Here is a 60,948-nt window from a genome sequence, read left to right on the forward strand (position 1 = left end):
CCTGTCCTCCCATCAGCAGCCAGAGCTGACAGCCTCCAACCCTTCAGACACAGACGCCCTTGACCCCATATGCCCTGCAGTCACCCCTCTCCTCTCCCCACCACCCAGCCCCACAAGCTGAGGTGAGGTCCCTCTGGCCCATGGACCAGGCACTGAGGCAGATGGGGGCCTTGCTGGGGTCAGAAAACCACCCCAGCCATGTCCTCTGGCACTTGCTTTGTATCACCAGGTGAAACCTCTCTCGACTCGACAGCCACAGGGGCCCCAGTGGGTCTTTGCAGCCAGCCTGCCCTGCTATGTCCTGCTCGCACACGGCGTGCCGCCTGGACCCCACTCAAACACGTGGCGGGTGCAGGGTCACAGGGCAACCGTCCTGCCAGAGATGAGAACACGGGCCATCTGGTTATAAACAAAGTGTGGCTACGAGAGTCAAGGAAGGAGCTCCCGGGGCAGCTGGCCCCGAGGATGGGGTGGAGGGAGGGGGGACGGGAGCTGCGCGGAGTGAGGCCGGGCGCCGGCCTGACCACACGGTGCCCGAGCCAGAGGCCAAGCTTCTCGGGGCCTGGTTGGGGCATCTGGTCGCGGGCTGGACTCCCGTGTGTTGTGGCCTCGTCTGCTGTCTGGAGAGGCCAGCTGACGGCTCGTGCTTCTCGGCCAGACTCCACTGGCCCGGCCGACCAGCCACTCGAGGCAGGCTCTGGGCTGCCCACGCAGCCACGGGGCCCTGGGAGCCCACCACATCTCTGGGAGACCAGGAGAAGCCGAAATACCGTGCAAGCAAGGATGGCAGGGTTGGGGGGCACAGCACTGTCCACCGAGACCGTGGGTCTTGTCTTCAGAAACAACTGCCCGGGTCCTTGATTTGGTGGGTCTTTAGGAATTCTGTGCACACACCTCAAGTCCTGAATAATGAATCAAACCACCCTGGCGTGATTGATTTTGTAAATGAGCCATTTGCATATTGTGATTAATCATGCTGTCCCTGGGGGCGGGGGCTGGAGGAGCCGTGGGGAATGTCGGGGAATGTCGGCTCTCGTGCCCCCCGCCCGACCCGGGGCTCGGGAAGCAAACGCGAGCCCAGAACAGCAGCGCCTCCCAGGGCAGCTGCTGGACCGAGGCTTCAGAGACGGGGTGGACGAATGCCGAAAGGCAGGGCACGGCGGCCAAGACTTCCAGGAACCAAGGGGCCAGCACTGCCACTCTCTGGGTGTCCCCGCCCTGGGGACAGACGTCCTCAGCCAGGAGCTGAGTCCTCCAAGGCCTCTCTCACAGCCCCAGGCTGGTGCTGGCCTCCAGACTCTCAGCCCAACTACCACCCAGGCCTCTCCTAAGCAGGACGAGGGCCCGGAGATCGAGGTGCCTCACAGTGGCTGGGCCGGACGGCAGCCGTCCTGGCCTGGGGCAGCCGGGAGACCACGTCTACCTTCAACACTGGACAGTTGTCCCTGAGACATGGACCGAGGCCGGACCCTCGGGACAGGAAGGAGCCAGGGCCTGACCTCAAGTGTGGGTGTCTGGGGAAGGGGGCCCATCTCCCCGTCGTGCCAAAGGCAGAGTAACAGTGGAGCATGGCTGCCTGGGAAGAGCCCCCTGCACAGCAGCACAGCCCCGCCCTGCCCCAGTCCTGCTGGCCTGTAGTCCTGGGACATGTCCTCTGGGCGAAACCTGCACCATAGTGTCCCCACTTGAGTGGGAGCAGGGCGGGGCCTATGCCCCCGGGTACATTTCCACAGACACACGGCAGCCGTCCAGGGTGACAGGGGTCCCAGCATCACCACCTGCCCAGGGTCCGTCGGTGCAGACGTGTGGGCAGGAGTCCCGGGGATGGGCTGACGTCTCCGACCAGAGCCCTTCCTGGTGCCGTGGGGGTGGGACAGGTGCCGCAGGAGAAGACGGCAGCGATCCTGGAGCCTGAGAAGCCGCACAGCTAAGACACCCAGATAGACCTATTAGCACATTTTAAACCATTGATCAAAGCAGAACACTGCAAAACACCCTGGGATTCCACCGAGCACGTCATTAATTCGAAGCCTTGCGGCGGAAGTCAGATCGCACCCGAGGAGACTCTAACGGGTGTTGGCCTGGAGACGCCGGGCCCGGCACGAGACTGCAGGGCCTCGAGCCTGACGCCACTTCTCACACCCGAGTGAAGTTCCTGGGAGGCAAAGCCCAGACGCCGCCCTCCCTGCGAGCCCGGAGGCCACCCTGCAGAGGCCGCCGGCTGTCAGGCTTGGCGGTCAGTCTGCAGCCTGCACGGAAGTCCTGAGCTCAGGAGCCGGTGGGGGACGATGGTCTCCTTCACTCCCTCACGCACGTCTTCTGAGTGTCCTGGGTGCAGCAGAGGCCCCCGCCTGCAGGGTCTCCAGTAGCGGGGAATGGAACGGTGGGGCCCGTGCGGCTAAGGGGAGGGGGGCTGTGCCGGACCACGGAGGGGCCTGAGGCCCAGAGCTGCAGGTATTCACGGGAGGCTGAGACGGGACGTTTTTGGGAATGCGGCAGAGTGGGAGAGCGCCCACCGGGGTCTCAGGGAGATAGGACGCAACCCGTCACCCTCTGTCGCTGTGTTCACCCACCGCAGGTCAAGATGACCCGTATTCAGCCATGCCACAGCTTTGGTGACTCTGCCAGCTGCAGGGTGGGGACGTTGTCCAGCAGCGTGGGGGTGTGAGCTAGACAGGGTCACCCTTGATCCCACACAGGAGCTGGACAGGCTCGGAGGTCTCCTCTGCCGGCCACAGGGGGTTCCGTCGACCACCATCCGGGACACAGTTCAATGGACCCCCGCTCCCTGGCCGTCAGGTTGTCTGTCCCTGGGCCCACCCCCAAGGCCAGTGCCAGGGGGTCGCACGGACACGAGAATGACAGGGTAGTCTTGGGCCCGGGGAGAGCCAGCCGTGGCCTGCCCACCCACCTGCCCACGCTGGCTGCCGGGTAGCTCCGTGCCCGGGGACCCGGAAGCTTGTAACGGATGACACTCCTCATCTGTGACTCTCTGGGCCTCTGTAATGAGCAAAAGGTATCTTCTTGCTTTGACACGTTCTCAGATTTACTCAGGAGACGTTTTGGAGCCACAGCATCGCAGAGCCTGGGGGGCCCCGGCCTCACCCTGTCCAGCGCCCGGGGTTAGTTGCCGGGAGGCCTGAGATGGGGCCCTGGCCCAGCCACCCACCCTGGCCGGCTCCTCAGTGCTGAGCTGAGCACCGATCTTGCCATGAGCAACTCATAGGCAGGCCTGTTTCTAGAACTTCTCTCCTTCCCACATGCGTCCTGTGACCTGCAGGCTGAGCCTGCGGCCGGAAAACGCCTGGGCCTGGCTGGCCCAGGCCATCACCCCACTCTTACCGTCTGCCCCCGACTTGTCACACAGGCAGTGACAAGCACGCAACTTTGGGGTCAAATCAGGGGTCAGATGTCCTCTGCCGCCTGCCCATTCAGTGATCCCGTACTGAGTCCGTGAACTTCACTGGGCCATAAAAATTTGGGGAGAAACCCCAGCAACAGCCGTGACGTGGGTGACAGCCAGGCACCGTGGGTGCAGGGAGACCCTGGGGCGGCCCGTCCTGGCCCCGCTGCCACCGACGGCCTTGCCACGTCCTCCTCCTCCTCCTGGTGGCTCCAGGTCAGGTGGCTGTGGCCTCGCCCTCCCAGCAGCCACCAGAGACCCGCCTGCCCACGGAGCAGAAGCCACGCTCACAGCAGCTGGAGCTGACGAGCAGGGCGGCCCACGTTCCGAGTGTCCTGGCCGCTCCTAAGGAGCGCGTTCCTCGCAAAACTCGAGGGAAAGGAAAAGCCCGGGGACAGAGCAGACTGTTGGCCACTCTTACGTGGGAAGTTCGTTTCCCACCACGCGGCGTGTCCGCCCGGCCGTGGCTCTCTGGCGGCTCCACGTCGCCGTGGCTCGCTGGCCGGCACCGCACCGAGCTCGCTCCCCCCCTCCCGCGCCTCGTCTGCCATCCAGCCCGCCGGGGCGGTGACGATCAGGAACCAGATCCAGACGGACGACGCCACCGTCGGAAGCCGCTTTCGCCAGGTGGTTTCGAGGCGGCCTCCACAGAAGTGCTTCCAGGAACCACGGCCCCTTTCACGGGCAAGGATAACGCCAGGTGAGTGCCGTCGACAGCGTGACGTGGGACCCGGGGACTGTGGCTCCCGGGCGCCTCTGGCACGGCATCCTCCCGGCGGGAAGGTGGGTGGGAGTCGAGCCCGGGGGTGGGGGGTAGAGTGCTGGGCTCCCGGGACCCCCACTGCTAACGTGAGCAGCTTTGAAAGAGCCGCGAGGGCTGAAGCGTCCCCGTGCTCGCCGAAGGCCGGAAGGCCGGCATTTCTCAGGGTGACCGGGCAGGAGGGAGAACACACGGCGGGGCCCGTCCCCTCCCCGCGGGGCCCCCCCAGCCGTCCAGGCCGGCTTCCAGGCAGGCTCGCTAATGCCAGAGGGTGCCGGACGCCGCGTCCCCAACTCTCCTCGGTCTGTGCCTTGGGGTGCACCGGGGGACAGCGCCACGATCCCGTGGCCTGGCGCACCCCCGCGGCCCACGGTTAGGCCCTCTGTGCCGGGCGGCCCGGGACCCTGGCAAAGGGCACGCTCCCTCATCTGATTCCCCCTGCACCTTGTACTTCAGCTTGTGTTTGCAGCAACCAACCTCTGCCACGTGCCTCTGCAAACCCTTCCAGAGGCCCTGAGCACGCCCCACAAACTGCTGCACTGCCGTGACCACACAAGACAAGATGCAACCCCTGGGAACGGCAGGCGAGCCTCCCCGCCGGGGTCCTGAGAGTGGCCGAGCCCCCCAGGGCTCATCTCGCTCACCCTCCTAGGGCTTTTCCTCCTCCTAAAGGGGGAAATCCCATGGGATCCAGTAAGATGACCCTGTCTGGCAATGAGCCAGCCTCTGGGCAGCAGGAGGGAGAGCCAGACAGAGGGACCGACCGCGGCCAAGGCCGAGGGAACCCCAAGGGGGTGCGGCCATCTACAAGGTGGGTTTTTGTCGGGGATTTTGCCCCCTGGGACAGCGCCCGGTGCCTGGCCACCGTAGAGGACACAGCCCAGGTGTGGACACTACCAGGCACCCGATGAGGGCACCGGGCATGTGACGTCCCAGGGAGCAGGCCCCGGACCCTGGCCTGGACCAACCTCCAGGGCTGGAGCGTCAGGTGACGGCTCCCCGAGCACCTGTGGGCAGGGCTCTCTGCTGATCATCTGGCTGAGACCAGAGACCAGAAAGAGGCCGCCCTCAGGCCCTGTCCCCAGGTCACAGCCCAGTGGCCGTCCCTGCAGACACCCAGGTCTGACCCTCTGGATTCAGAGCGGGCGCTGGCGCGATGTGCCTCTGAGCAGAAGGAGCGAACTCTGCCCGGGCACTGGTTTTGCTCTGTCCGCTTCTCTGGTTCCTAACCTGTCCCCAAGACAGGTGCTCGCGTCTGCACTTGCCATCTGTGTGTCCTCACAGACTGCGGACACGGCTTCTCAGAGAATGAGGCCATCGCGGGCGCCCAGACAGTGCTTCTCCTGGGGCGGCCCTGTCATCCGAGAGACAGGCAGGTCTGCGGGCAGGTGCGGGGCTCGGTGCCGGCCGGGCTCTGCGACCTGGGGGTGGGGAGGCAGGAGTCCAGAGTCACGTCATTAGGCTAAGACATTAGAGAGAGACGGAGAGGACCCAGGATGGGCTCTTCGTGGCTCGGTGGGCCCAGGCGAGACACAGGCGAGCCAAGGGCACAGGCGGCGAAGCTGGGCCCTCCACACCAGAGAGGCTGCGTGGCTCTGAGCAGGGGCGTGAGGGTCTCGGGGACCCCGCCTCGGGAAGCATCTCAGAACAGCACTGAGCAAAGGGTTCGGGAGGAGGACAAGAGGGACCCCGGTTTCCACGGCGAGCCCCAAGAGGGCTCCTCCTGGGGTCCCACCGCGGCCTTCCGTCCCAGAGCCTCAGGAAGGGGCCCGGGCCGAGCCTGGCCTTTGTGGGAGGTAAGGAGCCTGGGGCACCTCCACAGGCCCGCAGACCAGACGCTGTCCCTCGGGCATGGGCTCCCTGCCGTAGGCTGGTGGCGAGCTCCGACCCGCTCCGGCCCCACTCCGAGTCAGCACAGAGACCAGCCACGCCAAGCCCGGGCTGCCAGACAGGCCAGGACCCTCTCGGAGCGGGCCTGAGCATCACCTAGTTGACCCTGTGATGCACATAGAAGCCGGGGGCTTGAGTTCACAGGCCCTGGAGCCCAAGGTCACAGGGACAGACCGCATAGGAGGGTGGGTCTGTGAACTCGTTGTCCGGGCTGGCGTCTGCACCCAGGGAGAGGGCGCGAGGGCAGCCTACAGGGGTGACAGCAGCAGGTGGGGACGATGGTGGAACATAGATCCCATCAGAGTCACAGACCACTGCTCCCAGAGCGTCCTTGCAAAGGCTTTCGGGGAAGAGAGCTAATTCAGAAGGAATAGAATAGGTGAGACGGACCTTGGTGAAAACCTCGTGCAGAATAATCTCCTTCCTGGTGCCCTCTCCCAGGAGCCCCCGGGGCCCAGGCTGAGGCGGGGGCTCTTCAGGCAGGGGTCCTTGAGGGGCAGCCTCTGTGTGTCCGCCACAGGCTCCGCAGGCAGCTGTTTGGGGGGCAAGCATTTCCCGCTTTCCGATGGCCGTGGCGTCACACACACAGGGAGCCCATCGTGCCCCTCGGTCACCACGGGCTCCCTGTGCCCTATAGGCCTGATGGGTAGCAGCAGAGGTGCAGCAGGGGCGGACAGGAAGCGCAGGGGTGGCCGGGCTCCCCGAGCCGACGAGGAGCCAATCATGAAGGATGGAAGGCAGTGGACACGGAGGAGGACACGAGGGCTGGGGGGCGGGCAGGACAGAGGTGCGGCCTGCCTCCCACAGAAGCAGGGAGCCTGCACGCTGTGCCCGGGGCTGGGGCTGCCCCTTCTCACCTGCAGCATCAGGCAGGGGAGGTGGAAGGTGCGTCCGCTCCAGACGGGGCTCCCTGGGCCCAGCCCACGAGCTGTCCGAGTGCCCAGGGCCGAGATGGACAGGCTCACGGGACGGCTCCCTGCAGTTCCCCATGCCCCTGGCCTCTGCACGGACTGTCTCCGCACAGAAAGTGGGGAGCTGGGGCGCCTGGGTGGAGCAGTTGGTTAAGCGTCCGACTTCAGCCAGGTCACGATCTCGCGGTCCGTGAGTTCGAGCCCCGCGTCAGGCTCTGGGCTGATGGCTCAGAGCCTGGAGCCTGTTTCCGATTCTGTGTCTCCCTCTCTCTCTGCCCCTCCCCTGTTCATGCTCTGTCTCTCTCTGTCCCAAAAATAAATTAAAAAAAAAAAATTAAAAAAAAAAAAAAAAGAAAGTGGGGAGCTAACTGGACATCCAGTCCAGCACAGAAGGGCTGTCACTTTCCCCAGCCCAGGCTCAGGTCGGGGCAGAGGCAGAGTGGCCTCCTTGCCGGACGCTGAGAGAGAGAAGCAGCTGGCCTTGGAGAGTCACCTCCCGTCCCTGCATCGAGTGCAGACGCCTCCTGAGGGGCCAGTGGCTTCTACACGTTGAATATGGTGGCGCTTAAAAAATAATTCTGCTGTTTGAATCTGGGGCCTGAGAAACGCTCAGTCGAAGAGGGAGCCACGGGCTCCAGGCGGGTACCGGAGCCCCGACGACGTCAGCCACTTTGTCTCACCGCCCGCCTCACGCTGCTGGGGTCAGGGACCTGGCTTTCGGCAGAGGTGCCCGTCGGGCCAGCGCTGCCGTGACCGCGCACGGACACCGGAGAGCTGACCCCTCGCTGCCTCAAGGCACCTCCCCACTTTCTCACGAGAGGGTTTCTCTCCCCCGGGAACCCATCTGGAGGGGTGGGCCGGCCCTGACTTGGGGGCATAACGTGCTCACGATGGCGTTCTGTCTCCAGGGCGACCCGAGGCGTGCGGGGGCGCCAGCGCCACCTGTGGAAGCATCCCCGTCCCGGCCTGTCTTGGGGACGCCCTTGAACCGTGAGTGGAATTGTGCGGCTCGTTTCCTGCCTGCAGTGGGAGGCCTCGTGTGGCCCGCCACACCCCTTCTAACTGCCGCGTGGCCCCTGGTGTGAGCGCACCACAGCTGGCCCAGTCCACCCACCCCGTGAACATGAAGGTGCCTCCGATTTCGGTCTGCGAGCGGCAGCGATAGGAACACCCCTGGCCTTCCTTGAAGACGTGCCAGTCACTTCTCCGGTCACTCCCAGGGCTTGCCAATTCCCCTGTGCACAGGTGCACAGAGCCTAGCATCAGCGAGCACGCCAAACATTGTTTCCCACGACCGACGCCACAGCTGCCGGCCCCGCCTCACTCTCCGCCGGCACAGCAGCGACAGCCTGGTGTCCTCAGGGGACAAGAAGGTAACAGGTGAGAGAGCGGAAGGTGCCCAGGAGCATGGATCGCCTCACAGCACGTCTTGTTGAACAGCGCCAGGACGCACGGACGTCTGTCAGGCTGTCCTCAGGAGTGGTCCGCTCCAGGCGGCCTGAGGACGGAGCACGGGGTGGTGGAGGGGTGGCTCACAGCCTGTCCACCCCAGAACGGAGGTGAGGGCCACCGTTCTGGGACCTGAGCACTCAGCGAGCACACACGACCCGGCTGGGGCCAGGCGTCTGTCTCTGGAGTTCAGACAGAGGGGATGCGCCTTGGGCAGCTAGAGTCTGCCAGGTGGGGGCCTGTCTGACCCCCGAGGCCCCACAGGTCGACTGGGGACATTCTGTCCCCCAGGAGGGGCCGGAGGTCACTAGAGATTTCCGTCAGACAAAGCAGCCATGGCTGGTGCTGTCTACCTGAGGCCAGACTCCTCATGAGAAGGTTTGTCACGTGGGCCCCAGAAAGACGGGGTGTGTGAGGGGCGCCGCAGAAAGTGTGTAGAGGGTCCGCTAGCAGACGACATGGGGTGGGGGGCTCAGACTCAGCACTCGCCCTGCCTCTGGCCTATGCCTCTGGCCTGGTGTGTGGCCTTGGGCCTCAGCGTCCCCCTGGGGACAGAGATGTCCAGGCAAGCATTTTCCTGAAGTATCAGGGTTGAGCCGATGTGCAGTCAGTGGGAGATACTAGGAGGTTTAGTGGAAGGAGTTGGCTCATGTGGTGAGGGCTGGCCAACCAGCTGGCCTTGGACAGACAAGTTGGAGGGATGTCTTCTCCCCAGCATGTGTGGGGAGTACTGGGCGGAGCATGGGGGAGGAGGGCCTGGGAGTTGACCAGGGCAGAAAGTGGGTCCGAACCCCCGGGTGTGGGAGAGCCGGGCTCAGGGTCTCTCTGGAGGTGAGTGATCTGACCCCAGACCCGGCCAGGTTGCCTTGTGTTGGGACCCCATCTTCTGTTCAACGGAAGGAGACCCCAGGACGCCAGGTGGTGGTCCCCTGACGCCCACCCCAGGCCAAGGGTGGCAGTTTTCAGGGTCCCCTGGGGACAGCCTGAGGGAATTTTGTCCCGCATTGCCTGAAGGCATCTTCCAAGCACTAACTCCCACAGAGCTCCCACAGGGCCCTCCTACCCCCACCCTGGGAAATGCAGGTGGCCTCAGGCAGAGGGACACTCTCTGGGGCCTGGAACCACCCTGGACCCCACTGTCCTGACTGTGGCGATCTCCTGGCACTCTGGGCCACTAGACAGGCAGCACCCAGCAAGGTCCGACCATCAGAAAAGCCTCCTCTTGGCCTGTGGGAGCCAAATTCCAGCCCCGCCCCCCATGAGCCCTGTTCCCATGGCCCCAGCCCCATATATTCGTCCACACAGACCCATCCCCACTGGCCCATCTACATAGATCCCTCCATACAGACCCATCCACATAGACCCATCCATATTGATCTGTCCACATAGACCCATCACCATGAGAACATCCCCACAGACCTCATTCCCCATTCACATAGACCTCTCCACATAGACCTATCCACATAGACCCAGCCACATAGGCCCATCCACATAGGCCCAGCCACTTTGATCTGTCCACAAAACCTATCCACATAGGCCTGTCCACATTGATCTGTCCACATAGGCCTGTCCACATGGACCCATCCGCATAGATCTATCCACATAGACCCTTCCACATAGGCCTGTCCACATTGATCTGTCCACATAGGCCCGTCCACATGAACCCCTCCACATAGGCCTGTCCACATTGATCTGTCCACAAAGGCCAGTTCCCTGCATTTCCAGAGGCTCTGGTTTCCAGGTGCTTTGCTCTATAAATTAATACACGACAATTATGACTCTCCTGTCATTCTCTAAAGCCGGGTCTGGGCTTCAGTGGGAGACAGGAGAGACTTTCTCACTGTGGAAGCTATCTCTCAAATGGCACCTGTGGCCAATGTGACTGGTTTTTTTATTGCAAAGTCTTCACTGACCTCTCATCTGCTTCAGACCAAAACCAATAACACGTTCATTTATGTCTGAGTCATTTGGCCCGAAGGGCTCCGGGCAGTCCTGTGGCCGGGGGATCCCTGGGGGGACTCGACCGTGTCCTGCACGGGCCCAAGCCCAGTCAGGGCTGTGCTCTTGTGCAGAGAGGGTGTGGCTGTCCTCGGCCCTGGGCCGGCCTCAGCTCCTGCCCGCTGCTCACCCTGTCCCTGGGCCCTGCCGGGAAGGTCTGAGACAGGGACTTCTGTGTATCCACACGTCCATCTAGTGTGCCGCCAGCCTCCTGAGCCCTCAACACGTTTGCTCAACCCCAAATGAAGGAACGGAAAAGCATCCAATGTTTTCTTAGAACAGTGAGAAACCTACTCGATGATTTTAATTGTGTTTGCCTCGGGGCATTTAAATCATTCCAGAGCAGGGTGTGAAAACCTGCCCCCATTGGTTCGGGATTGAGCCTTGACAGGAGCGGCCCCTGTGGAGTGTGGTCTCGGAACAGAGGCCTTCCTGCTGGACTCTTGCTGTCCAGCCTCTAAGAAGGCCTCATGGTTGGGAGCAGAGCCCAGTGAACCCGGTGGGCTGGGGCAGGGGTGAGGGGCCAGCGGCCTGGGCCCTGGGCTAGGGCACACCCTGGAGGAAGGGGTCCTGTGCCTGAGATGTTGGCAGCTTCCTAGTGCCTCTGAGAAATTCCCTTCTCACTGGCCTTTGAGACGTCCAGTCAGCCGAGTGTCTCTGTGCCATTGCTCACGGCCTGGCCAGACCAGCCGCCTCTGCAAACACACCGGCCCGGCCTGCTCCCTGCCAGCCACGAAGTCTCTCCCTGCTCGGTGAGGTCCTATTCTTCCCTCAAGACACAGCTCAAAGGCTGCCTCCTCCAGGAAGCCCTGCCTGCTGGCTCACCCTGGACAGTCAGACTGCTGGCCAGCAGCCCTGTGACCCAGTGCTGTCCCTTGTGCCTTAAACGGCAGCCATTTCCTCCACCGGCTCCAAGCTCTCCAGACCCGAGCGGAGGGCCCTGCACCCCATCTCTAGGAGCGACCTGGCCTCTCCACAAGGGGGGGACCACCTGCCAGGATCGATGCATCACCATGGAAACCAGTTACCGTGAATCCGATGTCTGCTGCCAAGAACACAAACCGCACACGAGTTCTCGTCACCGAGAGCACGTGACTTGACAGTTGCCTGGCTGGCCGGACACAGGCCGGGACATAGTCGGGCGCCCAGGGACAGACGGACGGCGTCTCCAAGGACAGCCATGATGACTCCGCCAGAGCAGAGGTTTCTGAGGGGCCTGAGCCCCCGGGTCCCCCCCCACCCCGAGTGCGGCTGTGACAGCAGCCATGGGGCGGGTGCTGGGAGGGGGGGCGGGGGGGCGGGTAGGAGGGCTTCTCAGACCCTCCTTCCAGCTCCACCCAGGCCCCTCCAGGGCACAGCCTCCCAGGGAGGTTTCCTCCCCAGGCCTCCTATCTGTCTCTCTCTGTCTCTGTCTCTCTGTCTCTCTGTCCCTCTGTCTCCCCTTTCTCTCTCTCTCTCTCTCTGCTCCTCTCTGTCTCTCTCTCTGTCCCTCTGTCTCTCTCTGTCCCTCTGTCTCTCTCTCATGACCAGCAAGGCCTTTGCCTGTGACTGTCCAGAGGGGTATGGTCTGGGCCTGGCATCAGGAGTCACAGCAGGAGAGGAGGGAGGACGGCGGCCCTGGTCCTGGCCCCCATGGCGCCACCAGAGGCCCAAGAGGAGAGCGTGGGCCTCGTGAGGGGCAGGAAGGCCGGCGAAGCAGGGCCCCTGGGGCATGGAGCCCGCGGCCAGGAGAGGTGGCCCGCAGTAACCTGTTCTGTGAGAGAATTAAAGTCAGCCCTCGAACCAGGCACCTCCTGGGTCTAACCTGGGAGCTCAGTGCCTCTGACACGTGGGAGGAGAGGCAGGACCCCCAGGAGCTGGCGGAGGACAGTGGGAACCAAAGGCCTGCGCCTGGAGAAGTGACGTGCTCCCAGAAGTGGGCCTCCTCCCAGTTTCGGAGCCTGGGTCAGCCCCTGCCCCTGAAAAGCCTCCCGAGGCAGGACGTCCAGGCGCGGCGGGCCGGGTCCCAGATGGGCCTGGTTTGGGGCCTGCAGAGAAGGCCGGTGACGAGGGCTCTCAGCGAGGGGAGGACCAGAGAGGTCACGGAGCGCTGCTTACAGGTTGGCACTGGGGGTCCTGGAGACCTGGAGACGCAGAGCACACGTGAGCCTCCTCCCGAGGGGAGCTGGTCTCCGTCAGTTTGGGGGGCAGACTGCAGGGGTGAGGACCTGCCGTCTGGAGCCGCAGCCACGCCCCAGGCAGCGACGCTCCGCTCGCACACATGCTGCAGGGAAGATGGGGCTCCAGGGAGAGGCCCGGGGGCTGCGTGCCGCCTGCCGGGGACGCGAGGGCCTGGCCATGGACGCATCGGCCTCGCTGCAAACCGCCCGATTTACACACATTTCTGATGCCTCATCGAGAACTTAAGAGCCATAGTATCTCCTTCATAGAATCCAAACATTAAGCTTTTCGGGTTCATTTCCAATTTAACATCCTCCTTCCAAAATGCCTCTCCTCTAACACAGTCTGCGAAGCCCAGAGAGGATGCTCGGAACCTTCCAGCACGACACCCCTCCTGGTGCACGTGGGGGTCTCAGCACACGGTTTTGCTAACCGCCCAGACGGCAGCCAGGAGGCCGTACGGATGGAAATGCAGATGTTCAGAGTCTGTGTTTTTCCTGAGTTTTCTAAGCAACAGATAACCAGGGGCCAGCCACTTGCCTGGGGGGTGGTTCCGGCGAAGCATCCTCTTTGCTTCCGTCTGGTATTCATCACTTCCCCGTCGGGGTGGCTATGCACATGTGTGGGGCCGGCCCGGAGCTGGGTCTCTGCGGCTGCCTGCCCGGGGAGGGGTGGGGGGTCAGAGGCGGTGGTCTTTGCACACGGCTGGGCCCTCTGGGGGCCCACGGGAGCTCCTGGTCAAGAAGTGCCACCAGCTGACACGGGCCAGCCTCCCCCGGGCACAAAGCACCTCATCCTTATGACAGTGACCTGGGCGGTGCCGGGCAGGGTTCTGGTCCAGGAACAACCTGGGCCCACCCGCCCTTCCCCCACACACACCACCCACGAAGGGCCCGGGACCTGGGTGCGCAGGGCCGTGGGGAGGCACCTGCACCCACACTGGGAACGGAGAACGGGGTGGACGCTGAGGCAGGTTTCAGAAGTCATCTTGAAAGCCTGATTGATGGATCCGGCTGTGTCCCAACGGCATTTGGAGAAAACTGCTCAATGGAGAATCTTTTATTAAACCCAGGATTAAGAAGGCTTGTTTTATCAGAGTTTCAGAAGTGACAGAGGATTAAACCAGCAGGATGGAGGGATTCGAAGTAGGAGACGGGAGGTCTCGGCAATACTGCGCCCTCACGCTCCAGGGGGCACGGGGCTCCTGGGCGTTGCAGGCCTTGGCCAGACTCCCTAAAGACGGTCAGGTCTGGCCCCGGGGCCTACACGGCCGGTTCTCCACCCGGTGCGGTCTGTGATTGGCCATCACTTGCCCGGGTCACCAGCTGCAGGACAGGCGCCTCGAGGTCAGGTCGAGGCGGGGGACACAGCTCCCGACTGCTAGGCGGCCCCGGGCCCTGCACTTCGCGCCCCACAAGCCCAGGGAGCCAGGGCATCCTGCCCTCTGCAGGGGCTTGAACCCCTGAGCCGGGGCAAAGGGCGCGGCCTGCCCGGAAGAAGGCTGACGTGAGTCTGGTCAGCAGGGACGCCCGCCCGGCCGCCCTTGGGGTCTCAGGGCAGCTCTGAGGAGGTCGCGTGGAGGGGGCTTCAAGCCCCTCCAGGTGCCGTGGGTCTGGGCCTGGAGCAGGTCCAGGCTGATCGGCAGGGGCAGCGCGAGGGCGAGGAGGAAAGAGGCCAGCACGGCCCATGAGCCCCGCCGGGGGAGGGGAGGGAGGCCCCTGGGCCCCACAGAGAGAAAGGGACGTCCAGGGCGGCAGGGATGCTGGGGACAAGCTGGGCCGGGCTGGTGGCGGCACCGCAGCTCGGCTGCGCCAGCGGGGTCCTCCTGCCACGGACGGCCGCGTGTGCCTTCTACTTCCTCCACCCACCTCCCACTCACCGACGTTTTCCTGAGTTTTTCCTTCTCCTGCCGCTCTAGCGGGAAGACGTAGAACATCTGGGCTTACCGGTCACATAACTGTCTGTGAAACGCACTGTGAGATTAATGAGGGTCTGAGCCTTTACGGACTTCCGGGAGCCAGAGAAGCAAGCCCCCTTGGGAAAGAAGGACTCCCAGTTTGGGGGGAAACCAGCGCTGCCTACCAGCACAGCCAGAGCCACGGGCGCCCGGCCGCGACAGGTGCGTTGGAGCACGAGCGTGACCTGGGGCTCGGCCTTGAGTCTGTGGTTCCGTCCCCGAGCAGACACGGTTCCCAAGAAGCCTGCGAGTTTCCGGCAAGGCCACCCTTGCTCCCGTCTTCACGGTGCCCGCTGTCCTGCACACGGGCCGTTGCACGTTGGTGTCATCAGAGACCCCGCGGGGCACGGATCCAAGAGCGCCAAGCCCTGCCTCCTGTAGGACTGTGTTTGGGTGAATGTTCACTATATTCATGAGTTCTTCCTCAGGATTCCAGTGGTTTTCCGCCTTCGTTCCACAATGTTTGCCTTCTACTCATCCCTTGGGGGGGGTTGGTGTGTATAGAATTAATTTTAGTTATGTCTCCTCTCCTGCTTTGTGATCTAGGCAAACAGTGGAGCCGACCAAATGACCACAACAAGGAGCTAATTGAAAAAATCTAAATGTTACAACTATAAAAACATCATGTCGTTTGTTATTGTTTACACTGATTTTGTTGGGGGTTTTCTTTACCAAAAAAACCTACATAGACTCAAGAAGGTAATTTCTGAAAATATGGATCCAAAACAATAAGGTGACCAACACTCATCACCCTGCCCGGCCTCGGGCACCGGTACCCGTGCCCCACGGTGCTCTCGGCCGTCTCACTGCACACGCACCTGCACACGCACACTGTTGCACACACGTGCACACGTATGCACACTCCGTGCCTCACTGTGAGGTGTTATTCCAATCCTGCCCCGCTCTTAGGTGCCCAGATCGTCCCAAACCTCTGCTGTTCCAACAGCTTAAAGCAAGAATATCTGGCTGACAAACTGTTGGAAATTAAAAATAAAGATTATTTTTATGCTTAAGGATATTTTAAAAGGAGAGGAAGAAATGCTTCAAGATATCAAGCACTAGAAGACTGTCTTGTGGTGTGCCAAAACTGCTAATACCAGAGAACCAGTGACTCGGGAATATTAATTTCCAGACAAATCATTATTTTAACAGAACTGCCAGGCGGAGCAACTTGCTTCTGACCACGTCTAATCTGGTAAAATTGCTTTGGCCCAAGCGCAAGAAGCCTTGGCAGGAGGCACCAGGCAGCAGCGAGGAGGAGGCTGGCGAGGCCGGGCTGAGCCGGGCCGTGTTGGACCGGCAGCCTGGCAGGGCCACGTGCCCCAGGACCGGTGCAGGCCAAGCAGGTCAGACGGCGGGGCCAAGAGGCTGGAGCTGGGTCGAGGGCTCCTCGGTGGCCGATCTCCCGGGCCGGTCGCCAGGAAGAGGCTGCACCCCGCACAGCACAGACACATCCCCTTGGGCGCTGCACGGACTGCTCTGGGCCTGACTCTCACAGGCACAGGGCACCAGGGGGTGACAAGTGACGGCAGTAGATGCGGGTGCTGGACGGAGGGCACGTGCGAGGGGGCAGGACTCCCAGGCTCCTCTGAGCAGGACCCCGAGCTCCGCCTGCGTCTGCCACCCTGAACAGGGCTGCAGGGAACGGCCCTTGTAGAAGGGGACCCCCGGAGCCACCCCACCCACAGGGGCCCCAGATGGGAACCTGGGCCCACCGAGAGTGTCGGGCCCCAAGACACCGGCCCCCGTCCCAGCCGACCCACAGCCTTCAGGAAGCACTAACTTCTGGTTAACTGTTCAGGTCTGGAAACTGGACTAGTCCTGGTGTAAAACCATCGGAGCCCTGGGTGTTCCCGCTTCTGTCTTGGTCCCGTGTGCAGCCGCGACGCCAGCTGGGCGGGAAGCAGTGGTCTGACCAGGAAAAGCCCACACACAGGCCCTGGTTAGGACGGCCGCACGTCTGCAGGAGACACACACCCTCCCGTCTCCACGGAGCCAACTCCTGGCTGGTGCCCTGCCGCCCCTCCTGGCGGCCCCGACCCCCAGGTGACCAGCTCTCACCCTACGAACGCGCTGCTGCGTGCGAAGTTCCCCCCAGCAGACTCGCCCCGTGCCTGTGGCTGGGGTTCTGGGCCACCGTCGAGCCCAGGAGGTGTGGGTGCGGCTCCCTGAGTTCCTGGTCACGGACAGCACCCCTGGGTGGTGCCCATGTGGCTGCTGTGTGTCCTACCCCTGGGGTCAGAAGACTAAGAAGGGGCAGAAAATGTGATTTGAGGGAGATGAGACTAAACATACAAGAGCAACCTGGGGGCTGCTGCGTGCCCCCCCACCGCCTGCCCCCCAGAGTCTGCAAGGGGCTGGGGCCCAAGGAGCCCTGGGGGGGGGGCCCTGCTCAGACTGCCCCCACCCTGGAGCCCGACCCCGCAGGACACCTTCCAGAGGTGAACCCTGAAAACACTTCCACAGACTGCGAATGGTCTGGTAGATGGGAGGTAGCATGAAACGCCCCGTGGCCTCCCTGTGACCTCCCCGTGGCCTTGGGCAGCGGCCTGACTCCTCCTGGGAGCCCGACAAGTTTGTTAGTTTCATTGTTTGGGTCTCAAAGTAGGCTCCACTTCAGGGCAGAATGAATCTGTTGAGGCAAATCTTTGTGAGAAATGGTCTGCACAGATGCAAACTGACGCCTGAGGGGGCGGGGCTGGTTGCCACGGCAACGGGAGAGCCGGTTTTGATTCCGCTTCGTGAGCCTCGGATGCTCAGTGCGCGGAGAGCCCGCGTCCTGCACCCCCCAGGGCCAGGCTGCGCTCTCACCCGGAAGCACGTCTCCAGCAACCGTGGGCTTCTGCTTTCAGGTTCCCAGGACCCTTGCGGTGGCTGGAAAGCGGGTACCCGCAAAAGCCCCCAAAATGTTCTGAGAGGAGGCAAGTCGGGCCTGAGCCATTCTAGCCACCTAATACCTGAGCTGGCGCTCCCCACGGACAGAGGGAAGTCAGCACCGGAGTTTCCCCGAGCCCATCTGTACTGGCTCCGTCACCGTGCTGACACCCCCAGCCGTCCGTCACCCTTTGATTCCATCCACTGTGAGGCTGGTCTTGAGGCGGCCCCACCGTCCTCCCCAGACTGTTTCCTCCTCTCCCGTGAATGGCTGCCGGTTCCGGAAGCTGGCAGGTGCAGAGAAAGGCCACCCACCAAGCACGTGCCCTGGTCGTAGGGACCCAGGACACTGGACACTGGCCGTTCAGCATGGCAGAAGCATCCAGCCAGCTCGATCCGAGCAGCAGGGTGGACTCGGCCCCTTGGGGCTACGCTCCCTGACTAGGCAAACCCCTAGTTGGAAGTCCCACGCGGGGCCTGAGCAGGCCGCCCCGCTGTCCTGCACAGAAAGCCCCAGCCGTCCACCTCTGAGTCAGAAGCAACTTTCCCCAGACGAAGGAAACCACTCTCAGTGGAACGAACAGCTCAGGCAGCTGATAGGAGGTCAGGGCTGGACGTCCAGAGGTCAGTGTTGCCTCCCACGCGGACAGAGCGCAGACCCACGCCTGCGGTGAGCCCTTCTGTACAGAGGCCTGAACTCAGAATGTGCCAGAACCCTGGCCTTCCTGCAGAAAGCGGAGCCAAGAGCTCCCTGCGGAGACGCTGGTCCTGGAAAGAACTGAGACACGCCCCCCCCGCCCCCCTGCAAGTATCAGGAGCAAGTGCCTGGTGCCGTAAGAAGGCCTGAGCCCTAGAACACTTGTTTCGCTCAGAGTCTTTGGTGCGCTGGGAGCGATGAGAAGTATGTGACAACTGTCTCTGTGGCCCCGATCCTCTGAGGCCCCAAGAGCAACATGGGGGCACGTCCCTCCCGAGCAAGCATAGTGCCCTGACTTCCGTGCAGCCATATCGAGCAGGGTCCCTCCTTGTTCTCCAAGCCGAGGACGTTGTCTCATTAGAGAGAAGATCTGAGGCTCTCCACAATGGCCGGTCACACTGAGCCCTGGACCCACAGTCCCTGACCCTCCGGGGCCGGGAGACAGGGGGACGACCAGGCAGGCTCCATGGAATGACAGCAAAGGGAGTCTGACCGCTGGTGCCCCTGTTTCCCCATCTCACAGCTGTGCTGCCCTGTGCTGGGTACAGATGGCCTCTGGCATGTGTGAGGGGATGCCGTGCCCCGCCCCCACCTGCTGCCCCAGGCCTGGGTCTGTAACAGATGTCCTGCCGTGTGCAGTCCTGAGGCTGTGCACCGGGCACCCGGAGGGGAGACGGCAGGGCAGCTGTGGGCGGGCGGGGGTAGCGGTGCCCCTCACAAGGCCAGAGGCCCTCCGATGAGGCTCCTCCGACAGCCCTCAGTGTGGGGCAGCCCAGCGGTTCCAGAGGGACACCCCACCTGCACCCAGGTGTGGATTCTGGGTGTGGCCCCCTGGATGCAGGCCACAGAGTGCAGTGTCTGGACGTGCCCTTCGAGGGCAGAACTGAGGCCTGACTAGAGGGGCTGCTGGGGCACCCAGGGCTGGGCTGGCCCGGTCCTCTGCCTCCCAATAGCCTCTTCTGTAAGTTCTCCCAGAAGCTGCCTTTTTGGGATTCAGGAGGCCCCGGTTCTGGTCCTACCGCCTCTGCTCTGAGGCCAGGGCAAATCACAGGCTCTTGGGACGGAGCACAAGGCTGTGCACAGAGCAAGAGACTGCCGGCGGCCGCCAGCAATGCCCCTCCCCTGTGCCCTTCCCACAACCCTTCTGCCATCTCCGGGCTGGGAGCCTAGTGAGGGATTGGCCCGTGTTCATGTCATGCCCTGAACGTGGACAGTCTTTGTGGAGGAATCGACAGGTGGACAAGCCCCATGGGGCCGCCCAGCAGTCTGGGCTGAACCCTGAGCTCACAGCGGGCTTTCCCGCCTTCCTCCTTGCCCCACTTGTCCAGAACAAAAGCCGGGGCCCCCCACCCCCAGGGGAGCAATTCCGGAAAGCTGGGGCGGGTCAGGGCTTGGGGGCGGACAACCACATTGCCGCACACTCTTCACCTCTCTGGCTTTCACATTCCTTGTCCAAATCCGAGGCCTCATCACTGCGTCCCACAGAGAAGCATGGGGAACACAGCCCCCAGAGGCAAGGGCCACGAGCTGAGAAAGTCGTGAATCTTAGTGATGCCCCAGAGTCCAGGCCCAGGCCCTCCAGAATTGGGGGGGCTCTCCCGAGCAGGCACCAGTGTCCTGACCTTCCAGCCGGGAGGGAAGAGCGTGGGCCTCCCCCAAGCTCACACGTGTCTGCCGAGCACAGTCCCCAGGCCCCCCAGCCGCACCTGACTGGGGGCACAGAGCCAGAAGCCCTCACAGGGGTCGTGCTGGCTGCAAAGCCCACCCGCGTCCCCAGGTCTCACCTGTCCTCCACCCCCCAGCACCCGGCCCGACGGGGGACTGGGCCAGGACCCTGGATGGGGGCGGGGGTCTCTCTGTGCAAGGCCACGGCCCACCCACACCGGCAGGCAATTTGGATGTGAGAATATTTTAATACAAGGACTATGAGAATTCCTCTGAACTCTGGTTTCTTGCTCACATTTCTGTTCCTGGAGCCTTCAACGGACAAGGATTTTCTTTAAAAATAAAGTGAAATCATCCAGTCCTCCTTCCGCCTCCTTTCAGGGAAGTGCTTTAATGTGAGTTGTCCGATTCTGTTGGAAGCAGAGGCAAAACCTGGCCGGTTGTCTCTTTAAATCGGCTCTGCAGTGTGCCGGGCGGCCGGCGGGGCTGGGAAGAACCATTCTGCCCTGCCGCAGGGAGCCGGGCCACAGCCCGCCCAGCGCCATCAGCGCCTCCCCCATCCCCATGGTTACGGCTCCTGCTTCCCGGCCCGGTCCCCGTGCCCGGCTGTCGCCCGCCCTCCGAAGCAGGCGCAGAGGCGGCTGGCGGTCCCCACGCGGAGCTCTGGAAGCCACCCGCGGAGAATTGCATTGAATGTCTGCGGGTCCTGGCTCTGACTCACTCTCTCGGTGCAGTGCCCGTGGCGCCGTGGCCGGGCTGCAGTCTTGCAATCTGTTGATAACTCCACTTGCTAGCTCGGAATGGAAAACTGCTCCCCGGCACAGAGAACTCGCCACAGCCCGTCGGCACCGCGCGGCGCAGCGCCGGGGCTCCCGCTGCCTCTGCCTGAATAGGTGAGAAGTTGGGCTGCGTTTCCCGGGGCTGCGTGGCGGGTGGGCCCGGGCAGGGAGGCAGCGCGGCGGGCAGGGTCGGAGCCCTCCGGCCACGGCGTCCACTCCCCCAGCCGTTGCTCGGGCATCAGCGCCGAGCGGGCTGGGGCGGCTCCTGCTGTTCCGGATGCAGATGCTGTATAACTTTGGGTTCCGCGGAAGGCGCGGAGCCACCACCGAGATGGCGCGTCTGGGGGGCGACGCCGGCCCCTGTGTCTGCCGGCCCGGGGCTGGACGATCGTGGGGACGGCGAGTCGAGGCTTCTTCAGTTCCCTGACTTAAGCTGACAGACATGTTTCGGGGCCGAGCTGCGTGTGCTGGGCGGCGAGCCGAGGCCGGCTCCCAACGTGGGGAAGGCAGTGCTCCGGGAGGGCTGCCCGAGGTCCCTGCGGCTCCTGAGCCCCCGGCCAGAGCCCGGCAGACACGGCAGGCCCCCCGCGTGCCCCTGGCGACGCAGCCCCCGGCCCGACGCTCCGACCGGCTGGCTGGGTGGGATGGCCACGGCGGGGGGGGGGGGGGGGGGGGTGGCCGACGCCTGGCTGAGACCCCGGGGACCCTCCGCCCTGCCCTAACCGTGCCCTGTCTTCACAGATGGGGACAACCTCGTGACCCTCACCCGCCCCACCGTCGCCCTGAGGCCCCTGGCCCCGGGCTGGACCCCACAGCCACTGTGTGGGACCTTGACCTTCGGGACGGCCATGGAGGCCGGCGGGGAGGAGGGTGCCACATAATCGGCTCAGCGGCGACCCCGCTCCGTCCGCACTCTGGCTGCAGGAGCTTCGCAGGGCTCATGGTGAGTACGCGCCCCCCGGGCAGCGGGGCCCGGCCACCCCTGTCCGTGGAGTTACCACGTGGCCAGTTAGCAGCATCGGGCCCCGGTGTCCAGGGCTGCCCGCCGGCTGCTCTGCTGTGGGCTTGCCCGGCGTCGATCATACTAATTAGTGGCAGGCATGCTGCAATGTGGAGCCATTTAATCATGGGAGGAGATACGGCCCTGGGTCCCTCCCCCAGGGCTCGGGTGCAGGACCGGGGAGGCCTTCCCTGGCCCCTGGCCGGGGTCACTGCCCCTCCTGTCCGAGGCCGTCGTGTGCAGCGCTCCCAGGGCAGCTCCGCCAGCCCCTTCCCATCAGAAAGTGAGCTGCACGGCAGGGAGATGTGGGTGGGCTTCAGAAGCACGTAGAGCAGACGGGGGCAGGATGCCTCTGTCACCAGAAAAGGGGGCACGGCTGCTGTGGGCAGGACCATGAGGGGACTCGTCCCAGAGGCTCGTGCAGCCTGGATGTGGTCGCTGCCGGCTTGCGTTCCGGGAAGGCTGGTGGCCGGGTAAATAATGCATTGTGTGTGTTTGTGAAGGACGGTGGTGGAGGGCCCAGCGCGTGCAGGGAATGCCGATGGCCACAGGACACGTGGCCGGCAGCAGCCGTGGCTCGGACGCCAGCAATGACTCAAATGCACACCGATTGTCTGCTTCATGGGGGGGGTGGGGGGTCTGTCTGAGTCACTTGTTCGTTTCCTTCCTGTTCTGCTCGAGACGCCCAAACAAGGTCGGGCTTGTGGCCAAGACTCAGCATTGGGCATGCCACCGCTCCAAGCCTCGCCGGCCGGGAGGGTGACAGGCAGCCTAGAGGTTGTGCGTCCAGGCTCACCACTCCTGGGGAGGCCGCCGGCCTGGCCGGGGCCCCAGCTTTTTAGGGGACCCAGGGTGCCTTGCCAAACAGGGCTGCCCCCCCTTGGCATTTTTCCAGCTTTTCACCCTCAGGTTAGAGCCTTATTTGCAAATGGAACCTGTCATTTGCAGACAAAGGGTGAGCTCAGAGGTGTTGCAGGAGGCTGGGGTGGGGGGGGATCCTGCAGCAGCTTCCCTGGCCTCTCCGAGCACCGCACCGAGCACCGCTGTGTGACCCTCCCCATGTCCACTCTGCGTCCCGTCTATACTCTGCCTTCAGTCCCCAGTGACTGTGTTCTGGTCCCAGACGCTGGACACTGGTCAGCCCAGGACAGTGAAAACTGGCGGGTTACACTTGCCCGGAGGGTCTAGGATCTCCGCAGTTCGTTGGGCATTGATTCTTAACAAATAACGTTTACACTGGAGAGTCTCCAGAAGAAATGGAGAGCCCAGCCCAGCGTGGGGCCGCTCTGCTGCAAATGCTTCCCTGCGTGTGTCCCTGAGACTGTAGTGTGGACACCTGCGTGGCTTCGCCCCAGGGGCCCAGGGCACAAGGAAGACCAGAGGCTGTGGCCAGCAGGGTGGCCCGCCCCTGCCCGCCCACACTGTTGCACTCACACTGCCAGCCAGACGTGTGCCGGGGCTGGCGGTCCGCTTCCCTGACACCGAGGCCAGCCACCCGCTTTCTGGCTCCTGAGCGTGAAGACGCGCAGTCTCGCGGAAGCGCTTCGGGGGCCACGCTGACGCCTGCGTTACACTGAGGCTCTGTCCTCCCTCCTGGACAGGCGCCCCGTCTGCTGTCAGCGTGCCGGCGGGACCGTGAAGGCACAGGCAGCCCGGACGCTCCCCTGTGGGGCCTGCAGGACACAGGCCACCAGCACGGCTGTCAGCAAATGGGGCAGGTGTGGACAGTGGCCCCGTTGGTATTCACGTCCGAGCAGCTGCCACACGGGCATGGCTTTGCACCCCGTGGCCTTCTGTGATCCGCACACTTTCCTCCCCAAAGCTCGGTGGCATCTTGGAAGGGAGTAAGAGGTTGTCCGAGGTTGTGCGCTTTCTTCCTGTTTCCTTTCACAGCGTGGGTCTCGTGGTTCACCCGAGGAGCGGCGTGGTCGCTGTGAGGGAGGCCACGTTCATTTTGCACAAGCTCTGCCTTCCCGGCCACACCCCCCGTGGCTGACAAGGCGTCGTGGGGACTCCTCTGATCACTGGGACATCAAGGGGACCTCAGAGGACAGGTCCATCCGCTCACTAATGTTGAGCCCGAGAGGCAGAGACCCCCCTTCGGTGGCTTCACTTTGGTATGACCCAGACCCGGCAGGTGCCAGCGGCTGCCAAGGACCCCACGGAGCTCGCACTCGCCCTGAATTCAGGGCTGACCGCCGTGTCATCAGACTATCCTTTGTCACGTCCAGCAGGGGCTGGAAGCCAGGACAGGGTGAGAAGCCAGGCCTGCCCCCAGCTCTGCTTGGAGCAGAGGAGTCCCAAAGACACAGGACACCCCTTTTCTGCACGTCAGCACCCCACATTTGAAAAAGCAACAATGGAATTAAAACCCCTGAAAAGACCATGGACGTAGAGGCCTGAGGGGCAGGGACCGGCGCAGTCCCTGTGCTATATTTCCCACACGGGGAAAGTGTGAGAGAAACACGCACCAGCTGTACAAATGTGACGTCCAGTGAGGATAATTTGTGCTCGGGAGGAATAAATTACTTACCTTTTGCCTCTGCGTCCCCCCGGGACGCTGCCATGGACGGACCAATAAGATACAGTGATCGTTAAAAACTCAGACAAGGGGCGTTGGGGGCTAACAGCGAGATCAGTCTCGGTCGGTACAGAGCAGAGGCAGAGAGGACGGCGAGGAGGGTCTGCGCCTCCTGGGGAGAAGACCCCCTTCCCTGCGCCCCGCGGCCGCCCCCTGACTTAAGACCTCCCTCCTCCTTCCTTCCTGTCTCTCTTAACATCTAGGTGATTTATTTGCAAAACATACCAAAAGACACACCCAACTAAAATAATAATAAAGCATAAAAGGAGGGTAAGCCTCAGGACCAGGGGAAATGCCCGCAAACCCCAGACCAGGGCTCTGCGCCTCCAGGCTCCACGGAGGACACAGGCCAGCCCGTGGGACGATGGAGCCTCGGTTTCCCAGAAGGAGAGACATGGCCACGCAGCTTGGAAAGGCAGAGCAGTGAGCAGGGACGGCGGGCTGGGGGCCACGGCGGCGGGAGCGGCTGTCTGGACTGAGCCCAGCCTCTCGGGCGTGAGGTCCGTTCTGGTCTGAAGGGCCCCGGAGGGACGTGTCCCGGGGAGTCAGCCCCGCACACCACGAGAATTTTGTCCGTGGGACACTTGCAGCGCGGGCCCTCCGGGAGGAACCTGTGCACGTGTGAACCCTAAAATATAAAATAGTGTCTCCCTTTTGCCTTCCCTGCTTTGACTTTTAAGCGTCATCTCTAAAAATGTAGAAGGCACCCTTGGTCACTAACTTGCAGGAAGAAAGTAGAAGCCGAAAGGAAGTGAGGCTCTGTTTCTGCTACAACTCACTTGGCACAGCTCTTCTGGGATCAGAAGCCTCCCTTGCTGCCTCGCTCAAAGCCAGGCCCTCGGATGGGAGCGCATCCCTGAAGCAGGGTGACCTCGGCCGTGTGTGAGCTGGCCCGGGCGCCGCAATGGGGACACGCTGTGTCTCAAACTGACCTCCCGACGCATTTGCCTGTGGCGGGAGCGGTGGTCTCATTTCCCCTGGCTCAGCATGAAGTGTGTGTGGATAAGACTTGGCGGGTAGGATGCGCTCGAACATAAGCTCTGTGATGAGGGTCCTGGCCACCGGACGCACTTCTCCAACCCTGGGCACACATGCAGGGCGGGGACGCAGGGCACCAGGCGTCGCTGCAGACTTCGCCTTCCTCTCCCACCATCCCTGCACCCACCTCCAACCAAGAGTCAGGGCTGCGAACACGGCAGGAAGGCGGGGGTCTCTGGGGGAGTGGTGACGGAGCCCCAAGACAGGCACGATGGGACTGCGAGTCCCCAGAGGTGTGGGCCCACCCCAGGCCTCAGCCCGAGGCGTGCCAAGCACACTGGTGAGAAAACACGCTTGGGTCAGGCTCCGCCGGCGGTTTGCTCACATTATGTGCACAGGAACCCGGTCCCAGCAGCCAGGGGGCTCCAAGAGAAGTGCCAGTGTTTTTTAGACACCAGGTTAAAAGCCATCGTCTTTGTGAAAAGAACTAATTATGCACATGAGGGTCCGGGCACGTCTCTGGGACGCGATCAGGCCTGACTTTTGAAGAGCCTCCCGGGCCCGCTCCACACCTGTCAGCAGCGTCCAACTCTCAGAAGAAATGGACAGTGAGAAGATCATCTGATATCAGGATTTGACCACAGAAACTTGCTTTCCTTGACTTTTGCAGTGATTTTCCATTGGCTGGAAGCTGGCGCTGGCCGCCTGTGACAAGTGTCAAACCCTTGGGGCTCTCCGGAGCCACAGGGCGCACCCTTCCCACCATCACGCACGGCAAGCGCTCCAGAACTTGGGATGCCGGGTGTGTGAGTGCTTCCAGTGGACCGGGACACCAACAGGAGCCCAGCAGGCCCGTTCAGCTGTGACGTCCCGGCCCCGCTCCACCTTTCTTATAAAACACTTACTCTTGGGGGGCCTGGGTGGCTGAGTCAGTTGGGTGTGCTACTTCAGCTCAGGCCATGATCTCACTGTTCATGAGTTCGAGCCCCGCGTCTGTGCTGACAGCTCAAAGCCCCGAGCTGCTTCGGATACTGTGTCTCCCTTGCTCTGTGCCCCTCCCCCACTCGTGCTCTGTCTCTCTCTCTCTCAAAAATAAATAAAAACATTAAAAAATTAAAAACAAAAAACACCTGTTCTTTCTTCACCAACAGGCAATTAAGTCCCACGTCACAGAAACCTGTCCTCACACGGACAGAAGTTCTGTGTTGCAGGATGGAGGGCCCAGCAGGTGCCCGCCCCAGCCATCGAGGCCTGCCTGATGTGTGTACCTTAGGAGGAAGCCTCCATTAGCCATGGGTTAGTGGCCAGGGTGGGTAGCCCTGCAGGGACCCAGGCCGGAGACCCTCCCCCCGGGGCTGAGCCTCGGTGGTGGGGGGGTAGGGGCCTGGTCAGCTGCATCAGGCAGGACCCTCACTTCCCCAAGAGAGCCCTGGAACCCTGTCACCTTGAGGCCGGCCTCCTTGGATGTCTCTCCTCCTGGGCTCGAAATTTCATGGGAATTGGGGCCACATGTGCAGCCTGGGTCCTGCTGAAACCCCAGTCGTCCCGACAGGAGTCCTCGGTGTTCTGTGCACGTCCACACCTGCCCTTCAGGCTTCCTGGCCGAAGGACAGTCAGGACCATAAGGGGATCACCATGGTGTCCAGCCCACGGCCTGCCGAGTGACACAGTGCCCCTCCTTCGGTTACATCGGGTCATCTGCTGGGCCGGGGGTGCTACTTCCGGCTCTGGTAGTCAGCTAGATCCCTCAGCGGCCAGACAGGGAGGAGTCTGGGTCGTGTCCAGGTCACTTGGAACCTTTTCCCTGGTGACAGGATCCCATCTGCTATCGTCATGGCAGCAGAGAGACCTCCTTGGAAAAGTCCCCGGCAGGAGCAGATCAGGGGACAGAGGCCATGGCTGGACACCAGGGTGGCCCTTTGGCTGTCCCCCGGCTGGCCAAGGCTTCATCTCAGCTGGACCGACAAGAAATTATCCCCCAGGAAATGAAGCAGGTTGAGCTCTTGGACATAGAAGCTTCCCGGCCATGGCGAGGCCAAGGGCCCTGCAAGGACGAGTTTCTCTCGATTTCCCACGTGACTCAGGCTGGGCGCCTTCCTGGAGGAGCACCGGGCGCCTCCCGCTGCGCTGACCACGCATCTAGACATGGCCCAGGGTGGGCACATCCACCACGGGCACGGCTGCTGACCCCCCACCCTGACCACAGCCTGTCCTCACAGCTGGGCAGCTCAGCACTGTCTCCCCGGGGTTCCCCGGGGCAGCCTCCATGGACACAGCCCTCACCTGCCCTCACCTGCCCCCCAAGCCTGGCAAGTAGCAAGGCCATGCTGGTAGAGCCCACGGTTCAGAGCATGAGCTGAGGGGTCAAGACCTGGGGAAGGGGGCAGAGGGGACCCAACCAGCACCCTGGGCTGGGGAGGGGCCTTAAAGTGCCCGGTGAGTGGGAGGGGGAGGGAGGGGGTAACCAGTGCCCTGGGAAGGAGTGGGGGGTCCATCTCCAGAACCCCTTGGGAGGCCAGGGGATCTGCAACCAGCACCCCAGACAGAGCAGGTTAAAATACAGAATTGTCTTTCTCTCTGTCCTGGGGCCTGGAAGTTCAAGATCAGATGTCACAGGGCTATGAGAAATAGCCCGCCGTGTAGACGGCTGCCTTCCTGCTGTGTCCTCAAACGGCCTTCCTCTGGGCAGGTCGTGTCCTAGTCTCCCTCTTATAAGGACGTGGGTCCTGTCGAACGAGGCCTCACCCTATGACCTCTTGTGATGGCCGTCACCTCCGTGACAGCCGCCTCCACTAAGTCACATGGGGCACAAGGATGTCAGCCTGTGCTTCCAGGGACTTGGCTCAGTCCACAGCAGGGTTTCCCTGTGACGCCGCGAGTTACAACACAGGAAGTGTCTGGAGCGTTGCTCGGGGGGTCAGAGGGCAGAGGGCAAAGATGCACGAGGCCAGGGCTCCTGACTCCCAGCCTGTGGAGCCCTCACAGCAGACGAGGGTCTGTGCACTGGGGGCCCCTCCTCCAGGGCAGAAACCTCCCGGCTTTGGAGCTTGGAGCGCAGGCCTCGCAAACCCGCCCACATGACCATGCGCTTTGCAGCTGTTTTTCCTATTGCTGGAGTTTTGGGAACGTGGTCCCGGCGCGTAAATCTCGTGCCAGGCGGGTGCTCTCCTGAGGGCCTCGGGGCCCTGCCGACCCATCACGGCAACTGCTTTTCCTCCACCGACCTGAGTCAGCTCCAGGGACTCGCTTGACACAAAATTCTCCTGGGGGATCTCGTAAAGCAGAATCTTGATGCGTGTGAGGCGGGACATCTGCACGGCTCCATCCAGACCCTCGCGCGGGCGGGTCTGGGGAGACGGCCGCGCTCCGAGGAAGCGGGCGCCCGTCACAAACCTCCACTCCACTCAGGAGACACCTCCGACCGCTTTCAGGGGAGAGGCCAGACCTGGGGGGAGCCAGGTGCACAGTTCCTCGCCACGTTGCCCACTCGTTCTGCTCTGTGCTCTATCCAGGATTTGAAAACCGTGCTCTCCCTGCCCCAGGACCCAGGGGAGTTCCTGCACCCCGTGGTGTATGCCTGCACCGCCGTCATGCTGCTCTGTCTCCTCGCCTCTGTCATCACTTACGTCGTGCACCAAAAGTAAGGCCCCACTCGGCACCAAGACTGCATGCTTCTACCTTCAAATGCAAACCCTAAAACGAGACCCTCCCCACCCCACGTAGTGAGAAGTCCCTGGAAGGTACTTCACCGACCACCTGCTTCCATGGCAGGCGTGGCCAAATCCTCCGCCGAGTTTTCAGGGACAGCCATGCCCTTCCACTCCAGGCCTCCACCAGGGCCACCTATGTTCTTATCAAAAGGGGTGAAATAGGTACCTCCTCCAATGGCCCAGGGTCAGTTCAGGTGCTCCAAGAGCCCACAGCCTTGAGAAGTTAGCATAGCTCGCGGAACCCTCACACACCTTTGCGTTGTGCCTTTTAATCTGGGGCGGGGCAGGGGGGCGTCTAGTTGTCTTTCTTCTGAGCTGGTTTCCTGGCCACCTCTGCCTGTGAGGGGAAATGACCTGGGGGTGTCTGCATCACTTGAAGATGCACTGTGAAATGTGAGGAGGGGTCTCTGCCATGGTCAGGATCAAGCCATAATCAAAGTCATGAGCAAAGCCTAGACTGTGGACATAACCAGTGATGAGAAGAGGCTTGGGTGTGTCCAAGGCCACAGTCATGGGGAGAGTGTTGGGCATATCCAAAGCCATGATCATGGGGAGAGGGTTGGGCATGTCCGAGGCCATGATCATGGGGAGAGGGTTGGGCATGTCCGAGGCCATGATCATGGGGAGAGGGTTGGGCATGTCCGAGGCCATGATCATGGGGAGGGGGTTGGGCATGTCCGAGGCCATGATCATGGGGAGGGGGTTGGGCATGTCCGAGGCCATGATCATGGGGAGAGGGTTGGGCATGTCCGAGGCCATGATCATGGAGAGAGGGTTGGGCATGTCCAAGGCCATGGAGAAACTGTGGCCACCATTACAGCTGTAAGAATAGGATGAGTAATCTCTGCCAAGGCTGTAGCTGGGGTGAGGCCAAGTCATGGAGGTGGTCACAGCCACAGGCAAGGTCCTAGGCCACAGACTACAGGGGTCTTGCTTCCAGTCAGTCACAGTCACGCCCTCTTCTTGAGGTACCAGACATCTGCTCAGAGAGGGAAGAAGAACTCCATCCTGGGAATCAGGAGGTGTGGCCAGGTGTGGCCCACCCTCTAGCTCTGTGACCAGACAAGGCATAGAGTCTCAGGTTTCAGTATTAGCATCTGTCCAATGACCAGGTTCGAGATTTCTCAAAACCCTCCAGTCTAGCATTCCAAGTCGATTTAACACAAAAACGTCCAATAACCACGCACTGAGGGTGCCACACACACCCTGTGTGTGCCCATCCCTCTGGTCCTTTGGGTGGGCTCCCCCGGCCTCTTTCGGTGACACCTTGGGGGTCTTCAGCTCGGTCCCCACGTGGACGGAGCATGGCAACTGGGAAGAGGGCTGATCTGTGCACCTCACTCTGCGTGCTGGGTCCTGATGGGACATCTCCGTCTCCCACAGCGCCATCCGGATCAGCCGGAAAGGCCGGCACACGCTCCTCAACTTCTGCTTTCACGCGGCTCTGACCTTCACAGTGTTTGCCGGCGGCGTGAACCGCACCAAATACCCAATCCTGTGCCAGGCGGTGAGTGCCATCCACACCCTCATTTTGCTACAAAATTTAAAGTGTTTATCACCGCTCCTACCAAAAGGGAAATGTATGGTAATTGTCTTGTTGATGAAAAAACACTCGAGTATTTGTTCAGATGTGTCTCCTGGAGGGAGTAGTTCAGCATGCAGGGCACCTGTATTACAGCCTTTTTGCCACGTGAGGCTGGCTGTTCTGCTCAGCACTGGATCATGTCAAGTACTTTGCTTTTCACTTGACCAGCTGGCTCCGAGGCGTCTGGTCACATGCGAACTGGACGCTTCCTGTCCGGCAAACGGTGCTGGTCCCAGGAATAGGGTCGGGAGCTTCCCGCCTCCCAGAGACTGGCCAGGTCAGGAGCACAGAGAAGGGGCCAACTGCCACCTCCCGCCACCGCCGCCCAGGTATGCTCTGGCACCAGAGCAGGTGGCTGGGGAGTCCAGGCCGCAGAGGCCCCGCCCCCCACATGGAGCTCACTCCGAGAGGCTCTGCTCCCGTCTCAGGTAGAATAGGGGCTTCTGAACATCACAGCATTGAGAACAAGTCACCAAAGGGCCTTCTTTCCACTCCATGGCCTCACCTGACTTTTCCTTCAGAGGGGGGAAGCGCCCTTTGGTTCTGACAGAGCTCGGAGGGGGCCTTCCCACCAGCAGCACCTGCTTCCTCCTGCCGCTCCGTGCGGCCCTGGCCCAGGACAGGCGCCCCACACCCAAGTCTCTCTGTAGGCTCCGCCCTCCAGAGCCTCGCTCAGACCCCTTGCTCCTGGCTCCAGCTCGGCCCAGGTGGATAGTCACCTCTATGTGGACAGCGACCTCCAGAATGAACAGCGATCTCCAGGTAGAGTTTCCTGTGATGTGGACAGTGGTCTCCAGGTGAACGGTGGCCTCCACGGGCAGGGTAACCTCTACGTGAACAATGACCTCCAAGTGGACATTAACCTCCAGGTGGATGGTGACCTGCAGGTGGACAATGACCTTTAGGCAGTCTCCTCCAGGTGGCCAGTCTGCTGCAGGTGGAGAGTGACCTCCAGGTGGCCAGTCTCCTCCAAGTGGACATTGACCTCCAGGTGGACAGTCTCCTCCAAGTGGACAGTGACCTCCAAAGTGGACAATGACCTCCAGGTGGAGAGTGACCTCCAGGTGAACAGTGACCTCCAAGGGGACAGTGACCTCCAAGTGGACAGTGACCTCCAGGTGCACAGTCTCCTCCAAGGGGACAGTGACCTCCAAGTGGACAGTGACCTCCAGGTGAACAGTGACCTCCAAGGGGACAGTGACCTCCAAGTGGACAGTGACCTCCAGGTGCACAGTCTCCTCCAAGTGGACAGTTTCCTCCAGGTGGGCAGTGACCTCCAAGTGGACAGTGACCTCCAGGTGAAGAGTGACCTCCAGGTGAACAGTGACCTCCAAGTGGACAGTGACCTCCAAAGTGGACAATGACCTCCAGGTGGAGAGTGACCTCCAGGTGAACAGTGACCTCCAAGGGGACAGTGACCTCCAAGTGGACAGTGACCTCCAGGTGCACAGTCTCCTCCAAGGGGACAGTGACCTCCAAGTGGACAGTGACCTCCAGGTGAACAGTGACCTCCAAGGGGACAGTGACCTCCAAGTGGACAGTGACCTCCAGGTGCACAGTCTCCTCCAAGTGGACAGTTTCCTCCAGGTGGGCAGTGACCTCCAAGTGGACAGTGACCTCCAGGTGAAGAGTGACCTCCAGGTGAACAGTGACCTCCAAGTGGACAGTGACCTCCAGGAGGACAGTGACCTCCAGGTGGAAAGTGACCTCCAAGTGGACAGTGACCTCCAAGTGGACAGTGACCTCCAAGTGGACAGTGACCTCCAGGTGAAGAGTGACCTCCAGGTGAACAGTGACCTCCAAGTGGACAGTGACCTCCAGGTGGAAAGTGACCTCCAAGTGGACAGTGACCTCTAGGTGGACAGTGACCTACAGGTGAACAGTGACCTCCAGGTGAACAGTGGCCTCCAAGGGGACAGTGACCTCCAAGTGGACAGTGACCTCCAGGTGCACAGTCTCCTCCAAGTGGACAGTTTCCTCCAGGTGGGCAGTGACCTCCAAGTGGACAGTGACCTCCAGGTGAAGAGTGACCTCCAGGTGAACAGTGACCTCCAAGTGGACAGTGACCTCCAGGAGGACAGTGACCTCCAGGTGGAAAGTGACCTCCAAGTGGACAGTGACCTCCAAGTGGACAGTGACCTCCAGGTGAAGAGTGACCTCCAGGTGAACAGTGACCTCCAAGTGGACAGTGACCTCCAGGAGGACAGTGACCTCCAGGTGGAAAGTGACCTCCAAGTGGACAGTGACCTCTAGGTGGACAGTGACCTCCAAGTGGACAGTGACCTCCAGGTGAACAGTGACCTCCAAGGGGACAGTGACCTCCAAGTGGACAGTGACCTCCAGGTGCACAGTCTCCTCCAAGTGGACAGTTTCCTCCAGGTGGGCAGTGACCTCCAAGTGGACAGTGACCTCCAGGAGGACAGTGACCTCCAGGTGGAAAGTGACCTCCAAGTGGACAGTGACCTCTAGGTGGACAGTGACCTCCAAGTGGACAGTGACCTCCAGGTGAACAGTGACCTCCAAGGGGACAGTGACCTCCAAGTGGACAGTGACCTCCAGGTGCACAGTCTCCTCCAAGTGGACAGTTTCCTCCAGGTGGGCAGTGACCTCCAAGTGGACAGTGACCTCCAGGAGGACAGTGACCTCCAGGTGGAAAGTGACCTCCAAGTGGACAGTGACCTCTAGGTGGACAGTGACCTACAGGTGAACAGTGACCTCCAGGTGAACAGTGGCCTCCAGGTGGACAGTCTCCTCCAAGTGGACAGTGACCTCCAGGTGGACTGTGACCTCCAGGTTGACAGTGACTTCCAAGTGGACAGTGACCTCCAAGGGGACAGTGACCTCTAGATGGACAGTCTCCTCCAGGTGGAGAGTGACCTCCAGGTGGACAGTCTGCTGCAGGTGGATAGTGACCTCCAGGTGGCCCGTCTCCTCCAAGTGGACATTGACCTCCAGGTGGGCAGTGACCTCCAGATGGACAGTGACCACCAGGTGAACAGTCTCCTCTAAGTGGACAGTGACTTCCAAGTGGACAGTGACCTCCAAGTGGACAGTTACTTCCAGGTGGACAGTCTCCTCCAAGGGGACAGTCTCCTCCAAGGGGACAGTGACTTCCAAGTGGACAGTGACCTCCAGGTGAACAGTGACCTCCAGGTGGACAGTCTCCTCCAAGGGGACAGTCTCCTCCAAGGGGACAGTGACTTCCAAGTGGACAGTGACCTCCAGGTGAACAGTGACCTCCAGGTGGACAGTCTCCTCCAAGGGGACAGTCTCCTCCAAGGGGACAGTGACTTCCAAGTGGACAGTGACCTCCAGGTGAACAGTGACCTCCAGGTGGACAGTCTCCTCCAAGGGGACAGTCTCCTCCAAGGGGACAGTGACTTCCAAGTGGACAGTGACCTCCAGGTGAACAGTGACCTCCAGGTGGACAGTCTCCTCCAAGGGGACAGTCTCCTCCAAGGGGACAGTGACCTCCAAGTGGACAGTGACTTCCAAGTGGACAGTGACCTCCAGTGCCCAGGCAGGAGCCAGATGGGGGCTGCCCCATGGACTGAAGAGCCATCTTACCAAGGACTCCCCTCTTCCGGTTCTGTCATTGGTGGTGTGTGTCTGCCGGGGCCACGTGGCGGGAGGGTCTCAGCCTGGCATCCACGGCGCTCATGTCGCTCCCCTTATAGCCTCTGTTGCTGTGAATCCTACAACCATTTACTGATGCTGTGGAAGCTGCTGAGGCCTAATTATCTGACACTCAGGTGCACCGGTGGCGACCTCGATGGCAGTCTGTGCACACAAAATGACCTGTCCCCTGCACAGATGGCAGGCGACTCACCCTGGGGCGGGAGGGTGAGAGGCTGTTCAAGCAGGGGTGGCACGGGGAAGAATCGGGCTGAGCTCCGGCTCCAGGCACTGGCCACCAGACAGCACCTCGTCCCAGGGCCCAGGCAGCCTGACATCCGGCTCGGTTCCCTGCGAATCCCCGTCCAGGCCGGGCACCCCACCGGGAACCGGATTCTGCCATCCACGCTGGAGCCCCAGCAGCAAAGCCGCCAGCGGGTAACTAAAAACCACACTGAGGGGCAGACACGCTTCCTTAGGCCTTTGGATAGGCACGGCGACAACCGCAGCACATACCCTGGGAAACCCGATCTGTGTCCTGTCTGGAGGTGGCTGCCGAAGAGCGGAGCCCGCCGAGGGCGGTGAAATGTCGCGCTCGGCCAACGAGGGCTCTTGTGCCGGGTCCCTGGCGGCGAGGAGCCGGCTTCAGCACCCCCTCCCCCCAGGCTCCTCGGTGCCCCTGGGGAGCCCACCCCCTCCCGAAACCCGGGAACTGTGTCCATGCTCCGGCCTGGATGGGGGTTCCTGGAGGCCAGGGGCCTCGTTAGCCAGGTGGACACCCTAGGAGCGTGGCAGGCCGGGGAGCGCTCCGGGTCTGGACGGGTCCGGAGAGGCAAGGTCTGCAGAGGTGATGACGGTAGTGTGAGAAACAGTTGATTCTCCTGTGGTGGCCATCCGCAGGAACCCCGTCGGGGGAAGCCAGCCTGTGAGCTCTGGAGTAGATCCCACCCTGACCTCCAGACTACGTGTCCCCGGGAGCGGGGCCGTGATACCTTCGGTCATTCATTCGCGAATTTCGAGCAGAGCCGTGCTAACTCCGGCTGCACTGCCCAGCTTTCCGGCAGGGGAAGAGGGACAGAGAGCACCATGTGCACGAGAGAGAACAGTGACCTCTGTTCTCTGGACAGAGCTGGGGCCCAGGTGAGGGGACGGGGCTGCAACCCCAGCGAGCCCTCCAGGTGGCATTCTGGAAGTGACTCCCCCGACATTTCTCTAAGTCGGGCCTGTGCCTTGCAGACGAAGACAGAAGCGTCGCTACTGTTGTGGAGGGTAACCCAGCATAGACACCCTGTCCTCTGCCCCCTGGAGAGGAGGCAGGCCTGACGAGGCACAGCTGGGAGACCACAGCGTCAGAAGCCGGGACAGTTAGCTTTAATGTGGCGATTTGACTGATCACGGGGCCGACATTTGGCCGACGTCATTCTGGGCGCGTCCGTGCGGTGTGGATGCGGTCAGCGCTGGAACCGGTGGGCCGGCTCAGGCAGGTGCCCTCCCCATCATGGGGCTCATCCTCTCCACCAGGGGCCTGGGGACGATGACAGAGGAAGGGGGGACTCTCTCTGTGCCTGTCCAGGCTGGGACATCGGTCTTGGCGGGAGCCACACAGTCGGGTCTCCTGGGCCTCCAGCCTGCCCACCACGAGCCACGGGTCTCACACTTCTTAGCCTCCACATCTCCACAAGCCAATTCACGGTAAATGTGGTTTTCCTCCAGGGGGCAGCCAGGCCTGTCCCCACGCTGACAGGGGACAAGCTGGCGACCACCCTGGCACCTGAACACGGGACGCCCCCGCCAGCCTTCCCTATCCAGGTGTGGCTCACACTTGTGCTCTGTGGCCCGAAACTTGGTCGGCTGGAGAACAGACGGTTGCTATGGCAACAAGAAGATGACCGGGCACCTCATTAAAGTCCTAAGTGACATCGCGAACCCAAACGGCCGGCCGCCAGTGGCCCCACATGATGATGTGCGTCAGCGCCGGGTTGGGGCTGAGAGTGGGGCAGCCTGCCGGCCCTGGCGGCAGCCGGGTGTGCGAGCCGAGGTGGGGGGTCCTATGACCTCTCCACGTGTCCGGCCCAAAGTGGCGTCCGGGAGGCGGAGGCTGCAACCCCCCCGGCGGGCGAGGCTCAGAGCAGCCCATCGGGAGCGTAGCCGGCTCTTCCCACCCCCTGCTGACCCTGGGGCTTCTCTGTGGACTCGGCGTCTGTTTCCGGTCACCTGCAGTGACGGCCACGCTGCTGTCCCCTCAACAGCCCGCGATCCTTCAGTTGAGGGCCAGACGGACACGCCCCTTCCTTCCTCCTGGTTCAGGTGCAGAGTGCCTGCCCCCCGGTTCCCAGGCTGGGGTGAGGTCCGGCACACGGGCCCCCACAGGAGGCCCAGGCCAGGCTGTGGAAAAGGCCGCGGAAAAGGCTGCAGCAAAGGCGGCACTCACCAGGCGTGTGCAGGGAGGCCCCTGAAACCACAAACAGCTCCGGGGCTCCCACCCCACCCATCCCGTTCCCCTTGGTTATTTGAGGTTTTCTAATAAGTGAAACTTGAATTCCGGATTCAATAAATCATTATAATGCAATGTTAGCTTTATTCAGAGAATCACCTTTCCGATCACAGCTATGATTTACTTGTCATCGTGAAATGTCAGGTTCTTGCTTCGTAGGTAACCTCGTTTTCTAGAAGCAGGTGGAGACAGAGGAGCATGATTAGCTAACACAGTAAGTGCTGGGGGAGGGGTAAAAGCTCGGCCAGCAGCTCCCACAGCAACCAGCAGCCGCGCCTGTGGGAGCGGACGTCAGCGGCTGATCCTGGAGGTGCTTTATGTCACACGCAACCCCGGCACCAGCTTCGTGGGGAGACCCCTGCTGCAGGGCCGCCCGCCCCTCAACTGGTGGCACCCGTGTGGGGCCCAGCCCAGAGGACGTCCTCCCTGGAGCCCTCGGGTCCCCGCGTCTGGGCCAGGCTGACCATGGGCACGTTGGCGGGCACTGTGCACGCACGGAGGGGCACCTATGGGGCCAGCCTCTCGCGGACCTCCCTAGAGGTACCGTGTGTGCGGGCCCGGGGGCCCCCGGCCCCATGTCCCCTCAGGACACAAATCTAGCCAGCTCCAGAGTCCTGGAGGCCCGGGCAACTCCCTGTGAAGGGGTCATCGACGCTGAGTGAGACCCCCACGTGCCCTCCTGCGGGGCTCATCCCCTGTCACTATCAAGCTGAATCCTGAGGACGCGAAGGGAGCAGGAGGGCTCAGACCCAGGCCTCGGGGGGCACACGGTCTCCGGGGCAGCACGCTGGGGGGCGGCCCTCGGAGGCGCTGCTGACCGGCCTCTCCCCGCAGGTGGGCATCCTGCTGCACTACTCCACGCTGGCCACCATGCTGTGGATCGGGGTGACCGCCAGGAACATCTACAAGCAGGTGACCAAGAAGGCCCCGCCCTGCCCCAGGCAGCCCCTGCTCAGGTACCGAGCACACGCGCCTGGCCACCTGGTCTACCTTCCGGGGGTCTCGGCACACCGGCTCACAGGGAAACGGGGTCCGGGGACAACCCGGTCTGCACAGGTGGCCAGGGCCGGGGCGGGTGCTGGGGGCAGGGTGGGGTGCCCGGGAGGGATGTCGGGGTGCTGGGGTAGAGCTGGAGCCAGATCGGCGGCTCTGGGGGCCGATGTGTCCCCCTGGCGGCTGGGCGCGCCTCTGTGCCAGAGAGCTCCGCGCCCCTGGGGCCACAGCGGAGACGGCCCTGGGTGATGGGTCAGTGCTCCGGCCTCGGCAACAGTTCACTGACGAGCCTCAGTGAGCCAGGGTACCTGCTCGTTAGCTGGGAGAGACCCAGGTGGCTCGGCCGCCGGCCCCAAGGTGACCCCGTGGCCTGGGCCTTTCAAGGCTGGTGGCAGATGGGTCTGGAGAGGGGCCCCTGCTCCAGCCAGTGGACTGTTACTTGGACAAGCTGGGAAGGTTCAGGGTGGACAGGTGGTCCCTGTGCGGGGCAGCGGATGTCCCTGGGAGGTTGTGGCCTGGTCCCAGGGCCATGGACACCCAGCCCCTCGGGCTGAGCTCTGTCCGGGTCCAAATTTGAAGGGCCACCTGGGAGTACCTCTGTGCGCCTAAAAACCGTCAGAAGAACTCGTTTTGAGGCAGGTAAAACAATGCCTCATCGTTTAATAAGCAAGGTGACCTCCCCCAGAGGTTTTCCGACACCGTCTGATTTTCGGAAGCTAGCAGACCCCTGACCACGCAGCTGGTGCTTCTGCTGTGGGCAGGGGCCAGAAGGCAGGACTTCAGGGCCTCGTTTCTCCTGCCGGGGAGGCCCCAGGTCCCCAGGGTTTAAAAATCACTCTCAAAATGAATTTCCTGGCCTATAATTGATTGAAACGCTGCCTGGCTTTTTGAAGAATGAGATGGAGGCCACGGAGCATTCTGGCCCTTGTCTCTCCGACAGCCTCAGAACGCGTGTGACTGAGCCAGACTCCCAGGGGCTTCCAGGAGCAACGGGTCTGTGGCTCATGGGCCTGTGCTCCATGGGCCGTGGGCTCCAGGGGCCTGGGGTCTTGTGGCGCTGTGGGCTGGGTGGGCCTGTTCTCTGTGGGCCGTGGACGCAGGGAACCTGGGGTCGTGGGGGTCTGTGGGCTCGTGGGTTCCATGGGCCGTGAGCTCGAGGGTCTCAGAGCACCCGGGTCTAGAGGGGTCTGGGCTCGGTGGCTATGCACTGAACTGGCCGTGTCACAGACACAGATAACTCTGAGATACTTACTCCTTTTGTTGTTGCCTAGACACCGCCAGCACCTCTCCCCCACGCCCCCTTCTTTGGTGCAAAAAGCTGGACACTGGGGGGGCGGGGGGACATGGCGATGTGGTCCCAACAGCTCCCTAGGGGACTGACCTCTGTCAGGTTCAGACTCAGGAGGGTGGAGACGTTGACCCTGGGCTCTGCGGAGGGCCCGCCCTCCCCCGCTGCCTATTCGGGCCACGCCTGGCCTGGGGCTCGTGGTGGGGACCCCAGAAGCTGGGGGCCAAAGTCTTTTCCTCCCAGAGGCCCCTCGACTTGCCATCCACGCTCACCCTGCGGGCCCAACACCAGCCGGGGCCATTCTTACCAGCGATGGCTCTTCCTGCTGGCCCCCGGGAGGCATCCTTTTATCTGGCCCCTGACCCCATGCCCAGCGCCGCAAAGTAGCCTGTGTGCGCCCACGTCAGCACAAATGTAGTTCTGGAGTCTTCTGGGGAGGGAAGGGACCCCGGGCCACACCGTATGCTGAATGCTGAGCAGAGCATCACGTCACGTCCTGCTGACCCTTGGCGAGGCCCGGGCAGCGCGGGCAGCGACCAGAGCTGGTGCTGCGGTCTGCAGACGGGGGCCCCTGTGTCCTCCCTCTGAAGTTTTCCGATGAGAAGTAAAAAGAAAACAGTTGTGGGTTCAAACCTTCTGTGTGAACTCAGAGCACACAGCTTTTTGAGAAACAAGGGGCCGAGTGTCTACTTTCTTACGTTGGCCCCGCGGCCAGTCGGCCACAGAGATGCCGCCAAGGGGTCTGCCCCAGGGGAGTCCGTCTGTGGGGCCTGAGCGCCCGCACTGGGGTCTGCCTGCTTGCTCCACAGGCCCCTCTGCTCAGCCTTGGGGAAAACCAAGCCCATTTGGAGATCTCGAGGAAACCACAGCCACAGAAAATTTAAACGACGCTGGAGTGGAAGACACCTCAGGCCGATTCTCCTTCCTGCCTGAGCCCCGGGGGTGATCCCCACTCAGCAGAGGGGACAGTCCCCACTGAGGCCCCCGCTCCGGGGGTCAGGCTCGCCGCCCTCCCGTTAGGGCCGGTTCCAGGGGCAGAGAGGACAGACGGATCTTGTGTGTCAAGATTGGTCTGGCTACTCAGGGTCCCCCGCCCATGGATACTTGTATCGGTTCCGCACACACGGCCACTCAAGTTTTGATGGAAGCTGCCTGGCGTGGAAAGAGAAAGAGCATGGCACGTTAACATTCACAGCATCCACGCAGTGACACAGGACATCTGTCCCTCTATTGGGGTCCGCGTGATTTCTGTTGGCAACATTTCTGGCTCTCAGCGCACGCGTCTCCGGCCGCCCGCGGAGGACTTTTCCCTAAGCATTGTCTTCGTGCTGTGGTGAATGGGATTGTCTCCTTAATGTTCTCTTGGGGTTGATTCTAGCTCACGAGTAGAAACCCAGCCGGATATCGTGCGGCCTTCCGTCCTGGGGTTTGCTGAATGTGTCCGGGAGCTTTCCCGTGGACCCCGACGCGTCGTGTCTGTACGACTGCGACCCGGGCACTCCGGGACTGCTTCCTGCTTCCTGTCCAGTTCTGGTGGCCTTTACTTCTTTTCCGGCCTAATTGCTCGGGCCAGAACTGCCACACCATCCTAGTCCTCTCTCTCTCTGTCTTAGTCTGTCTGTTAGACATTTCTGCCGATGAGTCCGGACACGCTGCAGGGTTTTTCACTCATTTTAAGTAGTGTCTGATTTTCCTGATTGTTTTTTCTTTTTCTTTGCCTTTTCTTTTTTTGGCCTGTTGGTTGCATAAAAGTGTGCTGTTTAATTTCCATATATGGTTGGGTTTGGGGGTGGGGGGTCCCCTCGACACCTGTGCACTTCAGTGGCAGGCTGAGGGAAGGAAATTCCAGCTCGACCAAGGCGGCTGGCGGCCTCAGGGGGAGGTCCCCATCACAGTGACAGGAGACACAGCCCCTCGTTCCTACCCTCATCCCTGCCCCGGGGCGCAGGTGTGGTGGGGCAGCCTCGAGGGGAGGTTACGCTGCTCGGCCTGCTGGCTGAACCCCCGAGGCCGGGTTGGCCGCGTGGGCTTTCTCCGCGTGGGGTTGGGGGGCACTGTGGGGCTGCGGCCCAGTGGGTGCTTCCATCTTTGGGGAGCACCTTGGCTGAGGCCGTGGCCGGCCCCAGGCACCACCCACCAGAGCGCTGGCCCTTCTAGTATGTCCCCACAGGTGTGGCTGTCCACTAAGCGTGAGTCCCTCAGTGCTGCCTCCGTGCCTCTTGCCAAATGTCACGGCCTGGAACCAAGGGGTAAATCTTCTCACTAGAAGTATTGTCCCATGGCCTCGGAGGTGTGGCTCGGGGATAGGACAGACTCAGAGCCTCAGCTTGGGGTGCAAGGTCCAAGCCCCAGGGTCTGGCTTTCCCACGCAGGAGGGCAAGACCAGTGCCAGGCAGTGCGTGTTGAGAAGCGATGGCCTTGAGGAGAGGGGATGCGAGGGGCAACAGGAGGTGAGAGGGGTCAGCCCCAAGAGGCCAGCTACTCTGTGGGGTCAGGGCTGGGTGTCAGACAGATTCCAGGAGCCCACCTGACGTCTCCATGTGCCCCCCCGGAACTAACCCCACCCCACGTCCCCTGTGTGTCCTCAAGAACTAACCCCCACCTGATGTCCCCCGTGTGTCCCCCAGGAACCAACCCCCACCTGATGTCCCCCGTGTGTCCCCAGGAACTAACCCCCACCTAATGTCCCCCGTGTGTCCCCCAGGAACCAACCCCCCCTGATGTCCCCCGTGTGTCCCCAGGAACTAACCCCCACCTAATGTCCCCCGTGTGTCCCCCAGGAACCAACCCCCACCTGATGTCCCCCGTGTGTCCCCAGGAACTAGCCCCCACCCCATGTCCCCCATGTGTCCCCCGTCCCACCATTCATGTCAGAGAGCTATCACTGCTCCTGATGGTCCTTGTCCCCCGACCCAGATCAGGTGGTCCCCAGTCCCTGACTCTGCCCCAGTCTGTCTCCAGCCCGCCCCCCAGCCCAGTCTACGGACCCGGCTGCCGCGGGCAGACTGCGCTGCATGTGTCCCAGGCACGCCCGCCGGCCCCTGCTCGTGTCCAAGCACGTGGTAAGAGAAGGCAGACGGGCCCAGAAACACTGAGACAAGAACAATGCTGCGTGTTCTCTGCACCAGCCTTCTCCACAGAGAACAGGACTCGTGAACGGCTCCCAAGTCCGCGAGGTCGCACCGCGCTGAGGGCTCCAGGCCAAACCACCGCGGGCCGTTCGTCACTGCCTTGGATCCCTTTAACTGCTACTCAGATGTCTTCTCTTCCCGTGTCTGCGCTTTTCCAGCCGGCCTCACGACCTCACCACCATGGTCGCCAGTACAGACAATTTAAGGACACCAGCCCCCCACTTCCCGCACAGCGGCTCTGCGGGAGCAGCGTCAGCCCTGAGCACGCTGGAGCGTGGCGGGGAGAGCAGTGCACGCCCTGGGCAGCAGTGCTGTGCTGGCCGAAGCCGTGGCGCCCCCAACGGCGCTACTCAGCCCCCTTCAGCAAGGTCTCTCAGGAGACAGACCTTCTCAAGGCTTCCACACCTTCTGTTAGGTCTCTATCCATGCTGGCTGCCTTGACACAATGCCACCAACTGGAGGCTTATAAACAGCAGAAATGTGTCTCACAGTCTGGAGGCTGGACGCCTGGGGTCAGGGGCCAGCACACTCGGTTGCAGTGGGAGCAGACTTCTTGCTTCACAGGCAGAAGGGGCAGGGGGCTGTCTGGGGTCTGACCTTGTCCATGAGGGCTCCGCTCTCACAGCGCACCCACCTCCCAGGCCATCACCTGGGGGTGGGGCTTTGCTGTGTGGGCCTGGGGACACACCGTTCAGCCCCTCGCAGCTGGCCGGGGGAGGTGTCTCCTAATGAAGCCGGCCTCCCTGCTGTGATTTTCGAGATCCTCAGGGCCAGTTCCCAATTTAGCTGCCTGTGATTATGCCCTAATTCTGCAGCCTCTCCTGGCCTTTCTGATGCAGTGCACCAAGGTAGGTCACTATTATTTAAAGCCTGCCGGTAGTGTTTCTACCTGAAGAAAGCTGCACTAAAACCCAGGCACTCACGCTCTAGACGCCGCGAGCCCTGTGGTGAAAGGCGCTAGCTGGCCCGTTCACCCAACATGCAGCTGGTGCCGAACGGGACCGCCCGGCCCGGTGGGGGGATGGTCCCGGGGCTGCCTCCGCAGGAGCCCCTTCCGCGACGGCAGTGTGTATCCTGAGAGACGGCACAGATCGGCACTTGCTCTCGGCTTCTCCGCCCCTTTGGCGCGGCCGCGGGAGCCCCCAGGAAGCCCATGCAGGGCCCAGGTGGGAGGCTGTCCTGCATGGGGGCAGGGGCTCCAAGGCCATCGGCGAACCGAGCCGGACCCACCCCGGCTGATGCCCGTGGCCTCCGGTGACCCCACGATGCCACACCGGGGGGCAGAGGTCCCGCTTCACAGGCCGAGCTTTGGAAGTCAGGACCGCTTCTCGGGCAGAAATGGCCACGCGCCCCCGGGGCTGGCACCACCAAGGCGAGTCCCGGCACGCGGCACTGTGGTGTTCCTACGCGGAATCATGGAGCGTCCCGGCCTCACGCTACATGTCAGGGCGCATTTCTGGACGGGACCCCAGGCAGAGCTGTGTGCACACACATTGTGCCCTGTGCTCGGCACAGACATCGCTCTGGGTCTCTGCGTGAGCCCCAGGGTCTCGTCAACAGCCCCCCTCCAGGCACCAAACCCATGTGGCTGTCGCCGCCACTCGCCCTCGGCCGGCGCAAGCCGTGGGTGACTGTGCCGTGCATCTCCAAGCGCACGGTGGCTTTACCAGCAGCACACTCAGACAAGTGTGTAAGTGCTCTGTGGTCTCCTCCGAAACCATCGATCTGGTGGCACGGAGTGCTAACCGGACCCGGAGATGGGCGTCTCTCAGATGGATCCCGGGTCGGGGCGGCGCCTGGGGCCGCGTCCCGCAGCCCCCACACCTGCCCACGGCACACGCGTGGTCCTCGAGCTCACTTGGGCTGCGTCTCCTCGTGCCCGCGCGTGGCCTGGACGAACTCTCCCGGCACATCGAGGGCGCGCTCCTCCCTGAGTGCCGCAGGGCGGCCCCAGGGCCAGGCAGTCCTGGGGGACGCTCTTCGGGAGAGGAGGTGCCTCTCGTGGGGGTGGTTTAGTCGGGTCCAGAAGGCCCAAGTGGTCAGCCCCCGGAGGGGTCCTGGGCCTCTTTCTGTGACTGAGCGGGGCCGCACCAGCCTGCGGGCCGGGGACCACGCTCCCGTGCCCCTCCCGCCCCCTCGCCTCCCTGGCCTGCGTGAACGTCCCCTCGGGCAGGGTCCACCTGGTGGTCGGCGGCAGGCTATGGGACGCGCTCCGGAAGAGAGAGAAGCGTCCAAGGGCTCGGAGTCTGCAGAAGCCGGGCCCCAACTCTGGACTCCGCTGGATGCCTGGGCCCTTTGGGCTCCGTCCCAGCAGGGCCTGCGGGATGTACTTAGCGCTCAGCCTCCTCCATGAAGACTTGTACGTCCAGGGAGGAAACGCACTAAAAGCCGCCAAGGAGAGGCACTGAGGGGCGTGCAGGGAAGACGCCCGGAAGAGAGGCCGCAAGGGTGTAACGGCCGCCAAGCCGAGCACCAAAGGGCTCCTCGCATCCGAGGGCGTCCGAGCGGGCTCCCAGGGCCTCGGGCCCCCCGCCTGGGCCGCCTCCCCAAGGCTGCAGCCCACCCCCAGCCCATCCATCCCCCAACCCGTTCCCACAGCTGCCTGTCTCCTCCTTCAGAACCCAGGAGGGCCTGGCAGCCAGGACCCCACCGAGAATCCCAAATATTCTCCTGTCCCTGCAACTCACCTGCAAGCTGGAGACCGTCACGCCCAATGGCAGTGCCTCTGGCTGTGCTGGGCGGGTGGGGGGAGAAGCTCTCAAGTACGGCTGGCCGGTGGACAGAACTGTCCAGGAGGGCGAGGTGGGCTCACTGCCCCCGTCCGGCTGTTGGGACCCCGTCATGTGTCCCCTGCTGGCTCTGAAATCGGGGGCTGGGGGCTGCGGGGAAACTGTCTGCTGTGCCCGGTCTCTCCTGTGGCCCCCGAGACGCCATCCGGCATCGCTCACGGGTGGAGGCAGGTGCCCGGGTTCTAAGGTCAGGTTTTCCCGCAGCTCCGGAGGCTGCGAGGCTCGCTGGACGCACACGCACACAGAGGGAGCCCTCAAATGGCCCGTTTATAGCATCAAGGCCGGCTCAGCAGGGCTGGTGGCGGGAAAGTTCACGTCTGGCAAAGCATCGCTGAAATAGATGCTGGTGAGTGGCGGGATGTGTGGCACCGGAGACGCATCCTCCTGGGCCCTCACAAAGAGGGACACCGCCACGGAGGCCCTGCTCCCCAGCGTCCACGGCTGCCCGTCCTCTGAGAGGCAGACAGACACCTGTGGACAACGACCCTGTGGACCCTGTGGACCCCTGGACCCCCAGCACAGGCACCACCCCGGGGAGCCGGCCGCAGATCAACGCGGCCCCCGTGCCCCCTGCCCCAGGTGGCTGGGCCCGGGGCCACCACTGACAAGCACTGCTTTGGTGGCAGAGAGGGAGTGAGCCACGGATGGGATCGCGGAAGGGGTCGGACTGTGCCGCAGCCACACCTGCTGACCTCGGCCGACCCTGACACAGGCTTCCGGATCATTCTCTGGTCTCTACCTCCAGAACTCCCGGGTTTGCCCTTTCATTAAAAGCCCGTGCCCGCTGCCTGGACTTCTGCCGTGTCCCGGGAGCTGGTTCGTTCCCGCTTCAGCCCTGGTTCCCGTCGGCCGCAGGCGAGTGAGGTGCCCACGTGGGAGCCGCGCTCGCTCTGCCCGGGCCACGGCTCCGGGAGACACCTGTTCCTTTCTGGAGTGTTTGTCTTGTTTTAGTAGAACATTTACACCAAAAAATGCCAAAAACATGCGTGCGAGCTTACGCAACTTGTCACGTGCCTTCAGGGGAAGAAGCGGAAGCTTCCCTGCCAGACGCCTCCAGGGTCGCGTCCACTTGCAGCCCGCACCCCCGTCCCGGCTCTTGACTTCTGTCTCTTTCTATGGCTTCCCCAGCCAAGTGTGAGTCCTCAAACTCCAGTTTTGTCTGCAGGGACTCTGAGCTGTGTATATACAGGGACTCGCTCGCTTTATGTCGTTTCTACCTGGTTCTTCCGCTGCACCGTCCACGTGACGTCCACGTTGCCGTCTCGCCGACCGAGCCGGGCTCGGGCCCAGGGCTCGGCTCAGCCGCCCCTTCCTGCAGCCCGGACGCCCCCGCTGGCCCTGAGATCTCGCCCGCACAGGCTCCCCCACTGCCCGCCTGCCCTCGACTCACTCTGTCCCCTGCCCCAGCTGTGACCTGCTCCCTGTGGGCACTGGGCTTTCTCTCCGTGCACTGCCTGTTCTAGCCCCTTTCTCATTTTCCGTCGGGCCGTCTGTCTTTTCTCGGTGAATTAGAGGAGTTCCTTGCTCGCGCCTCACCTGAGCCTGTGGCCGCGTGTGTCGCAAATAGCTTTTCCCGCTCAGAGCAGCTAGAAGCGTGTTTGCGCTTCAACGAGCCTGATCCTCCCCAACCCACCTTCGCACCCAGCTCTGTAATTCCCCCTCCCGACCCACGTGGTGCGGTGGTGACATCAGAGCAGAGTGTGGCTGGGAACCTACATGGCAAGGTGGTGACATCAGAGCTGTGTGTGTGGCTGGGGACCCATGTGGCAGTGGTGACATTGGAGAGGCGTGTGTGGCCGGGGACCATACTCTCATTCTGCTCCTGATGTGACTTAAAACAGCACGCTATTTCATTACCGTCCTGGTGGTCAGAAACCCGGAACCGGTGTCCTGGGCCGCGTCCAGGTGAGGGCAGGTGGCTCCTCTGAGGCTCCAGGGGACACACGTGGTCTTGCCTCCTCTGGAGGCGCCACGCTCGTCGGGGGCTCTCCTCTGACTCACAGCCAGCCATGCGGCGTCTTCCCTCCTGTCTGACCTCGACCTCCCTTTACGAGGACCTCTGTGATGATGTCAGGCCACCCGGGTCACCTGGACCATCCCTATCCCTGTATCTGTCCCTAACCCTAACCCTAATCTCTTTACCGTGCAGGCGGCACAACCCCGTTCTGGGGGCCAACGTTAGCCCGCGGCAGGGACAGACTTCACATACCTGCACGTGCACATCACGTGCTCCACTCCACTGACCCCACGTGACGCTTCGCCCTGGGCCGGGTGTCCTTGGTTCAGGCCACCACTGGACTCCCCGATCTGCCCTTCAGTGGGACACTGTCCCCGTGCTTCTGGGGGAGCCCAGGCCAGTCGGGCAAGGGCCCCACTCCACCCTCCTCCTCAGGTGCCTGCATCCTTGGGCCCTGTAGGTGTCCAAGGGCCTCTCAGGGTCCAGCGTGGTGCCTCGGGGTGGCAGCTGGGGTCCTACGGAGGGTCAGCTTCACCCTTCTTTCTAAAAACATCCCCCTAGAGGAAGAGACAGGTCTGGTCCCCGGGAGCCACGTGAGCTCCCAGAATCCCAGTTGACTTGCCCTGTGTGGTCCGTGTGGGGACACAGAGAGCAGACGTGGCTGGTCTTAAACGTGCCAGTGTCTCCTGGGGTCACATCAGGGGACGTCCTACAGTGAACAGGGGTTTCAGTGCCACCAGGGCTGGCCGGTCAGCGACAATGCCGGATGGGACGCCCAAGACTGGGCTTCACGCCTTATGGGGCGGGTGTGGCTGGAGGGCACTGGTGACCAGGCCCAAAGGGTCCCCGGCCACCGGGCGAGCTGAGGCTGGTACAGGGCAGCCCACCTCGGGGACGGCCAGGGCCCCGCACGCGTCCCGCATGCCCACGCCGCTGGCTGCCCACAGCCGCAGTGAGAACGGCCACCCCAGGTGGGGCACCCGAGGGGCCACCGGCACCCTCTGCCCACACAGCCGGTCCGGCACCAGGAGCCCAGCTCCCCGGCGGTCCTGTGGGCTGGCGACCTGGGGCTGGAGCCGCTCGGGCAGAGGCAGGGAGAGCCCCAGCCGAGGACGAGGCGCCCGCCGGCCTGAGGGGCCCGGCCGGAGGCAGTGGGGGCTGTATCACCCTGCAGGATGCGTGAGCCAGGAGGGCTTGGAGGACGCAGTCCCCCTGAGCCAGGGGCCCCCTGGGAATGGTCTGTGGCCACTGGAGCTGGACAGGAGTCGAGGGGGCCACACTGGCCTGGGGGGACCACGGGGGGCCGTCCAAGGCAAGCCACCCACGTGGGTGCAGCGTAGCAATGCGGCCCCTTTGTCTTCCCAGGACACAGAGCGACCCGCTGGGGGCTGCTACTGCCGCTGGAGCAGGGCGAGCGCCACGCTGCTCCCGTCTCGGCGCTCCCACGTCACCTCACGCACTTCCTCGTGCATTAAAGGGGACCTCCTGGCCGGAACCCCAGGATCTGTGTCTCCGTGGTGGGTGGAGGCACGGCTCGGGGGACGGTGACTTTCTGCAGGTTCCAAGGGGCTCTCGAGCCTGGTCAGCCCTGGGAGCAGAGCTGCCGCAGCCAGGCGTGGCAGGCGACGTCACATGACGTCACGCGTCCCAGCCGGCCGTGGACGCGGCCCAGGCCGGCGCCTTTCTCCGTGCTATATATAGGCTCTGGACCCCAGGCCAGGTCCCCAAGCACACGCTCACCAGCGGCATTTTCCTCCAGCCATCGAAAGCAGTCGGGGACATTTCCCTCGCAGCTCTGCCGAGCTTGGCTCACTGCCCCGCCTTTTGTGCCGTGCCGGACCTCACAGGGTATCTCCGGCCTCCACCCGCGTCGCTCGGGCCCCTGGGCCGGCTGCTTGCAGGCCCGGGAGAGGCACTCGGAGCCCCTGCCTTACGTGCCGCTCGGCGGACCCAGGAGACTCCGTCCGGGCCGAGCTTGCTGAGATTTTTCACGATGAACGTGTATTAAATTCTGTCAGGTGTTGTTACTGCATCTACGAGCCAATCTCATGTCCCTACTGTGCTCCACGACGAACCACGTCGATTTCATGACGAACACACTTTGCATTTCTGCGATAAACTTACTTGTGATATTTTGTCCTGTGCATAAAGTCCTCGATTCCATTTGCTGATACACTGTTAGAGGGGCTTGTGTCTGTTCAGGGGGACACCGAGGGCAATTCACTCTTTTCTCATGCACGGCTTCGGCTGCCCTGTAAACTGAGTCAGGAGGTGACACTTCTTTATTTTCTGGAAAAGCCTGTAGAAGATGGACCGGTGTCATCTCTTCCTTAGACGCGTGACCATACGCACCGCTGACGCTCGAGGGGCCTGGAGTCTCCTCTGCTAGATGTTTGTGAATGTTGGCACCAACCATTTTATCAGATACAGAGTATCCTGATTTCCTAATTCTTGTTTCGATCTGGCTGATTTATATTTTTTTCGAGGAATTTGGCCACTTCATCTAAGCTGCCGAAGTAATGGCCACGGCTGTTTACAAATCGCCGTCCCCGCCCCATGGGAGTCTGGTTCTCTGTGGCCCCACTTCCTGTCAGCCCGGCCAGGCGGGCACAGGGTTGTCGATTGTCTGCGGAAATCGACGCTTGGCTTGCTGTTTCTCACTATTGCTTGCTGTCTGCTCTCCTCCATGTCGTCTCCTTCATTCTGGTGACTCAGTTTACCCTGCCCTCTTCCTTTTCTGCCTCGTCGAGTGGAGTCCTGGGTAGTGAATGTCAGGCCTCCCTGTTTTTCCCACAGAAGCATTTGCTACTATGAATGTTCCTCTGAGCCCTGCATCCCAAAAATATGTTGTTTCCTTTCTCGTCGTGTTTAAGACGTTTTCCAGATTCCCTCATGACGTCTTTTTAGACCCATGAGTTATTTAGAAGTGTGTCATCTCACCTCCAGGTGTTTGTGGTTTCCCTAGTTTCCTCACTGCTATTAATTGTTAATAGGACTTCATGGAAGTCAGGAAGTCAGGCCACATGCTCTGGATGATCACAACCCTCTTAACCTGATCGACGTTTGTTTCGTGGTGCGCACGTCATCCGCCACGGTGAGCAGACCGCGGGTACGGGGCACGAACGAGCATCGTCAGTCACCGGGTGTGATGGTCCAGGAAGAGCATTTGTGGGGAAGTGATTCATGTCATTGTTCAAGTCTTCTATTTCTCCACCGATTTCTCGCCTAGCTGCCCCAGCAACTGCTAAGAGAGGGGAGTTTAAATCGCCAACCGTGATTCTGGAGTTATCTGTCTTTCCCTTTACTTGTGTCCCTTTTTGCCTCCCATATTTTGAAGCTTTTCTTGGGCCGCACACGTGAGCCACGCTGATATCGCCATAACACGGGCCTCTTCAACTCTTCCCCTTGAAGCCCTTCTTCCCTGGTATCAGGGTGGCTGCCACAGCCTTCCTGGGCCCCCGTCTCCATCAACGTCCAGAGGCTCTGCAACTCCGCACGGAAGGTGCTCCCGCCACGGACGGGGCGGTCTCAGCATGCCGTGGCGCGCCTGCCCGGCCCACCTCTGCGTGAGCTGAGGCATTCCGTCCCGGAACGCTGGGCGGAGTCAGGTCTCCATTCCACCACCTACCTTCTGCTTTTCCTTCTTTTTTTTTCCTTCTCTTCCTCTTTTCCTGTCCTATTTTCTTCTTTCGGATTATTTCTTTTAACGTTTTACATTTCATTTTAATTTGTCTATTAACTTTTCCCTATCAACGTTTCGTATTGCCACGGGGATTGATGTGCACCAGCTCTCCGCACTGTCTTTGGTCTGACAGGCGTGCGCGTCCATGTGAAAGGTATACAGAGATCCCGCCCGTGAGCCTGTGCCCCCCCCCCCATCTCGGTGCTAAAGACACAGCATCTGCTACTCGACATGGATTATCAACTCCCCTAGGCAGTATTAGAATCTTTCTTTAAGCGATCATATATTTTTTTAATCAAGAAGAAGGAAGATCTTTTATATTTGCCCCAACATGTAGCATTTCTGGTGTCTTCCACTCTTTTGAGTTTCCATCTGGTGTGATAGCCCTTTAGCCTGAAGGACGTCACTCAGCATTTCTGGAAGGTCAGCTGGCAACAAATCCACTCAGTTTTATTGTTGTCAGAAAATGTCCGTATTTGTCCTCGTTCTGAAGGACGTGTTCTCTGCATAGAGAACTCTGGGAGGCACAGAGTCCCCAGGTCACCCTGCTCCCACCCACAGTCCTGGGACCTAGGCCATTCCCCTCATCCAGGAGGGTGGCGCCCGCTCCCTGTGGCCACCATGAGCTGGTGCCTTTGTCACCGTGGCCCCTATGGTGCCCTCGGTGGCCAGGCGCTCGTGGACCGTGTGCTTGGCCGCTCCTCACGTTCCCAGGAGCCAGCTCACTGCACCGGGCACCAGAAGGCCCTCAGACGGAGCCACTGGCTGAGGCCCCGCTGGCAAAAAGGCCAGGCCAGGCCCAGAATGAGGGTCAACTTCCATCCAGATGGGTCCCTGACCTGAGGGGAGTGGGGGTCACAGGCCAGAACTCCCCCCCAAGGAACTGAGAAGCCAGGCTGCCAGGCGGTGCACAAAGATGTGAGGGGGGGAGGGACAGGGGAAGGGGAGTGGAGGAGGGGAGATGCTGGGAGGGGAGGAGGAGGAGGGAGGAGGGAGAGGAGGAAGGGGGAGGAGAGAAAGAGGGAGATGAAGGAGGGAGGAGGAGGAGCGAGGCCGGCTCTGGTGGGGGCTCCCCTGTTGGGTGGGAGTTTGTCAAGGACATGGGGCCCCTCCTTTTCGGGAGGAGAGCTAGGACAACAAGGTGGTCCTTGGGGGGCTCAGGCGGTTTCTCAGGCCACGAGCAGGTTTCTCTCCTCTTGTAGGTTCTACCTCATCAGCGGAGGGGTGCCCTTCATCATCTGCGGGGTCACGGCCGCCACGAACATCAGGAACTATGGGACAGAGGATGAGGACGGGCCCTAGTGAGTATCTCCCCCTCAGTGGAGGATGGCCCAGCACCTCCCCCACCCCCCCCAAGCCCGGAGCACCGCGCTGTGGGGGGTGCCCAGCAGGACCACCGCCTGCCCCCCACACGTCCCCCCCGCCCGCCAGCAGACCCCTCCCGGACACCGAGGGCCACGTCTCCGGGGCCAGCTCAGAGCGTGCACAGGTCGGGCGCGGCACCCGGCACTCGGGCCCTTCCGGTCGTGCCCCCAGAAGGTCGGCCCTGCTCCCTTGGGGCTCCAGCACCGGGTCCGAGGCCTTCCGGGGCAGGGAGAGAAGGCGTCACCGAAGAGAGGTGGGCGCGGGCCCCCCACAGCCCCGACGGCAGGCGGCCCGGGCGCCGGCAGGGTGGCGGGCACGGCCGAGTCTGCGTCCCTGCCGTGCGAGAGGCCTCACGCGCTGCAGAGAAAGTCTCCCCGTGAGCTCTGGGAGTCAGGGACCACGGGGCCGCCGGGCACTTGGCCCCGACGCCACGACTCACTGAGCCCTCTCCTCCCGCAGCTGCTGGATGGCCTGGGAGCCCAGCCTGGGCGCGTTCTACGGGCCGGCGGCCTTCATCGCGCTGGTCACCTGCGTGTACTTCCTGGGCACCTACATCCAGCTGCGGCGCCACCCAGAGCGCAGGTACGAGCTCAGGCCGCGGGCGGAGGAGCAGCGGCGACTGGCGATGCGCGAGGCCGGCCACGGCCCCGGGGCCCCGCCCGGCACGCCGCCCGCCTGCGACGCCCTGGCCGCCTCGCTGCTGCAGAACGAGCACTCGCTCAAGGCCCAGCTGCGGGCCGCCGCCTTCACGCTGTTCCTGTTCACGGCCACCTGGACCTTCGGGGCGCTGGCCGTGTCCCAGGGCCACTTCCTGGACATGATCTTCAGCTGCCTGTACGGCGCCTTCTGCGTGACGCTGGGGCTCTTCGTGCTCATCCACCACTGTGCCAAGAGAGACGACGTGTGGCGGTGCTGGTGGGCCTGCCGCCCCTCCCGCGGCGTCGCCACGCTCGGCGCCCACCCCACGCTCGACACCAACGGGGACGCGCTGGGACCCGTGGCCTGCCGGCGGGACTCGCCGCGTCCGGGCAAACCGCGGGGCTTTGGCCCGCCCCCCGCCGGCCACTGCAAAATGACCAACCTGCAGGCGGCCCGGGGCCACGTCAGCTGCCTGTCACCGGCCACGCCGTGCTGCGCCAAGATGCACGGTGAGCGGCCGACGGAGGACGCGGCCCACGTCCACGTACACGAGGAGGACCCCTTTGGGCACGACCCGCACCTGCACGGCTGCCTCCAGGGCAGAACTAAGCCCCCCTACTTCGGCCGCCACCCGGGGGCCGCAATGCAGGAGTGCGCCTACCACGTCCCGTCCAGCCCGGACGGCAGCCCCCGCAGCTCGCGCACGGACAGCGCCCCCAGCTCGCTGGAGGGCCCGGTGGGGGCACACGCGCTGGCCTGCTGCGCCCAGGGCGACCCCTTCCCCCTGGTCAGCCAGCCCGAGGGCAGCGACACGGCGCTCTACGGCTGCCCGCGGAGGCCAGCCAGGGCGGTGGCCCACGGCCCGGCCCACTTCGAGATGCTCCGGAGGACGCAGTCCCTGCCCTTCGGCGGGCCCGGCCAGAACGGGCTGCTCCAGGGAGACATGTGTGAAGTCCTGTCCTTCAGCGCGGACGGCACGGGCAACATCCGGACAGGGCCGTGGAAGAATGAGACCACCGTGTAGCAGCCCCTGGCGGACCAGCAGGGTCCCGCCACGTGAGGCCGGCGGGGCGTCGCCCCCCACTGCCCCCTTCTCTGCGAAGGACCCACGCGGGAAGACGCCGTGGGCCACCTCCGCGTCCACCGGCCCTGAGGTCAGACGGGCCGTCCGTGTCTCAGTCACCGGCTTTCCGACCCCCGTGCCCAGTGTCCGGGCCGGCCCGGGAACAGAGCAGGGGTTCCGTCAGGGGAATCACCCTCGGCGCCTGGCGTGTGCCCCATCTGCCCCACCGGCCTGGCCACGGCAGAAGACGTGCCACCCACGTCTTCCAGGGGCCGGTGTGTGTTTCATCGAGCTTTGTTCCAAGGCGCAGGCGGCCTGCTACTGCCCGGTACGGGGTGCTCTGGACCTGGGCCGTCACCACCAGCCTCTCCGCCGGCCGCCGTCTGAGGCAGAAGGCCACGTCGGCGCCTCTGCTCAGCACCTGTCCTACCTGCGGCCCCCACAGGCCCGAGAGCGTCACGGACGCCGGGGCTTGTCACCACAATCCGGGAGCGTGTGGGAACCGGGGCGGGGGTGGGGGGGCTGCCACTGTTCTCCAGGGCGCCGGCTGGGGACTTTGAGGGGCCCCGCGCCTTCCGAAATGCCCCAGTGTCCTTCAGCAAACTCGACCGTCAGAGCCAGCCACTGTTGAGACCGTACCCCGCCCCAACAAGGGCATTTGGGGCCATAAAGTTCCCTGCCCCGAAAAGAAGGGGCTGGCATTTCCGTGAGCACCTGGGCACAAGCCCGGACTCAGTTTTGGTGAGCCTTGTGTGCAGTAAGGGGCCCGTCCCCTGGGCGAGGGAACATTCTGAGGAACACGTGTGTGAGACTGTGCACGGCCGTTCTGCGGCACACATACGCGCACGTGTGCACACGCACGTACACGCATACCACACACCGTGCACACAGAGTTCGCGTTGCCCAGACATCCGAGCACCGGGTCCCACTGCACAGCCGTCATCACCGTGCCTCCTCCGTGTGCCCCGCTGTCTGGGCAGGGGTGCTTCACCAGGAGCAGGCCCTCCCGACTAACGCACGCCGGGAGGCGAGGGGGCGTGTCGGGGGTCCCCAGGGCCAGCCACGCTCAGTATCTGAGCACAAGGAGCCTCGCTTCCCAGGATTCTTGCAAACCTGACAATGTCCTGGACCAGCCACAGACCCCGCGTGTCCTCACAGGTCAACCAGATGGGCAACCAGATGACCGCCGGGCAGTTTCTGTCTCTGTCCAGCCTGCTCGCCTGCTTCCGTAGCCGATAGGAGCCAGAGAGGCCCGACGCTGTGCTGTGTACACGCTGTAGATGCAGAACCTCACACGAAATACAGTATTTTGCACTGTTTGCCTTTGTGAGGCTGGTTAATAGCACCCGCGTCCGTCTCTCATCCGCGAGGGGGCGGGCCCGCCTCAGTGCGTGGCTCCCACGTCTGCGCCAGGACCCAGCCGGGGCCGGGGAGCCCAGACAGGCTGTTCTCCCTGGACACCCCGGCCCTCTGGAGGCACCCACTGTGGTCCTTTCCGCCCCCAGCAGCCCCAGCAGCTCCGCATTCAAACCAAAGAAATTCAACCCTAAACATTAAACCTCGTGTGTTTCAGTATTGATTCGGCCTCCTGAGTCCACTTGGGACAGTGTTGTGACATATCCCATCCGCATGTAATGTTCTCAGAGCATAAATCCACAGCTCACCGCAGCACAGACACCCCACACGGAACACACTTCCAGAAGGATGCGGGACGGGAGGTCGGAACCAGATCCAACGTCTCTGGTCTCGTGGTATGTCACCTCCGTCCTTTGTGCATGAGTGTGTATATGCATACGTGTGTGGGTTGTGAGAGTCGGGTGCGTGTTGTCTGTGTGTGCATTTGAGCATGTGTGTGTGCACGTGTACACGTGTGCAGGTTGTGAGAGTCGGGCGTGTGCTGTCTGTCTGTGCATTTGAGCATGTGTGTGTGCACGTGTACACGTGTGCAGGTTGTGAGAGTCGGGCGTGTGCTGTCTGTGTGTGCATTTGTGCATGTGCATGCGTCCACACGTACACATGTGTGGGTTGTGAGAGTTGGGTGTATGTTGTCTGAGCGTGCACGCGTGCTCTTATGCACATGTGTGTGTGTGAGACGTGTGCCTGCCCTTCCCAGAGAGCATGTGAGGCACACAGCAACGCCACGTGGGGGTGCATCTCACTCCCCCGGGGTAGAGGGACGCCAGGCTCTCCCCATCAGCGAAGCCTCTGGAAGCCGACACATCTGGACCGCATCCCTGCCGCGGTTCGAGCCGAGGCAGCTGGCGGCCAGGGCCAGGCTGGGCATCTGCTGCTGCTCTCCGGACAGCGTCTGCTGCGGCCTCGGTCGGCTGCCCACGCGGGACCCTGGGAGGCCCGGTTTGAGGCTCGGCCCTCCTCCGGGCATAGCTGGTGCTCCGGGCCTGGAGAGCACAGGCACAATGGCAGTTAGATGAAGGGCACCCCCCAGCCCTCTGACTCTCCCGAGAGGCCTGCTGAGCCACCTCTGGACCCCGGTCCCCTGGGGAGCCCCTGCCGGGTCTGTGGGGCAGGGGCTGGGGCAGGGCTCCGGGCTCAGCAGACCTGCCCCTCACCCCATCGCCCCACGTCCTGCCTGCCTGGCTGGGACTCTACAGGATGGTCAAGGGTAGCCCTGAGACTCAGGGACCCACCTTGGGACAAGGATCAGCTCGACGGTGTGAGCTCAGGCACCCAGGAGCAGCCTCTCGGGTGGGGGCCTCCCGAGAGGGGCCAGGCTCTGTGCTGGGCTGGGGCGGCCGCCTGCCCCCCGCACTCAGGGCCCCAGGCAGGCTTGTAGGGGGCCGCACACAGAGGTGGTGGCTCCAGCCCGACCGTGTCCGCCCCACGTGCTGCCCGTGCCACGCCTGCCATCCTGCCACTCACCCTGTGACCCGCAGGGGTTCCGGGGTGGGAGGGGGACAACGCGGGCCACGGCAACCAGACCCGCCCCTTTTGAGGATGGCACCACCTCCCGGGGCAGCTGGGCCCGCCCATCCGCACGTGACCCTCTCACCTCCTTCCCAGGCTGTGTCGACCACCCAGAGGCTGCGGCAGAAGGTTTCATTACACGACTTATTATCCAACAGGCACTTGCGGTTAAAATTTTGCCCACTGGATCCAAGATCAAAGAACGTTCTGCCGCCCACGGGTCACGGAGGAAGGACATCCAGGTCTGATGTGCAGGGGTGGGCATGCCCGGACGGTGGGGCAGGGGACAGGACCAGAGTCCCCAAGGACGCGGGGCACAGTGTCACAGGCACACGCACACAAGCACATGTGCGCCCACTCGCTTCTACACGCGCACACACGCTTACACACGCTTACACATGTGCACATGCACAGGCTGAAGGCTTGATCCCAGCCCATCTTCCCCCAGAAGCCGGTCCCACCGAGACCCCACCTCCCATCCCACGGGGCCAGCAGCCTTCCCTCTGGGGTCACTGGAGAAGGGAGCCCAGTTCCCTGCAGGGGTCCCCCAGGCACAGCCAGGCTCCTGCCCCCCATTCTTGCCCCAGGGGCTGGCCTGGGGCACCACCGCCCCACCTCGGAGCGCTATGGAAGCCGGATGGGGAGTGTGGCAGCCCCTCACGCCTCAGAGGGATGTGGTTAGAGCCAGGAAGAATTTCCCTCCAGAAGCCCTGGCTGCTGGAGAGCTGGCGTGAGTCCCGGTGGACCCCACTCAGCCGGGCTGGTCCCGGGACACAGAGCAGAGCAGACAGTCTAAGGGCTGACACCCCACGAGCTCCCACAGGTGGCATAAGCAGGTGGGGCGCGTCCACGTCGCCCCTTCAGGCTGTGTGGAACGCAGCCGTGTGCTGTGAGGTGGGCAATCAAGAGGAAGGAACAGACCAGGAGCAAAGCCCCGGGGTCCCCTGTGTGTGCAGGCACCTGCGGGAGAGTGGGCCGAACGACACCGACGCCTCACAATTTCTACACGGGTCACCCCCAAACCAAACATGTCCCCACGTCAGTGGGCAGAGGCGACCTCAGGCCATTCCAAGATCCCCAGGTCTCGGGAGAAGCTCGGAACGTCGCACGGCCACAGCCTTCGAGCCTTGGCCAGATTTGAGCCCACGGAGCAGAGGGCACTTCCGTGTGCCCCGTGCACACCTGGAGCCACCTCCTGGTGCCATCGTGGCTGCAGGGGCATTTGAGCCAGCACCGCAGACAGACAGGATGGTTTTGAACAGAAGTCGTGTGGATTCTGCAAACACAGGAACCACCACCGACACCTGGGTCGGAAGCACGACCTATGGCACCCCACAAGAGGATTCCGCAGCCACAGGAGCACGGCGGCTGTGGGGGGCCGCCCCGGCAAGCCTGAGGGAGCGGGAAGGGGCCTGGCTCAGGGTTACTGCGGCGGGCGGTGGGGCCGGGTGAGGGTCTCCACACTCAGACAGGAGCTCGTGGGGCTTGAATCTCCCCCGGCACCCAAGTGGGAGCCCTTGCACAGGTGTGGGTCAGGCCCCATCACACGGCGCCGCCATGGCAGCCGCTCGGGGACGTCACGGACAGTGCTGAGGGCCGCGCCAGCTTCAGGGGCACACCGTTGGTGTGGGCTGCTAAGAAGGAGTCCGGGACAAGCGCTCGTGTGGCCCAGGGGGAGAGGCTAGGCTCTGACATGGGGGGACGGCCAGGGGAGGACTCTGGGCCCCAATGGGTAGGTCTGAGCCCCGCGCCAGGGGTCTGGAGCAGCGGGAGGATGGTCAGTCCCTGTCCCCAGGCAGCTATGTCCTGGGGCTGGAGGGCAACCCCCCTGGGCCGGGGACCAGAGCAGCACCTCCCCCCGCCCAGGTCGCAGTCTGGTCCCCCCACACCCCACCCACCCCTCCAGCACTGGCTTCTCCATTTGGCCTCAAGCAGGATGATGTGCAGAGGACAGAGCCAAACCCCATGGGGCTGGTGGGACGGAACGCGCTCTCTGCACAGAACACCTGGGCTTCAGAAGCAGGTGCAGAGGCTAAGTGGCCAACTTCAATTTAGTCCAAATCTGACCAGATTGAAAATTACTCTAATAAGATCGATAAAAAATGAGTTTTACGATGCCTGAGTGACTCAGACGGTTAAGCGTCTGACTTCGGCTCAGGTGATGATCTCACGGTTCATGGGATCTAACCCCACGTCAGGCTCTGTGCTGACAGCAGGGAGCCTGTTTGGGATTCTCTCTCTCTCTCTCTCTCTCTCTCTCTGTTTCTCCCCTGCTCATGCTGTCTCTGTCTCTCAAAATAAATAAATAAAATTTTTTAAATACTTAAAAAAAAACAAGTTTCTGCATGAGTAACTTGGTGACCTTGATAATTTACCACAGGAGCCTGAACACACTCGGGGACTCTCTTGTGCTTGGAGGAGGCCTGCTGAGCCCAGAGACACCCACTTGCTTGTTCCGCACGTCCCTGGACCTGGTGAGGACAGTGCCCCGCATCCCACGGTGTCCTCTCAGGAGGCCCTCACCCTCTGCTCTGGCCTCCTGCTCCTAGTGTGCAGGTGTCCTTCCTGGCTGGCCAGTGGCACATCCCTCCCCACGCTATGTCTCCCTTGAGCCCATCCACTGCTCCCAGAGGACCCCCTGCCCCACTGGGCCAGCGGGACGGCTGTGCCCACTCCCGTGCTGGCCTCCTGATGTACCCACGTGCATTTTAAATACACACAGCCCAGGGTTTGTCAATTCTACTGCAGGGGAGGGCGAGGGTGGGTGTGGGAGAGGGTGGGGAGCAGGGGCCACACTTGGGCCTTGCTGTGTTACGATCTCAGCCGCTGGTGGGAGAACTGGACCAAAGACGGACACGGGAAGCTCACTGTGGGCCGGAGTGGGGAGGTACCTGGGGCCACCCTGGGAAGATGTGCTGGGCCCCTGGCAGAAGGGGTCACCAGTGAAAGTGAATGAAGAAAAGTTTGTGGCCGTGTTATGTTTCCTGGGCCTCAGATGTGCGGGGGCGCCCTGCTGCTGGACACTGGCGGGGGGGCGGGGGGGAGGAAGGGGTACAACAGCCATCCTGCCTCCCGAATGCTGGGGCCCCTGGGCCTTCCAGCCTTTTCCATCTGGTTCCACACGCCGCATTTGCTAATGGGCCATCCACCTTACGCACCTTCGCAGCTGGCACACAGGTCAGAGCCGTCATTAAGGGGATCAGGAGAGAGGAGGCGGGCAGCCCAGAGGAACTGGGACCGTGGGCATTAGCCAGCTCCCTGTGCCTCCTGCCTGGGGGAGCTGGGCCCGAACCACTTAGCTCAGGCTCTGATGAAGGAGGGGAGGGAGGGGAGGGGAGGAGGGGGCCAGCTCAGGCCAGGCTGCAGCTGGGGGCTCTCACGGGAAGAAGCGGGCCCTGGAGTCAGCCCAAAGCCCTCCAGGAAGGAGGGATGAAACATTCCAGACCAAGGGATGAGTCCAGACCTGGGGGTGGGGGAGGGCAGGGTGGGCCTGGTGCGGGGCTGGGTGCTCTGCCCTTCCTCTTCACTCTTCCAGCCTCCCTACTGTGTTCAGACAGGGATTAGGCTCAGGTCCCGCTGCTGGCCAAAGACAGAGCCAGGACCTGTGAGCCGGGGCCTGCCAGAGCCCAAATGCAGCACAGAACCCGGTGGCCCCCTGGCCCCTCCGCCGCTGAAGCATGGCCTGGGGGGGTCCGTCGGGACCACTACGGACCCTGCACACCCCAGGTGCCAGCCCAGGCTGAATGGTGGCCACGGCTAGGCATCCGAGAGCCCCAGGGCCTAGTCCACTGCCATAGGTCCAGCTCCCCGGCAGCGAGCTCAGGCCAGGATCCGGACAGGAGGCAGACCCTCACTGGGCCAGGTACAGAGGCAGGAGCCCCTGGCCGCACTCCACCGCTATCCTGGGGACCAGGGTCCACGTGGGACCCCACAAGCTGTGCAACAAGAAGCCTCTGCAGACACACAGCAGGACAGTCTGAGGTCGCAAGGTGCGGGGTCACGAGCCCAGGGTGGCCAGGGTGACCCAAAGGCCCATCCCGGATGAGGGTCCCTAGCAGGAGACCCCAGTGCCACCAACCCTGGACCCGTAGACCCTGCTGGACCTCCCGGGGAGGGCCAAGCCGCTTGTCTTCCCACAGAAGGGTATGTCCTGCACAATGCAAGTGGGCTACACAGTAGGTGCTCAAGAAATGCTTGTGGAGGGGCGCCTGGGTGGCGCAGTCGGTTAAGCGTCCGACTTCAGCCAGGTCACGATCTCGCGGTTCGTGAGTTCGAGCCCCGCGTCGGGCTCTGGGCTGATGGCTCAGAGCCTGGAGCCTGTTTCCGATTCTGTGTCTCCCTCTCTCTCTGCCCCTCCCCCGTTCATGCTCTGTCTCTCGCTGTCCCAAAAATAAATAAACGTTGAAAAAAAAAAAATTTTTTTTTAAATAAAAAAAATAATAAAAATTAAAAAAAATAAAAAAAAATAAAAAAAAATAAAAGAAATGCTTGCGGAGTTGAAGTAAGTGGACACCAAACACGGGGCCGTGGCCAATGGCTGCAAAGAGCACCAGGGGAGCGGAGTCCCCTTGGGTGGACCTGGACCAGGGGCTGCCCCGTAGATAGCTGTG

At 62.5% G+C, this 60,948-nt stretch overlaps 1 protein-coding gene across 1 annotated transcript; it reads left to right on the plus strand.

Moving 5' to 3' along the window:
* The first annotated feature begins 20,044 nt into the window (after positions 1-20,044).
* On the plus strand, positions 20,045-54,732 carry ADGRA1 (adhesion G protein-coupled receptor A1). The gene is made up of 7 exons (XM_045439331.1): positions 20,045-20,657; positions 21,285-21,486; positions 28,615-28,742; positions 30,196-30,319; positions 37,341-37,462; positions 51,549-51,647; positions 52,171-54,732. The coding sequence occupies exons 1-7, from the start codon at positions 20,458-20,460 to the stop codon at positions 53,372-53,374; spliced, it is 2,079 nt and encodes a 692-aa protein (XP_045295287.1). The 5' UTR covers positions 20,045-20,457; the 3' UTR covers positions 53,375-54,732.
* The last annotated feature ends 6,216 nt before the right edge of the window (positions 54,733-60,948 follow it).

This window comes from Leopardus geoffroyi, chromosome D2 (assembly GCF_018350155.1).
Source record: "Leopardus geoffroyi isolate Oge1 chromosome D2, O.geoffroyi_Oge1_pat1.0, whole genome shotgun sequence".
Taxonomy (NCBI): Eukaryota; Metazoa; Chordata; class Mammalia; order Carnivora; family Felidae; genus Leopardus; species Leopardus geoffroyi.

Bases quoted from the DNA above. Each gene is read 5' to 3' on its own strand.
- ADGRA1 (XM_045439331.1), top strand. From the start codon at position 20,458: ATGTCTGCGGGTCCTGGCTCTGACTCACTCTCTCGGTGCAGTGCCCGT. The intron at 21,487-28,614 runs GTGAGTACGCGC...TGCTCTATCCAG, and splicing joins GGAGCTTCGCAGGGCTCATG to GATTTGAAAACCGTGCTCTC. The intron at 28,743-30,195 runs GTAAGGCCCCAC...CGTCTCCCACAG, and splicing joins ACTTACGTCGTGCACCAAAA to CGCCATCCGGATCAGCCGGA.